Genomic DNA, 72,089 nt, shown 5'->3' on the forward strand with positions numbered 1-72,089 from the left:
TTTGTGTTTTCTAGAACAAAAACATATGTTATCTAGCTTGATTTTTCCCACAATGCCATGTTTCCATTTTTAAAAGATATCTTCATTTTAATGCTTTAATTCCTGTTCCCTGTCTGGCTGTATTGAGAAAACTAAAATAAGTAAAAGACAGGTGCTCACTCGCTTTCTTCCAATGAACACTTTTTTATGGTAGTCAATAGAAATAAAATTTCTGAACACATTTTTTAAAACATGATTAAAATTTAAAAATTTTATATAACAGAGGTATTAAGTAAAAGAAATAAATTTCATCAGTAACAGTCCTCCCACTATAATTAGCCAACTAATGCTCTCTTGAATATTTTCAACTCATCAGTAACTTCTTAATACTTATTGATTGATTTATATTATGTAAGATAGCAAGGGAAAGTAGAATTAGTTATCATCTATACATCCAATTAAAGTGATTTAAATCTTTACCTTTATTAACATTCACCATGAATCATGACACAGGGTTTGAAACTAAAATTAAAAAATTCAACTTATCATTGTGAATCATTTTTTTTACTCAAATAAGAAGTTAAAATGTAAACAGTTTCAGAATCAATTAACGAAGATCTAAGAGCACTTGGGAAAAATGAGACTCATTTCAAACATATTTCAAATGTTTGTAATAATTTTATTTGGGGCATTTCAGGTAAATACAAACAAATTAAAATTCACATTAATGGTGAATAAAATTCTCTGACTGAATAATAGGAATTCTCCAGCTACACAATTTAATAGGAATAACATTGCAAACATTTCCTTTTCTTTGGTTTTTGTTTTGGTGTTGTATCTCAGCATGAGCTGGGAGATTTATTTAAAGAATATGGACGACTCTGAAAGATTTTTAATTGTGATAAGTTCAGGTAACTTACAAGTTCAACTGAATCTTATTTAATATGGATCATAGACAAATTATTTAATAAATTAATATAATCCATGATGTATAGAATAGTGCTTTAATGATTTATAATAAATACGATACACAGGATATAGGAAACAACAAACTTCAAAGAATGATCAAAAGTGGCACTAACTTTATACTTAACATAAAGGTAAATATGAGAAAATATGCGCAATATATCTATTTCTTAAAATATAAGGTTTGATTTGTGCATATAGGTTAACATAATTTTTGGCTTAAATTTTAAAAAGTCAGATTAACCTACATAAAAAAATAGAATAAAATGTAATGGCTCATGTCTGTGGTTGAAGAGCAGTGTGTGTCTTTCTGTGCCTGGCCTATTTCACCTAGCTAATACCCTCCAGTTATTTGACTAGAGGAATACGTTTTAATGATCTATTCTACTGCAGGGTGACCACACTTAATAACAATGTATCATATGGGTCAAAATTGCTAAAATAATAGATGTTTAATACTCTTGCCACAAAAAAAAACAAAAATGATAAGTCAGTGAGGGGATGGATATGTAAAATAGCTTGAATAAATCGTTCTACAATGTATACACAGATCAAAACATCACATGGTACCCCATAATATACACAATTATTGTCCATTAAAAATAAAGAGTATGAATGTTATGCTACAATTTTGTATGAAAAATAAAACGTATGGAAACAATGCAATTTCTAGAAATTAAACTATTTCAAAAGGATGGAGAACATTTTCCACTATCAACATTCCTATGTCCTGCAGATGTGAGAGCCCCAGAGGCACTGCCAAATGCACACAGCTCTGAAATCTTTTGATATACACCAGCTTAACATGTTGGGGATATAATTTACTGCCAGGAACAACATAATTTATGTTAAATGAAATCAAATCATTCTAATAACAGTGGGATGTTAATGCCACTTTAAGCCTTGCTGGGCTTTTAAACAGAACCAATTTGTCAAAAGCATTTATAATCCATAGGACTAACCGTAGCGTTTACTTAGTAAAAGGAAACTTTGGGATTAGCTATTGAAATAGTCAGTATTATTCACTGTAAAAATTCTCCTGCAGCTAAAGATTACAATTTCTTATCAATAATTATTCTAGGATCATATTTAAAACTCACACTTGGTAGACCCTAAAACCTAAAATGGGAAATAAATTCAACTCTTCTCAATTTCACTCCCCTTTCCTGATTTTTCCATTCCTTTTGCTTAACGTCTTTTCCAAATTTTGTCATTAAAACACAAGTAAATTTATTACACAATATGTTTTCCTCCCTGGAATATTGTACTGAAATAGAGCAGCCACTTCATATGTACCAGGGACTAAATAAGATGTCTTTCTGTGAGGAGAGAGCAAATCTGTGCCTACGATTTTATGTGAGTAATTTTCCATGCAGCAAAATAGAGCAAGGACTCGGTATCTCGTGATGTGGAGAACATGGTGCTGGGGTGGAAAGTGGTTTATAGAAACAGCCAATGAAACACATAGGGTCAAGGGCTCCATAAGCTACTGCTAGAATAATTTGAAGTTGCTACAGGTAACATGGCCCCTACATATTCCAGAATAGCAAAATTGTTTGCAGACCACATTTTCTTTTACCTTTACTGCAACACTGATGTGGGGAGAGATGTGTTTTCCCTTCCTCAGATTTTTCTTGATTAGAATATTTACAAAATTTTGAGATAAATCATAGGAAATGTGAAACACACATTGTATGTTTTTATTTTCTAAGGCTCCAAAGCACACTGGGATGACCATTGACTAAACAAACAAACAAACAAAAGGATGATAATAATATGTTCATATTTTCTCTTCAAGAGGCTTTTAGCTTCCACTTTTTGGTGCTGTTTCCTTGGCTATGACATTAAAATTGCTTTCCATGTGATAAAGGTTGTGAATCAGCTGGGATCTTCATGGCTAAGAAGATCCATATTGGCATTGAACAGGATAACAATAAAGTGCATATTGTTCACAGAATGTTAAAGAGTATAAGGAATAGAAAATAATCAAGATTTGAAAATAACACCTAAAACTGGAGCCTAACCACTCACAATGCTTATACAAAGTTACCAGCTTTATGCTTTATTTGCCAATTTTTTGATATTTATAACCTTAGAGGACAGCATAAATGGACTAGTAGTTATACTCAGAGGACAGGAAATCCTCAGGTGTTTTTCATTTTGAGATTTAAAAAAAAAAATAAAAAGTAACTTTTTGAATTTAATTTCCTTTAAATCTATAATTACATGTTTAGTGAATTCTGAACAAAAATTAAATATATATAATTAAACTAAACTCTTGACAATATAAATAAAAATAGATTGAGTATATTTTAAATGTATATGAATCTTATCATTAAGTGCTTATACTGCCTCAAAATATTCTTCTAAAAGCTCTATTCCTGGTCTAAAAGTCTAAAATGAGCATTCTCCCCAATTTAGGAGAATACCACCTCCATTTTTACCACAGTAACTCATTGTTCAATCCTTCTCTCATCCCTGAGGATCAGGAGATAAAACACATACTTTTTCTTTGAGAACTGCCCCTGCCCCTGGGCACATCTGCTCTGCACAGGATAGAATAAATGAGTATAGAGGGATCATAGCTCTTTGAGTTCATATCCAGGCAATAGATTTTTCCATACACAACAAATTGGCCTGTATTAATCTTCTTTATATACAAGTAATATAAAAAAAAGAGTAGATTTTCAGATATCTTTGTTTCTTTTACTTGAAAGTCTACAGCATTGTAATTGAAATTGCAATTGTAATTGAAATGGTAGTCATTAATACAGTTTCAAATATTCCAGTCCTCCTTCTAGGCACAAGGCAGAATCGCACTTGCTTGATGCTTTGAAATTAGTTACAGCTCCGTTACTTCCTTTGACCAGTGAGATGTGGGCTAAAGTGGTGTGAAATGCTTCTAGGCGTGGTGCTCTTCCCATCTAATGTGGCGGGGCGGTATGCGCCGCTGTGGCCATGGCATCACCCTGAGTAGCAGGAGAAGGATGGAGTAGGTGAAAGTCAGCAGGTGGCACAATGGACACGTATCACAAGTCAGGAATTAGACAGTGTCGCTTTCAGCGGCTGAGATTTTGAGTTTTTTGGTCACCATACCATAATCTACAGACGATCCTGACTAATCCTTTTCATATTTTGAATGTCAGTCTGACATCATTCCATCTCTTTTTCTCATTGTATATTCTCTGGATAATGTCAGGAACTGACCAGAACTATTCCTGCAACTTACCCCTCTCATTAGCTGCACACCGAATACAATTTCTCAGTGCCTGACTTCCCTCGTCCAGCCCATAGCAGTGATGGATGTGTAGCCTAGACTCCTGCCCAAACATCAAGAAACAAGAAGTAAATTCAATAACCACATTCATAATGTCCTCACAGGCACACACGGAGATTGTGCATTCTGCTTCCAGAGTTCCTCCTCTTCCGGGAAAAGTTTCTCCAGCATATGCAGCAGCACTCAGTTAACTCCCTTTGGAGACAGCTGGAATGGTGTTGAATTTCTTCACTCCTTAGTCCTGAAATTCATAATGTGGCAGAAGTTTCTCTGAACTCAGAGCAGATAATGAAATTATCACTTCCAAAGTGCCTGAGGAAAATGGCATGTGTCTTATGATCCCACATCAGATAATATCCACTCTTTACCAGTGAAGTCATTAGACAAGAGCAGTATTTCCTCTAGTCTTTGGCCATTGGTTTCCAAGGTCAGGAAGGTTGTGCAGAGTGTCCCGTGACTCTTGCAGGAATCTTCCCTGTGCTGCTCAGTGCCGTGGGCACTGGTCTCACTTTGGAATTGACATTGACATTCTGATGAGTCAAGTAAACCCTTAAGCCAAGATTATTTCTAAAGCTCTTTCACTCCCCACGGTCCCCACTTGGTCATAATTTACACTCAAACTGCTCTATAATGGGAGTAATGCAAAGTTCAGGCCACACGTTCCCATGAATTTTAGCGAATCCTTAGAGAGTAAGTGGCCCTTGGGAATGCTTTAGTCTTCCCATGTGTTGGCTCCCTTGACAGTTACCCATAGCCCATCATGACAAAGTAATGCAGCATAGGTGATGGTTATCAGAAGTGAGGCCATGGGGTCAGCTCAAAAAACTAAATTAAAATACCTTCTTAAAAGTGTTACTGCCTAGGGAGTCCAAAATTTCCTTTACAACCCTTAGCAGAACAGTTTTATTTCCTTAAGGAAGGAACAGGGTAAAAGGTCATTTTTAACTTTCTCCTTTATCCACAAGTAATTCTAAAATATCTACAAAGTAGGATTGTACTGTCTGTGTTGTATATATGAGAATATATACCAGAAGGAAATGATTGCTGAGACTCACAAATAAATGACGAAGCCAGAATGTAAACTGGAGTCTTTGATCATCATTTACTGTAATTTAAACTACATCATCTTTTATTTTCCCTTTGAATTTATAAATTCTTATAACTAGAAACATTCTTATAACTCTTTGATGCATACCTTTACACATTTCTGTTGAGTTTATTGCTATGATTAATATTGTTGCACCATATGATTAGCCTATGTATTCTTTAGAAGATACTGCTGAAACATTTTTTAAAGTAGCTTTACCTATTTTCCCACTTCCAGTAGTTTGTGATGGTCCTAGTTGTTCCGTATCCCTACTGACATTGAATATTGTCAATATTTTAAATTTTTATACCTTTATGGAGTATGTAGTAAGATTGCACTTTGGGTTTGTTTTTTTTTGTGATAACTAATGAAGTTGAGTACTGTTTCTGAAATTTATCAGCCACTTTAATATTTTGTTGGATGTGCATGTTTGTGTCACTGGACCATTTTAAATGCACAGTCAATCCTTGAACAATGTGGGGTTTAGAGGTGCTGACCGCCTGTGCAGTTTACTATCTGTGTATAATCCCCAAAAACTTAACTACTGTTGACTAGAAGCATCACCAATAACAAAAAAAGTCAATTAACACATATTTTATACATTATAGTGTTATACTATATTCTTACAAAAAATAAGCTAGAGACAAGAAAATGTTATTAAGAAAATTACAAGGAAAATAAAATGTATTTACTATTAAGTAGAAGTCAATCATGATAAAGGTCTTCATCCTCCTCATCTTCACACTGAGTAGGCTGAGGAGGAGGGTTGGTCTTGCTGTCTCGGGGTGGCAGAGGTGGAGGGGGTGCCAGGAGGGCAGGCACAGTCAGTGTAACTTTTGCAAAACTTCTGTGTGTGAGTGAGCCCATGCAGGTCGCCCCTGTGTTGTTCAAGAATCAGCTGCATTTGCATATTCTGGAAGAGTCCTTTATTGGTATTTTTTTAAAAAAATATATATATATATTTATCTTTTTTCTCTATATATATAGCTTTATTCTCTCCTAATTGTATCTTTTGCTGAACAAAGTTCTTTTTTAATATTTTGAACAAAATTCTTTATTTTAATGTAGTCCAATTTGTCAACATTGATACATATTAAAAATATTTGCTTATATATATTGTTTTCATCTATAAGACTTGTTTTATCTTTATTATTTCAATTTGTCATCCACCTCTAATGGATTTTTATGTGTAGCCTGGCTTTTGGAACAAGACTTAGCTTTTCATTATGGATTTTCTATTGACTGGCATAATTTGCTTAAAAACATAAAATAAGATTTGAAATGTTTGTTAATATTGATGTTTTTGTTGAAATACATGACATGATTCTAAATTTTAAATGGAATTAGAGTGAACAAACAACAACAAAGACACTCTTGAATATGAGGAACTTTCTTGTAATATTTTACATTACCCAATACAAACACTATTTACAGTATTTATATTTACACTCACAAATGGCATGAGGCTGTACCATTGCAGACATGCAGTCTTGTCATAAGTTGATTAATATAGAGCAGACGCTTGCGGCTGCACAGACAGTACAGCAGACACACGTAAGCAAACATTTGATTTATGGCAGTCGGCCCTGCGGAGCAACATGGATGAGACTCTCCTAAGACTTGGGGGAAGTCCTGATGCTCCGCTTTTTGCATCTCCCCCTCTCTAGAATGCAGCATACCTAGTACACCTTGCCCAGTATGTTTTGAATATGTTAATAGCATTCAATTCCAGGATATCTATCACTGAACACTTAACATTTTTATTAGATTAGGGTATCCAGAATATGAGAGAGTTGAACATGTTTGTGAACTATTTGTATCAAATAGATTTATACAATACAGTACATGTATTAAGAAACTCAATAAAGAAAATTTATAATTCATGAGATTTTAGCATGTTTCTGGCCAGAGAGAAAAACTAAGAGAAAGAAACTAAAATTGTGCTACTAGATTTTTTTTTTTTTTTGAAACAGATTCTTACTCTGTCAACCAGGGCTAGAGTGCCGTGGCGTCATCATAGCTCATTGCAACCTCAAACTCCTGGGCTCAAGTGATCCTCCTACCTCAGCCTCCTGACATGACTACTTTTCAAAAAGAAATAGTGTATGTGGGAATATAAGTGCAAATATTAGCACTAAGGAGGAGTCACATAATATTTCAGATTTCAACTAATAAAACATAAGTAGAATCTGTTAGACTAGGTGGAATATAACAGTACATGAACAAATAAGTTACATGTATTCATATAGCAGTTCTCTGATCTCTATTAAAATATCATAAAATTAATTTAACAGAAAAAAATAGTGCACTGGAAATATTCCCTGACAAATATAATACTGGGGACTCTTAAATAACACCACAAAGGACAAAAAATAAAACCACAAATGAGCACGTTAGTAGCAGAAATACTGAAAAATATAAAATAAGACAGAAATTAAAAGCTTCCTAAAACTAATTTTTATGTGAAATAACTGGTCAAATTAGTTTGAGAGCATCTTTGTTTATATATTGAGAACCATTAAAATTTTTAATATAAAATATTAAAATACACAGAAAAGTGCAGAAAATATTGTAGACAGTCATGTGCCATGACCCAGATACAGCAGGCTCTCCTTTAAATACTTTATTGAAATATCATTTTAATGAACCATCTGTTGTCTTTGTTAGGCTACTAGTTAACACGTGGTCATTTAATTGTCATTGGAATATCACACATTACAAATAGGTTGCATTTAGACATATATAAACTATGCTCTTAATCAACTGACATAATTATTCTCCAGTAAATGAAAATAATCTGTAATAGATTAAAAACTATAAAGATAATAGTTGCAAATAAACAGTAAATTGAGAGTGGTCTGTGTGAACACTGATAGGATGAATCACAGAGAGTTTAATAGTTAATACGAACATCACATTCACTTTGAAAGGCATACATTGAGGTTATGTGGAGAGTTTAATTTGTGGAGTTTAGTATACTCTAAGAAACTCAGAGATTTTGATTATTACATTTCTGTTTATGCATCTCAATATTTATTCTTTCACTGTGAAGGATCTTTCCCTCCAGGCACTCCTAATTGTCTCAATCCACACTTTTCTTTACCTAAATAAAGCACTAGTCTAAGGGAGTCCCAGGAATGCCTAACCCTCTCACTAGAGTCATTTGTTATGTAAATACACAGCTATTGGACAGAACAATTATTTACTGGATGAATAATTAAATTAGAATTTCAAAACTATTGATTGCATGAGAGGAGAGATTTAAAGAAGGAGAAAAAATGACAAGAAGGAAGGCAAGTAATGTAAATTAATAATAAAGATCAAGTCAGTGCCTGGGTAAAAACAATGAATTAACATTCTAAAATAATGATTTTACCGCTTATGCTTGATTATACATATGAAGCTGGTTAAGATGATTTGTTTATAGGCTGTATAAATAGAATTTGGGGCACTGTAAGTCCTTAGCAATTTTATTCTGTGTGTCTTTTCCTTCTTCTGCCTTTTAAAATTATGATATGTCTCACATAATTCATATGCATGAAATAAAGTATACCATGGCTAAATTGGTTCTATCATTGCTTTAAAGAATTTTTAGGCTAATATTCTTGTTTTAGAGATGATACTAATAAGTTCTTTATATTAAATAATATTCCTAAGAAAATTCAGGTTTTACTGCTATTTTTAAGATAATATATTTATTATATTTTCTGTTTTATTATATTTTGAATAAAAGTGGTATAGGAATAAAATCTCTTATGAGATATGTTTTGGAATTCATGTTACCTTTATTTTTAAATTTCAGAATATTATGGAGGTACAAACATTTTGGTTACATATATTGGCTTTGCACCGCCCAAGCCAGAGCTACAAGCATGCCAGACAGCACACTCTACTGCCATTATCTGTGAATTTATCCATCCCCTCCACCCCCCTCCCGCCTGCCTGGCACCCAAGGAATATTACTCCCACGTCTGCACGTAAGTGTTGATCAATTAGTACCAATTTGATGGTGAGTACATGTGCTGCTCGTTTTCCCATTCTTGTGATATTTCACATAAAAGAATGGGTTCCAGCTCTATCCAGAAGAATAAAAAAGGTGCTCAATTTCCATTATTTTTTGTGGCTGAGTAGAAATCCATGGTATTCATATACCACATTTTATTAATCCACTCATGTATTGATGGGCACTTGGGTTGTTTCCACAACTTTGCAGTTGTGAAGTGTGCTGCTATAAACATTTGAGTGCAGTTGCCTTTATTGTAGAATGACTTTTTTTCCTTTGGGTAGATGCCCAGCAGTGGGATTGCTGGATCAAATGTTAGTTCTATTTTTAGTTCTTTGAGGTATCTCCATATTACTTTCCGTAGAGTGTGTACTAGTTTGCAGTCCCACCAGCAGTGTATGAGTGATCCTATCTCCCAGCATCCACGCCAGCATTTGTTATTTAGACATTTTTTAGCATATAGAAAGGAGATGCTGCTGATTTGTGTACAGTATACTTGGTAATAAATCCAGTGGATTGAGGCAATGGCTCATAATCCAAAGCCCTAATATTTTCATAGAAAACTACATGAATATTCAAACTAAGGGACTTAAATACAGACTGCAAATAACCTCTTATCCCTTCAGGTCAGGATTTGAAACTAAATTAGATCAGGTCAGATCACATGTTTTACTGCCAAATGAATTACAAAAAGAATTATATTTAGAGCTGTTTGGACTTTATAAAACTGAATGTTTTGTACCAAAATAAGACAAAACGATAACAGCTAATCTTTTTATAAATCTAAGTCTAATTATTTTTACTTGTTTATAAATATAAATTCTCCTATTACTATGTAATCATGTTCACTCAAATTCTTTGGGCTTGTTTCCTGTTCTATTTTAGTTATCTCAAAAGTTTCATCCTCCTCCCTGTAATGTGATTCATGCAATTAAATCTTCCTAGGAAATAACAATATTAGACACTACGCTATCTTGAAATTTCATTAATAACAATGCAAAATACACTTACCTTTCATTAAGATATCATTCAATAAGCTATTTAAGTGCTCCTGAATTGGTGCTTGTTGAATCCCCTAGAGAAAAAGTAAATTTTCAAACAAAAATTATCTATTTGTATTTTATAACAAGATAGTAAATTTGAAATATGTTGTATGTATAGGTACCTCCATATGTTCTTGTGTGTTTGTATGTATACTTGAGGTGAATGTGTAGAAATATTTTGACACTTCCAAACATGTTTATATTGTAATGTATGTCAATGAGTCAGGACATTTTACCTTGCTCACTGTTACACATTGGGTTCCCCAGGAACCCAAACTCTGAGAGGAGCTTTGTTTACAGGATTGTAATAAGGGAGAACTCTCTTGGAATTAGTTCCTGGGTTAGCACATGATAAGGAAATTATTTTTGGCCAAGGGCAAATCCTAAGAGAGGAACTCATCTGACAGCTGTCAGCCGCTAACAATACAAGACTGCAGGAACAAGTGCTTTAATCCTGGAGATCAGGATTCATTTCTTTACGAGAATAAGCTCATGTTGGAGGGGGTGGGGATCAGAGCTGAAAGAGGAAGATTAATAGGATGTACTGCATTTCTTGTAAGAGAAAACTGTCACAGCCCAACCAGGTTCATTTCCCGCTGCTCAAGAGGAAGCAGTTGGGTCTGCCGACTGGCTGGGTTTAGGGTGGAATTACAGCAGTGTAGAAATTATGTTGTATTGAGTCTGGGTGGGGCTTGCAAAGCCAGTGAGTCAGTTCCTCGCTACGGACCACTGGCCTGAGTAGGTCAGCCAGTCCACTGCAAGGAAGGGTCTGGAAGATCTCTCGAAAACTAGCCTTAGGTTTCTCAGGGGTGATGTTATCTGTGGGAGCAGTGAAGAAAGCTGAGAATCTTTATGATCATCAGCTATGTGACCCCTGAATAGTAAGCGATTATAGGAATACAAGCTAGGGAACATGACTGGTTATATATATTGTTTAACTGTGTCTATACCTTTACACTGTTCAGGCTAACCCTAACCCTACCACAGTTCTCACCTTGTGGCCCTTTATTAACTTTATAAAGAAAGGTTTCAAAAATAATCTCTTTTCTTCTCTACACTCTCACACAATACTTTTAACCTCAAATGTGTGGGCATATGAAGCAATTCCAAAATTCTCTGTGGACACCAACTGAGTGGCCTACAAATCAGTTTAATCCTGACACTATGTACCCGGAGTTGGCATCAGATGCCACAAGCGCAAGGCTCAGTCCCCCGAGACTGCCCCCACATCAGATGCCAGTTGCAAGTCCAGGCCTCCCCTCTGACCACGTCTGATCCACTGGCTATAAACAGGGGTTTCCACAGCCCCCTCCTCAGGTTGGATAATGTGCTAGAATGGCTCCCTGACTTGAACTTGGGAAAAGAGTTTACTTACTAGATTATTAGATTATTGAAAAAGGCTGTTAAATAAAATTTATACAAGGCCATCATTATAGACAAAGCTCCTCTACTTGGCCCCAACTGACCAGACTAAAAATGGAGTCATCCACATTAAAGTTCCATGTCACCAAACCAAAACTAAGTTGTTATCTAACCCTCTGAAAAACCAGGAGGGAGAGAACAGCCAGTTTCCCAAACAGGCCAGCTTCAGTCTTCACTGGGCATCATGATGGTATTCCCTCTGCCTCAATCCTTGTGCAGAAAAGATAACCTGAAGTAATCTGACGTCAGCTAATCAGTTGTTTCCCTATCTTTCTGTCTCCTTGCCCTTGCCTTGTAAGAAAAGTCACTTTGAGATGACCAATTTGCTTTTTGTCCTTTCTGTTTTCTTCAGCCTTTTTTGTCTATGACCCTAACCCCCTCTGCTCAACTCATTGGATCACTTACTCTATTTATGAAATAAAGTGTTCTATGATTCTAAAATCACAACAAAGCCAGTTAAGATTTTTAAACTAAATCACTGTAATTGTGTGTTTTGATGGGGACTAAACTTGGGAGCAGCCTGGTGGGAGAGATGCACCAGGCAAGGCAGGAGGGCAGGCGCACCAGACACCCAGCACTTCCGCGTACTCGCCAGCCTGGAAGCTCCGGGAACCCTTCCATTAGGGCTTTTATGGAAGCCTCACCACAAAGGCATGACAGACGGCATCAGTGGCCATTAGTAATCAGATTCAGCCTCTAGCTCCTCTCCCTTCCTCGGAGGTCTGATTTGGGTGGGCTGAAAGTTTCAACCCTCTAATCACAAATTTGGTTCCCCTGGTAACAATTCCTCCCATCCTTTGAGCTTTCCAAATGTTACCATATTAGCATAAATGCTGGTATGATTGAAGGGGGCCTATGAATAGCAAAAGACTCCTTTCACCTTTTTAGATCCATCACTCTTTCAGGAACTGGGAACAAGAACAAAATAATATAACAAAAGATGCTCCTATTCCTCTAATGACTTAGGAAACTATCAGGGTTTCAGAAACTCTGGCCAGGAACCCGGCACCAAGATTAAAACATATGTATTTCTTGTTATATCACAACATCACACCCTGCTGCTATAGAAGATTTGGGGGTTTTAACTGATACTTATAATCCCTTTCCTTCATCACTCCTTCATCACTGATGTCTTTCTCCCCTCACCGTTGGGTAGCACCTTAGCTGGTCTGGGTGGCTTACCTGTTTTGGTGAGAAACCTCACCACTGAGAAGTCCAAGTATGTTATGCTCTTCTAAAGTTGTGGCTGTTGAACTTGTCTCTTCACAGTCAAAATAGGGCAAGTGAATATCAGGGGGATCCCCACAAAGACCCACGAGCTTTGAAAGGCCTTCTCTGCTTTCATTGTACAGAGCAGTTCCACCTGATCCCCACGATCAGGATTAATTATCTCTGCTGAGACTTTGACGGCTCTTCATGTCTGCTGGTCTTTAGGCATCAGGAGTCCTAAATGACTAGACAGTGACTTTCCTGGAATTCCATGGAGAACTACAAGTTTCTCTGCATATTTTTATTCCATTTCTATGAAAATATGAAGCTAGATAATGACAGTTTAAAAAACTAAACCCTGGTTTCTCCGATTGTAAGGAGAATGTCCTTTCCACAGTAATGTTTGGCAGCCTCTTGAAACTTTTTCCTAAGCATTATCTGCTCTATCTCAAGAAAACCCATTCAAATTGTCTCTTTATTTCCACTGCTTCCAGCTAAATTTATATCTTGTCATGTTTGTTTGAATGACTTAATGGATATTAGCTACCTGCTCCAATCCAGATTATATATCATCATCATGTAAATAATACCATTCCCCAAACACAGCACTAATAATGCCATGACCCTGTTCAAACCCTTGAATTCCTCCTCATTGCCACTAAATTATGCACAAAAACCCAAAGAGACAGAAAATACAATAAAATAGATGATAAAAAAATTATCCAGGATTTAAGCACCAAACTAAAGGCTCTCAGAATAGGAGAAAAAAAAAAAAAAAAAAAGAAGGAAAATTTTCAAACAAATAACATCATTAATATTAGAGTACAACTATTTATTTCGTTTTGTTTTAAAAGAAATCTTCAGATGTGAATGTATAACATTCATGTATCTTGTTATTAGGGCAAACATATGTTCTGCTTTGCTTGGACAGTCCTGGCTGACCTGGTTATATTAGCATCATTATTAATAATGCGACTTCTTACTCTCAAAAATGTCCCAGTTTGGACTAAAATTTACATATTCATTGTACATCTAACCTTGTGTTATTCATGCCACATGTCCTTGGAACCTTTAATTAGATGCAACTATTATATTTAAGCCCTAAAAAACCCATCTCTATAAAAAAGTTATTGTGAAATGTTATGCTAAGCTGAAGAAACATTCTCAAAATATCCAGAGGACACAAATGGATATATTACAAAATAATGAGAAAACGACAGTCGTCGGAATCTCAACAGTGGCATCGAATGTTAAAAATTGGAGCAAGGGGATTACCATTCACATAGAATTTTGTTTTTAGTGTAGAATTAATACATTTCAATAATTAGGTGTAAGAACAGAATTAAAACATTTTTAGAGGTGTAAGAAGATAAAATTTATCTTGTTATGTACTGCATTTTTAGGCAGTTATTTACAGGTATTCTCAAAAAAATGAGTAAGTCTAGGATCACATATGAAATTTCAGCACTTCGGATCTACAAAGAGAGAGAGAGAAGTCCTCAGATGTCCCCTGGCTGGCAGGAAAAGGGAGCAAGTATCACAGTTTGGAACATGGGGGGGGGGGGATGTTTAAAGACTCCAATATTACACTTGGGATTCAATAGCCTAGAAAGCATGATTGGTAGTTGGGACAATCACAGGAATATGCTATATCTTAGCCAATAACATACAGAGGAAGAAGCAGAAATAAAAATATGTAGTTTAAAGTTTCAGTGAAGACCAAAGAATGGAGAATAATAACTGTTTTGAGAAAAAAAGGAGAGGAAAAATACAGGGCTGTGTAAATGAGGCAAATCTTACCTATCAGAAACAGAAGATAATAGATAAAATTGAAAGTGCATAAATCAACATATGGAAGTATAGCACAGTATTCACAGATTGAAGGAAAAGACCAGAATAACTAAGCCAAGAAAATGGTAAAACAGTTGGCTCTGGAAAAGGGCATTGAGAGTAGATGGTAAGATTTGAGAAGACACTGTTGTTCATTCTTAATTTTTTCTGTTATGTACACACATTTTCTTGATTTAAAAAAAAACAATAAATAAGTAAACAAAAATATGTATGATGATAGTGACTATTAAATATCATCTGTGCTAACTCATAGTATTTTGGTTTTCTAGGTTGTGTCATCTCAAAATGCAATCACATAATCTGGAAATAGTACTTAGTCTTAGCAGAGGAAAGACTCATTAGACTAATATTCATTCATACATACATTCATTCATATCACAAAAATATATGGCACATTTTCTACATGCTAAATATTCTACCACCTGAAAAATTAAAATATAAAGCAAACGAAAAACAAAAGCAAAATTATTCTTTCTCATTTCAAGTATCTTGAGGATACTAAAGAGTAGGATAAATGTTATTAGTGTTCTAATCAGAGGGTGCCAAAGGAATTAAAAAAAAGAAAACATTAAAAACTCAATTCAGGAACATATACTACTTTTCTATGGAAGTAACAGTTACGTTTGAAGCCAAGAGCAAATCTAAGCCCATCAAACTTTAACCTGCCTTGATTGCTTTTAACTGTTCTTAAAATTTGCAAACTGCCTACCTGTCACGTAGTTAAGCGACACAGCACAGGACTCCCTGCAGCTTCCCTGTAGCACGTCTCCGCGGTGTGGGTCACCGGGAATGGTCACCTAACTTCTAGTTCAGGAACATAAAGTTGGTTCCTCGTCCAGTTCAAACCAGTCGTGACCACCAACCCTCCCACTAGGCCTGCGCAAGCGTCCCATGCGTGACCTTATGATGTCAGAGGCTGACACCAGCCTCAGATCATGCTAACACCACCATTCTCTCAACGTGCATCCTATGAAGAGCCATGACGCCTGACTGTGCTTGCCCAGATCACAGTTACCTCACTTTTCCCCCATGTCCCACACCACCCTGCCCCTCTCTTCCATAAATATTCCTAAATCCCATCTTCGCGAAGGCAAATTTGAAACCCGCTCTTCCGTCTCCTTGCTTAGCTGCTGTGTGGATAAACTCTTTCTCTGGTGCAAACCTCCTTGTCTCAGGGATTGGCTGACTCAAGTATCACAGTGATATATTAATTTCTCTGACTGTGCTATGTTAATAAAAATCCAACATTATGCACACATGTACATGTACCTTGTATTCTACTTAATGCTATTAATTCAGGACGTAAACCCCAATTTTTCCTTTTATTGTAAAATAAACAAGTGTACTGTTTAAGTGACCTTGTTTCCAAACGGAAAACTGTCTACATCTTTATTCAGAAACAAAAATTAATTGAAAATATTTTAGTTTTACAGTATGGGACTTTAAATAGAAGTGGCTTAAACTAGGAAAAGAATGACCAAAGGCTTAGATCTACTGAAAGAGTCATTGGTAGCACAGGAAAGAGAAAAGAAAAGAAAAGAAAAGAAAAAGAAACATGTACATGAAAACAAAAATAGTAAAGTCGAACTAAGATAACAGAACCCTTGAGAGAGGTTATAAAAACAAACAAATAAAATCTTGCTGCAGTTTAGTTGCTAGGGCTGCTCTGGTTACTGAGTACTGTTCTAGGTCAGGCGCAGGCTGCATGTCTACTCAGGTAGACAGACATGCTGGGAGGGGCGAGAGTCAAGGCAGGGACTCAGTCATGGTGTGACTGCCTGAGCCAGGCATAAGCCACAGAGAGCTTCTGACAAGGAGTAGGCAGAATCATTTAAGAGTTGGCAGGAAAGGATAAGTATAAATGGAATTGTTAGAGACTTTAAAACCCCAGATTTAAATAACCCCAGCACCAGACCCTGTGTCGTTAGAGAAGGAACAAGAGTTCTAGGTAAGGAGGTTCAAAGCACAGGGAACTGAAGAAATACCTTGAAGGACAAAAGAACCAGATGCATGTCTGGGGAATGCTGACTGGGGTGAGGGAAGCCAGAGGGATTGAGATGATGTTGCCACTAACAGAAAGAGAAGAGGAAGGACAGCAAACTCTTTTAAAAGAGCATAATGAAAACAGACAATGGGAAAATAGAATGTGTGAATTTTAAAGCTAAGCAATACATCATTATTAAATCATTTCAAGCTTAAGAAAGTGATCAATTAGTGCAAGCGATCCAATGTAAGAACAGTTTCTATAATTCTTACTACTAATTTAATTATTTTTTCTTAACTTAAAAGGCAGAATTGAGTTTGAAAGATACTTTATAAACAATGCTCTACCATTCCTAACATAATTATAAATAGTTTCTTAATAGTACTTTGGTCTTTTTCTCTCACATTACATTTCCAACTGATAAAACTTACTTTAATTTGATCTTTTCCCAGAAAAAGTTTTTCTTTCTCTCTGATGACATTAGAATTGTTGAAAGATTGCAGCTTGACTGTAAAATTAACAGATTGTTGGAAGGCATGTAAATCTTTTCAGATGGGATAACTGATTCATATTCATTTCTTTTCTCTGGGTGTGGAAACAATCCTGGTTGTTACCCGTTTATTCAAGGAAGAAGTAAGAGAAATAAAACTTATGAAAACTGCGTTGCCATGTGAAAGTAAGATGTTGCTACATTTTCTCTCTTCTCTACTGACACCACAGTAACTCGCATGGGCTTATAAAGAAAAGAATAATACTTTGGTATTTTTTTTTTAATTTTAAAAGTCTTGATATTATCTTTTTGTTTTGCTTTATTAAATTGTGAACGTCTTCAAAATATAGAATATGCACATAATATGTCAAAGATAATGTTTAAAAATCTAAGAAATATGACCAAATTCTTTTGTCATTTCTAAAGTAGGCATACCTGCTAAAGCAGAATATGTATTCTACAAATCTAATTTTATATACACACACAAACACACACACCTTGACTTCCATACAGAATATTAAAAGTTCCAATGAACTTCTTTTAGCCCTGTATGAAAAGGGTATAGACAAAGACATCAGCTAAAGAAATACTTACTATGTTTACAAACAGAATAAAAAGAAAATTTAGAGAAGTCAGAAGTTTCTAGTATCTCTAGTATTTTTGGTCAGCAAAAATTCTTAAAGCCCCTGTCTCATTTTATTGATATCCCTTTTAATTTTTATTTTTTTAACTCTAAGGTTAAAATTTAGTTAATGTAATGAGGATTAGCTATGCTTCTATCAGATAAAATAGATTTCAAGACAAAAACTGTAAAAGAAACAAATAAGATCATTATATAATGGTAAAGGGGCCAATTCAGCAAGAGGATATAATAATTCTAAATGTATATGCACCCAGCACTGGAACACCCAGAGATATAAAGCAAATATTATCAGAGATAATGAGAGATAGACTCTAATACAATAATAATTGGAGACCTCAACACTCCACTTTCAGCATTGAATAGATCATTCGAACAGAAAATCAACAAAGAAACATTGGACTTAATCTACACTACAGACCAAATGGGCCTAATAAATATTTATAGAATGTTTTTTCCAAGAGCTGCAGATACATATTCCCTCCTCAGCTCATGGATCATTCTCAAGGATAGATCATATGATAGGCCACAAAACAAGTCTTAGAAAATTGGAAAAAATTGAAATCATATCAAGTAATTTCTCTGACAATGGAATAAAACTAGAAGTCAATAACAAGATGAATATTGGAAAATATACAAACACATGTATATTAAACAATATAGCCCCTGAATGACCAGAGTTTCAATAAAGAGTTTAAGAAGGCAACTTAAAAATTTTATGAAACAAATGAAAATGAAAACACAGCAAATCAAAACCTATGGATACAGCAAAACAGTAATAAGAGGAAAGTTTAAAGCAAAAAGTGCCTACATCAAAAAAAGTAGAAAAGCTTTAAATGAACAACCAAATGATGTACCTCAAAAGAACTGGAAAAACAAGAGCAAACCAAACCCAAAATTAGTAGAAAAAAGAAGTAATAAAGATAGGAGCATAAACAAAAGAAATTGAAACCAAAAATATAATACAAAATATCAACAAAGTCAAAAGTTTGTTTTCTGAAAAGATAACCAAAATTGACACAACTTTAGCCAGACTAAGAAAAAATGAGAAAAGACCTAAATAAATAAAATCAGAGATGAAAGTGGAGACATTACAACTGATACTGCAGAAATTCAAATTATCATTAGAGACTACTCTGAGCATCTATATGTCAGTAAATTGGAAAACCTAGAAGAAATACAATATATGAAGATTGAACCAGGAAGAAATCCAAAACGTGAATAAACCAATAGCAAGTAATGAGATAAAAGCAGTAATAAAAAGTCTCCAGTCAAATAAAAGCCCAGGACATTATGGCTTCCCTGCTGAATTTTACTAAGTTTTAGAAGAAGAACTAATACCAGTCCATCTTAAAATACTCCAAAAAATCAAGGAGGAGGTAATACTCCCAAATTAATTCTACGAGGCCAGTATTGCCCCGATACCAAATTAAGACAAATACACAACAAAAAAAGAAAACTGTACAGCAATATCTCTGATAAACACAGATACAAAAATCCTCAACAAAGTACTAGTAAACTGAATTTAACAACACATTAAAAAGATTATTCATCATGATCACATGGGATTCAACCCAAGGATGCAAGAATGGTTCAACATACACAAGTCAAACGGTATATTACATCATATCAACAGAATGAAAGATAAAAACCATATGATTGTTTCAAATGATGATGAAAATGCAGTTGATAAAATTCAACATTCCTTCATGATAAAAGCTTTCAAAAAATATGAGTATAGAAGAAACTTACCTTGACATGATAAAAGCCATATATTACAGACCTCAAACTAGTATCATATTGAATGAAGAAAAAAATGAAAGCTTTTCCTAAGATCTGGAACAAGAGAAGGATGCCCACTTTCACCACTGTTATTTAACATAGTACTGAAAGTGGAAGTTCTAGGGAGAGCAATCAGATAAGAAAAAGAAATAAAGGTTATCAAAGTTGGAAAGGAAGAAGTCAAATTATCCTTGTTGGCATACTATATCATCTTATATCTAGAGAAAGACTCCACAAAAAACTATTAGAACTGATAAACAAATTCAGCAAAGTTGCAGGATACAATATCAATCAATATACAAAAATCAGTTACATTTCTATATGCCAACAGTAAACAATCTGAAAAATAAATCAAGAAGGTAATCCCATTTATAATAGCTACAAATAAAATAAAATACCTAGGATTAAATTTAGCCAAAGAAATGAAAGATCTCTATAATGAATATAAAAATGTATGAAAGAAGTAAAAGAGGACACAAAACCATGGAAAGATATTCCATGCCCATGGATTACAAGAATCAATATTGTTAAAATGTACTTACTACTGAAAGGAATCCCCATCAAACTACCAATAACATTCTTCACAGAAATAGAAAGAATAAACCTAAAATTTATAGGGAACCACAAAGGACCCAGAATAGCCAAAGCCATCCAGAGCAAAAAGAACAAAACTGGAGAACTTATGTTACTGAAATTCAAATTATACTATAGAGCTATAGCAAACAAAACAGTGTGGCACTGACATAAAAACAGACACAGAGACCAATGGAACAGAATAGACAACCCAGAAATAAATCCACACATATATAGCGAACTTATCTTCAACAAAAGTGCTAAGAACATAGAGTGAGGAAAGGAGAGTTTCTTTAATAAATGGGAAAACTAGATATCCTCATGCAGAAAAATAAAACAAAACCCTTATCTCTCACTATATAAAAAAATCAAATCAAAATTGAATAAAGACTTAAATCTAAGACCTAAAACCATGAAACTTCTAAAAGAAAACATTAGAGAATGTTTTAGGACATTGCACTGGGCAAGAACTTCTTGAATACCATGAAGCACAGGCAACCAAAGCAAAATTGGACGAAGGGAACTGCATCAAGCTCAAAAGCTTCTTCACAGCAAATAAAATAATTCAGAACATGAAAAGACAGCGCAGACAATGGGAGAATATATTTTCAGATTACCCATCTGACAAGGGCTTAACAACTAGAGTATATAAGGAGCTCCAACAACTCCATAGGAAAAAAATGAAACAATCCAATTAAAAATAGGCAAAGGATCTGAATAGACATTTCTGTAGAGAAAACATACAAATGCCAACAGGTATATTAAAAAATGCTCAACTTAATTAGTCATCAGAGGAATGCAAATTAAAAGTACAGTGGGATATCATCTCACCCTATTTAAAATGGCTTTTACCAAAAGGACAGGCAATAACATGTGCTGATGAGGATATGGAGAAAAAACAACTGCAGTACGCAGTTGGAAGGAATATAAAATATAAATTTGGTAGGAATATAAATTAGTGCAACGACTGTGGGAAACAGTATGGAGAATCCTCAGAAACACTGAAAATAGAACTGCCATATGACCCAGCAATCCTACTGCTGAGTATACTATATCCAAAGGAAGGCAGTTTAGTATATCAAGAAGATGTCTCCACTTCCATGTTTATTGTGGTACTGCTCACACTATCCAACATTTGGAATCAATGTAGGTGTCAATCAGTGGGTGAATGGCTGCAGTGTGGTATATACACAGTGGAATGTTGTATAGCCCCCAAAAGAATGAAATCCTGTCATTTACAACATGGATAGAACTGGAGAACACTGTTAAGGGAAATAAGGCCAAACCCAGAAACACTAATCTCACATGCTCACACTCATATGTGGGAGCTAAATATTAAAAACAATTGCTCTCATGGCCACAGAGAGTAGAATGATGGTTACCAAAGAGGGTGGGAAGGGTAGCGGGGAGAAGGGGATAAAGTGGGATGGTTACCGAGTGTCGACTATAGTCGATAGCCACAGATGAACCCACACAGCCGAGCATGGACTTTAGCTTTAATAACAAAACTTCTGCAACAGTACTCCAAATCGAGGCAATACAACCCTTGTACCACATCAGAAAATCTCATGCGTTTTAGAGAAAGACATTTTCCAGCACCTTACAATAGTGATAAAACAAAAAGGAAAATTCCATTAAGAAGATGTATTGTATGCTCAAAAAATAATAAAAGGCGTAGTACTAGATACTATTGTAAACAATGTAATGTTGGCCTATGTGTAGCCCCATGCTTTGAAATTTATCATACCAAAGAATAATATTTATCGTAATATTCAAAAACTTGCCTTATTTCTTTATGATATGAATGAAATAAAACTATAATTTTGAATTGACTTTTCTAATTTTTCATTTATCAAAATAAAATTGTGAACATTTAAAAATAACATAATGAAAACATATATGTCTATGTTACCTATTCTGATTTACATTCCAAGTAAAGCTGCCTGTAAAGTAAAACAAGCTTTTAGTGCTTTAAAGCTTTCCTCATCACACAAGAGCAAAACTGATTGATCATCAATGCACAGCACAAACTATCGTGTGGACTGTGAGTGCCGGCTGTGAGCAAGGTTTCGCGGCCGGTGAGCGCCATACCAAAGTGGCTAATTGGTGCACAAATGTAGTTAGATTATTAGATAGAATGAACAATATTTGATAGCACAATAAAGATATCATAATCAACAATAAGTTAACGTATACTTAAAAATAACTAAAAGTTTGGATTTGCAGTGTTCCTAACACAAAGAAATGATAAATGCCTGACGTGATGGATATCCCAATTACCCTGATGGGAGTAATTCACATTGTATGTTTTTATCAAAAGCATCACATGTACCATATAGACATATACAAGTATTATGTGCCCATAATAATTAAAATTTTAAAGAAATAAAAAAACAAAATTAAAAAGAAATCTTGACAGATTCATTTTCATCCAGATTATATGTAAATTCTTATTCTTTTATAGAGATTCTTTGATAAGTCTTTTTTCTTATCAAAAACTGTTACTATTATAATATAAACTGTGACTGGTGTTTTGAGACTTCGTGAACCACTTAAATTATTTCCAAAAACGACTTCATTATTTTCACTGTTTGTATTTGTTTGGTTGGTTTGATTTTTGAACTGCAGTTTGCTCAATAAGAGATTCTGATTCATCGTCAGGTTCTGTAAAAAATCAATCAGAACTTTATCATCAGCAGAAGCATTACAATTAGCATGACTCATTTTGTGTTTTCCTGTGGTAATTGGGCCTTGAGCAATCTCCTTCTATCATCAGGGCCGGCAGCCTCAGGAAATAGGAAGCAAGGTGATGGGGCCACAGTGTGCAGGGTGTCAGATGACCCTAGGTAGAACCAGAATCAGTGACAGGCTGCTAGGGCAAAGCCCTGGAGCACCCTCTTCCTAGGCAGATAGCAGCCCGCTCACATCCTTCTTCCTGGGCAAGCACTGGTAACAGCCTGTTTCTCCCCTTTGTTTACCAGATGAGAATCTGGAGACTTTATTCCAAGAGTCATAGTTCATATGGTTAATTTTGACAAGGACCGGACTCGAGTCTAAGGATTGTTTCCTTTACAATCCTTACATTACCTTGGTCAATTAGATATTTAAAGGTCTATATTTAAGCCGGGCGCGGTGGCTCACCACTTTGGAAGGCCGAGGCGGGAGGATTGCTCAAGGTCAGGAGTTCAAAACCAGCCTGAGCAAGAGCGAGACCTCGTCTCTACCAAAAATAGAAATAAATTAATTGACCAACTAAAAATATATATACAAAAAATTAGCCGGGCATGGTGGCGCATGCCTGTAGTCCCAGCTACTCGGGAGGCTGAGGCAGTAGGATCGCTGAGCCCCGGAGATTGAGGTTGCTGTGAGCCAGGCTAATGCCACGGCACTCACTCTAGCCTGGGCAACAAAGTGAGACTCTGTCTCAAAAAAAAAAAAAAAAAGGGTCTATATTTATTATTTAACTACTACCCCTATTTGTAAGCTTATAGAAGCTCCCTTACTTGATCAAGATACCTAGAAAATAAGTAAATTATTTGCACATGTATGTGTAACATCCTCATAGATGTCTAGCCATTTCTGGTGCCCAGTGAACATTTATCAAGAAATAATAAATGACAAGTAGATTTTTAATTGGTCATCAATCTTGCCTACTCAGTATGATGCTAATATCCACGTTCTCTAACATTGTGCCACACTTGCATTTTGGTGATTGTATTACCTTCTGCTCATACCTGAAACACCTGGCCTGCTCTGTGTTGACTACTTACTCTAGATCCCAAAATGCTTTCTTACAGTTCATGATAGGCCCAAGGAGGATTCTCTCCTTTGATGTGTTGTTGATGAATAGAAAATGAGGATTTATTCTTTTCAAGTAAGAAATTCAATATATATGTCAAAATATGAAAAGAGAAGAGAGCATGAATCAGGTTTGTTTAGGTTTCCTAACTTTTATTCCAATTTTTATTCCCACTTGAATAGTGTTAAATTTTTAGTTATTACAGTTTTATATATTTCCCCCTATGCTTTAATATCAAATAAATATTATGAAGATACACTTGCCTAGTATTTGTATGTTCATTTAGAAACATGTTTCATTTGTATGATTTCATTTAGATATCAAATAAATGAAAACTTGAAGTTACAATTTAATCCAATTTCAGTCTTCCACTTTGTAAGTATTATAGCTGACCAGGCTAGAGATTTAGGGATGAGAATGGGGTCACCTTGGGATTTCATAGTCCGCCCTTCCTTCCCTTCTCTCTTTCAAACCCTCTGAGCTAAGAGAATGGGGTGTTTGTAAAACGGAATCTTCCCGTATGGAGCTGAAAGGCCTTGGTCTGTGGCAATGTTCCCTTTCGTTGAATGTAGTATGGTCTTATTTGTTCATGCCAGGGGCATTTTCTGATTGTCCTACCTTTTATTACTTTCTAGCCACTGTCTCATTTTCCTCTTATTCAAGGTCAGTAAATGCCAACTAGATCAGCAGTAGAAAGAAGACAGCTTTTTAACGTACTTTTTAATTTTTAACCTGAATGGTTGTACTAGCTGGAATTGCTATGGAGCTGTACACTTGAAAGCTCTTCTCTGTGCTCTATCCTGGTGCCTGTAACAGCATCCTGTAACCTTTCCCTCCGTCTCCCTTCAGTAATTACTCAGACTCCATCCTCCATCCTCCGTGTCTTCAGAGATCTGAAAATGTTACAGGCAGACCACTTCCAATTATGGAGCTCAATTTCGCTTTGTCACAGACTCTCCTCGGGTGGCCCTAATCATGGAGTCGTTCTCCTTAGGGCTTTTTCCTCTGTGTTTCTCTCTTTAACAACACTTTTACAAGGGTCATGATGGCAACAGTCTGTAAAATTTCTTTCACATTCCCCTGCTCTGTTGTGCTAATTTGACACTTTCTCCTCTTTTGTAATAGACTACTGTGGTCCTGTTTTTCAATTAGAATTTTCTGATTAATTCTTCATGATTTAGAGCATCTTTATCTCTTCGAGAAATCTGATTCAGTTAACCTCGAGTAACCTCAATTTTGTACACAACATAAGTAATGTATTCTTTCCTTCTACCTTTTAATACAGTCATGCTTGGATGATCTTTTTCCAGTAACCTTAGGGGAACCTTAAAGGAGGATTTAGGTAAAACATTGTAAGAGCAGAAAGCTAATTGGAATCTCAATAAAAAAATTAATTGCCATATCCTACAACAATAAAGAGGTCAAGCAAATCTCCAACGTATTTTGCCAGCAATGCATTTGCATTAGAAAAAAAATCAATAGAAGGTAATATAACAAATTAATTTAGAAAGGTGAAATTGATTTGTTAACTCTTATATTACCATCAGGGTTGATGCTGCTGATAGAACTAAAACTAGTTTTTCCATAAAATTTATTTCTGCTTTGTACTGCATGGTAGCATAGAGTTCCATGTGGCAGTACTGGGTATGCATGAAGCTATGAAAACACGTTTTTGGAACATTTGTGGAACTGGAGGCATGAAATTCACACAGTGGCCAGTTGAAGTTATGTGGGAGTGTGTGCCTTATTTTCAACATTTTAATTTTGCCGACGTACATGACGTATTTTTAACCAGACACCACTGATAACACCTGTCACCTGCTTCTCTCTGTCTCTTTTGTATCTTTTCGGGCACTGATATTTGGAAGAATCCACACTCCTCTATTTGAAATAATCTAGGTTGGTTGTTTGCCAGGACCACTCCACAGTGAAAAGAAGAAATGGATTGCAGACCTGTCTCTTAAGGACTGCCTTCACATTCCTTTTCTGACTTTGGTCAATATCTCCTTGCAATATACTTCTCATTATCAGTTTTCAACATTTCCTCTAGTACTTCATGTAAAAAAATACCTACTAACACTCCAATAAATAGCGTTATTTAAACAATCCATTGGTGAATAGGATTTCCCTTTACAAAGCTTGTTAATCTTTACTGTATTTATTCACAGATCTCTCCATATTCTTCTACTAGAATAATTACCTTTTTTTCTCTATCATCCAAAACGCTTTGAAATTTTTTATATATGATGATGGAGTCACTTGATTGTGTATTTTTCCTAAGGCCACAGTCAGTTTCTATAAGCATTGTATCATTTGGGGGTTTAAATTAAACTCCCAAAATAGTTTCTCATTGTGCACATTGTACTGTACGATAGGCATTAGCAAACTTCTTTTGTAAAAGGCCTGTGTACTAGCTTTCTCGTGGCCGCTGTAACAAATTAATACAAATTCAGTGGCTTAAAATGACAGGAATGTATTTACTTATGGTCCTAAATGTCAAAAGTCTGAATTAAGTCTAATGGGGCTGGAAGCAAAGTGACATCAGGTATGGTTCTCTCTGGACTCTCTGACATCAAGTCTGGATTTATTCTGTGTGAAGGGATGTGGTCAAGGGCTGAGGCTTGGGACCGGAAGAAATAGGGGAAAGAAACCACAATGGCAGGAACTTGAGATTAGCAAGCTTTCCTGAGTGGGAGCATGCATGGAAGTTAGAAGCCTGTGACCAAAGGCAACCTTTCCTTTATTAACATCCCTTAGCATAGTAAAAGTCACGCCCATCAGAGCCAGGAAAGTTTACAAATGCCATGGCAACCCCTGGAAGTTACCTTACAAGGATAAATTTGGAGAGGGCCCTTAGTTCTAAGAATTCTCCACCCTTTTCTCAAAAAGATCATGAATATTCCACCCGCCATTTGGCATATCATAAGTTACAGACATAAAAATGGAAGTGTGGGCCGGGCGCAGTGGCTCACGCCTGTAATCCTAGCTCTTGGGAGGCCGAGGCGGGCGGATTGCTCAAGGTCAGGAGTTCAAAACCAGCCTGAGCAAGAGCGAGACCCCGTCTCTACTATAAATAGAAAGAAATTAATTGGCCAACTGATATATATATAAAAAATTAGCCGGGCATGGTGGCTCATGCCTGTAGTCCCAGCTACTCGGGAGGCTGAGGCAGAAGGATCGCTCGAGCCTAGGAGTTTGAGGTTGCTGTGAGCTAGGCTGATGCCACGGCACTCACTCTAGCCTGGACAAAAAAGTGAGACTTTGTCTCAAAAAAAAAAAAAAAAAAAAAAAATGGAAGTGTGTTAAGACTTCTTAAGACCCAGGATCTTCTACACTCAGGGAGGCTGACCTGTCCTTCCTCTGGGACGTACTCTCACTTTGCAACAAAAGGTGCTGGTGTGGGAGTGCTTCGTGTCTGTCATCACTCTGTCACAAGTCGCAAGGGCCACGCTTGCTCCCCTTACAAGCAGGGAGCCAAAGAACCAGGACATCTCTCTCCAACACAGACCCACACCGAACACTTCATTACATAAGTGTGATGTGTTACATATGCTTCACAATATATTTAAACAGATGAGAATGTCCCCTGTAATTAGTGTTCTTAAGGCTTAGGCAGTAAGAAGATTCGTATAACCACACCAGGGGTGACACATGGTATCTGAGTACATGTAGATTTAACACAAGAAAATCCTCAATGCTAAGTAATTACTATATTAGTTTTAATTGCAAAAATGGTGAATATCAATACATATAACCCACCTAAACAAAAGTTCTATGGAGACAAAAATAAATGTTAAGAATTTAAGTATTCCTAGACTCAAAAGTTTAAGAGCCTGTGTAGAGCAATGGTTTCTCAAACAATAGGAAAACTCTGGCCAAAAAGTATTTTTTCATCTATCTTTATATATGCCTTGCTTTTTCATTTGCTTTCTAGATTCTGCTTGCATTTTTTAATAACCCACACACTTTATCATCAGTTGTTAATTGTATGTGCTGTTTAAACATCATGAATAATACTTACTTTTCCAAGTGCTAAAAACACTACAAAATAAATGAATTTGTTATGTAAAGTTAACAATGATTGAAACAAGTATCACTCATCCTAAAAGCTAATCTCCCTAAATATTTAAGAATTGCTTTTTTTTTTCTTTCAGGATATTATGGGGGTACAAACATTTTGGTTACATATTATGACTTTGCCTCACCCAAACCAGATTTGGAGGCATGCCCTTCCCCCATACAATGCTCATAGCATCCATTAGTTGTAAGTTTACCCACCCCCACTATCCAACCCCCAGTGAATATTACTACCATGTAAGAACCTTAGTGTTGATCAGTTAGTGCCAATTTGATGGCGAGTACATAATTGCTTTCTTTTTGAGATATCCTTAAAATACAGAAAAAAACTTTAAAATATGGAAAACCTATACAGGGGAGGGAAATGATTCTCTACTGTTTCTTACCAGAAATATTTGCAAGGTGATAACATAATTAAAAGAGTTCCTCAGACCATTCGGAAGAAAATTCCTTTCAGCTGGAATTATATCTTTCAGCTGTTTGTATTAGCGACTGTTTTTTCCTGTTATAGAATTTAATAGTTTTAAATAGACTTTAATAATAGTTTTTAAAATACAAAAAGTGTTCTTTACCATTAGTGGGTTTTGGTTCATATAGGTATTTTAAGTTTCATTCGGAAATCCTCTTTTATTTAAAATTGTTATTGGGGGAAGTAGAGCTTCACCATTTAGCCCATTTATTGTCTCATTTAGCTGAAAATTGGTAATAGCAGCCTCTTGGATACAAAAGCTTTGAACAATAATGGAGAAAATTAAAAACAAATAAATAAATGCATGGCAACATCTAAGCTTTTACTGTCAAATAGTTTTTAAATCCAGGATTCCTATGGAAAGTCAGGCTGTTAGTAGTTGCCCTAAAGGAAAAGGGGAGCCTGTGTTATATTCTGAAAGTATTTATTTGTCATTTATTAATTAAATATATAACTTGCACTAAAATATCAAATTACATACATTTTACCATGAGGATATTACCAAACAAATGCTTTTTGAGTAGTCTTAGAATAATGAGTCCAAATACAGTTGTTTCAGGACCACTTGACCTAGACAGAAAATAATGATGCAAAAAAAAAAAGATCAACATAGGCCACCAAAGGTAGGGAAAATCACTAAATATTATATTAGTAAAAATCACATCTTTCATTTTCTCCAATTTGTGAAGATTTTTCTCCTATATCTGTGTATACACATACATTTCATATAGGAAAACAATTATTTTGTCTCTATTCTAGGTTTATAATTCTAATAAAAGGACATATTCATATTAAAACATGTTTAAATAGCATTACTTTAGAAAATGCATTGCACTTACACTGTACCAGCCTCCAAACCACATCTGCTGTTAGAGATGTTATATGTGATTATAATTCTCTTCAGACATGATTAAAGTATAAAATATACCACCAGAATCATCTTCCTCTCTCAATTTTATCTAAAAACCTCTTAATATAACTATATAATCCCTTGGTAATTTTCGAATCATGTTGTGAATCCTGCTTGAACACTCATACGCACTATTCTCAATTTAATGAACTTTAAGCTTGACAGCCAGAAACAGCATATAAATAAGACCATTCTGTGAATGAGCATTTTAATTATTGGTTTTACTCTGTGCATATCCATGAAGTTAATAGAGTACTCTACTTGTCATCAAGTCTGTTAACCAGAAAGAGAAACTCAATGAGAAAGATATTTCATTTTCACAATTAACTAAGAGCTCACTTCCCTATGTCTCACAGATATATTTTAATTTTTCTATTTATCAATTAAAATTTGTCAGAGATGAGATTTAAATAAGTATGCTAGTATCCCAATTAAGAGTGTGATTTTACAGATTTAACACTCATGTCTTCATTTATGCTTAATTGACAGCCACTAAAATAATGCAATGCTTTTCTCATAATCAAGGAAGGAAAAAACATTGGTTTTGCTCTACAACTCTGCTGTAGTAATTTTATATTCTGAACATGTAAGAGAGAAAAAACTTAAAAGATGTCCCAATCCTTTGAGCAATAAATAGTTAATAGCTACCTGCTCTGAAGCCAGATTACAGAGCATGAATGAATACAGTCCATTATAATTCAGATATATCTTGATTTTCTCTAGTGCTGTATCTCATGTACCTTAAAACAAGTTAATTTGGATATGGTTTTTTTTTTTTTCTACTTGCTATTATATAGTATTTTTGTGATGATTAGGATATCAGAACGTCTTAGGTTGAGACTTAGTACTATTTCATGGTGCCTATGTGTCATGGGTAATTTAGTAAACCATTTTCAGATTCAGTTTTCTTGCTTTCAAAATGCAGACAATAATAATACTTAAAAAAGTTTATTTATGAATTAAATAATGTGAAAATTGTATGCTTTGCCTAGTGTTTGGCACACCAGTAGGTGCCCAGCCTTGAAGATTTTCTTTCCCTTGTTCAATTTTCCTTGTTTCACAGACTTGAAGAAGTCCCTCTTTTATGGCCTGATTTTTCAATATGTGAAATTGCTTGACTCCTCCCACTTAAAAAATTCTCTTGACTTCCATTTTCTTCTCTACTTTCCTAATTCACTTGACATCACATTTTTACAAAAATACTTCTCCACATTTTATTTTATCACCTCACAACCGCTTCACCTTTTTTCTGATCTCTGCTCTCCCTAGGACACTGACATCATGTTTATTGGTATCACCCGTGATCTCCCTATGAAAATATCTAATAAATGCCTTATTTTCCTTTACTAGATTCTTTTCATTTATTCAGCCATCATTTAACAAAATTTACTGAGTATGTACGAGGTGTCTAGGACTGTATTTCAGGGTAGAAATTCAGTAATGAAGTTGTTAAAATATCCAGTTGAGGGACACTATTAACCATTTTATCCCTGTGGTATGGCCTCCATATATTTGGGCTGCTATAAAAAAACAGAGTGAATAATTAATTACAGAAATGTATTACTCACAGTTCTAGAGCCTGGGAAGTCCAAGATCAAGGCCCCGGCAGATTTGACGTCTCATAAGGGCTCATTCCCTGCCTCATTTTGCTTTGCTTTGCCTTTTTGCTGTGTCCTCACATGGTAGAAGGACAAAAGGGCTCCCTCGATCCTCTTTTATAAGGGCACTAATCACATTCATGAGGGTGGAGCCCTCAAGGACTGATCACCTCCCAAAGGCCCCACCTCCTACTACCATCGTGTTGAGGGGTAAGGTTCAACATGCAAATTTTGCGGGGACATAAACATTCAGACCACAGCAGGTACAATTAATATTATATCCATTTTACAGTGAGAAGTGACTAAGGCACACAGAGGCTAGAAAAGTTTCTGAAAGTCACATGACCAATAAATGGTGGGTCTGGAATATATATGCAGACAGTTTGTCTCCAGAGTTCAGACCCTTACCTGTTATACTACGGTTCCTCTCCAGTCCCTACTTAGTGATTTACCTGTTTCAAAGAGTACCTATAAGACCTACTAGAAAGAAGAGATCTTGTAAAATTCTTAAGGATTATTCTGTTTATCATGGTGACATTCATCTCACTGTCTCTGAATGTATAGCATCTGCCTCCTTTAAAGAGGACACCGACTTCATGGACAACTTGAAAACTAGCTCTACCTCATGGAAAGATGAAAAGGGCTTTGGAATTTTCACTACCTGTCTCACTCTTGGGAACAGTGTCAACCCTTCCTCCAGAGTTTGTGGTGTAGACAGAGAAAGTCTACATCTGCATTTGGCTGTTGGCTGAAGCACTGGACTCAAGGGCTCAGATTCTTCTTTCTATGCAGTTCACTAAGTGAAGTGTGTACAACACAAACACGGAGTGTTGAAAACAGGCGATGAAAGAGGACTGTGCGATCCTCCTAGTATTGTAGCACAAGAGAATAAGCAAGTTAGCCTTCTACCCTATGTTACTCTGGGACAGCTACCTGATCTTTCAGTTAAGAAAAAAAAAAAACTCTCAATATACCGTTCTAAGTATGTTCATTGAGGAAATATTGGCCTGGCAAGGCAGGAGACACAGTCTTATCATTTCAGCTCTGATGTGCCCAGGGCTCAGTAGCCTCAGTTCCCCCAGCCCCAGCTCCACGGTGTGGCCAGGCACATTCCAAAGGGAAAAGTAAAGTTTCTTATAGCCTGGAGATAAATGGGCTAAATAGATAGTGGGCCACTCAGAAAATATACTCCATGAAATATGAAAAAGGTCATAGTAGTTGGCTGATGGACTATTTTTATTTAGTTGTTTTTAACCTATCATGTATTGCTTTGTAATAAAAATTACTTTTAAAACTACACATATAATGCATGCACACTGTATTATATCTTATATAATCTGTAATTTTGTGTAGATTTTTTATTTCAGTAGTTTCCTAATTTTCTACATATCAAAAAAAACCCTTTAAAAAATTTCTATAGAGGGAAATGTTTTTTCACGGCCTTCAAGTTCCTACATTATTTAATAAAATAGGAACTTCCGTATGATGTGAAATTTGGGAGGAAGCATCCTATTGTGCTTTCTGTGTGAAGTCATTTTCCTGCTTAGTGAGACCATAACACTCTAATATCTGCCACCTCCAACATTTCATTATTGGTTTAATTTAAAGTATATAATGGCCCCTGCACATGTAAGGACTGTCCTCTGTCTTCTGAACTTTGTACACCATGAAATATAGTGCGGGCCATGAGCAACAGGCAGCTGGCTAAATAAATTGCTTCACTTTTAAACACACTACATTAAGACTTATAAATCTCAAGGTCTTGACTTAGAGTGAATTAAAAAAGAAAGATGAGCTTCTCCAACTGGAAAAAAAATACAAAATAGCCTTTAATTGGTCAATAGCACTGCTAATGACCTGCTGCAAAGTTATGTGGAATAAAACTCCATGAACCACAGAATTCCATATGTGTTCAGTTTATGGATTTAGGACACCAGCAAAGCAAAGACACACAAAAAGAAAGCAATTATTAAGTAAAAGAGAGGTAGAATGAGTAAAAAAATAATAGAAAGGTCAAATTTTTATTTTAAGTTATTCTGTCATTTTGAACATAACCATTTTACGTTTCAAAATATAATAGTATTTTAAGTTTTGAATATATTAGGGAGGCATCCAATCTTAAAATGGGTTTACCGACATCTTACTCTTGCTTGGATTTCTCTCCTTCTACTTCTTCAAATCCCTTTGAAATACTTTTCCTTAATCTTGTTTTGGATTGCTTGTTTTGATATTGCACTGGGAAAAGAGCCAGAGACTGCCTGGATGAAAGGTGCACGATAGCAGCAGGTGAGCAGGAGAGGGCGTGACGCTCTGCCCACCTTTGGGTGAATGATCATTCCTCCCCTGAAAAGCGATGTGCAATTGTGGGGAAGAGCGGAGTTCAACAGAATGGGGCATATCAAGCAGTGAACTGCTGATCTTAGCTGGGCCAAACCCTTTAAATATTTCATGAAAATCACTCTTATTTTGATGCTTCTATGTTGGCTTTTATGTTGGATATTCTCAGATACTATTTATCATTTTGAACATAAACCTGGGGCTATTTAGTACTCTCTTTAATGTTCATCGCCTCATGAATGCAAGCATATATTCATATATAATTTTTATTACCAACTTTTCCCCAGTAAGTTCAAGCTGAGTGTGATCTCTCTAATTTTGACTATCTTCATGCTTTACATTTGTATTATTTCTGACTGATTTTTCTCATATATATATCCATATTTATGATATTCCATTTTAAAACTTTATTAATGAGAAGGAAAACATTTCATCCAGACATGAGGTAATAAATATAACAATAATAATAACACACAGGTAGATAAACCATCATATGGTTAACTTAAACAAAGCTGCAATTAACCCAAATGCTATGACTATGTCATATTACGTTTTGTTTATGGCTTTTCCCACAGATATACATACTATTAATCCTAAACTCTGAAATTTGCCGCTTTTAAATTTTGAATGCTTTCAGAGCACAGTTTAATCTCTCTGCAACCTTAATTTCTAGGTATGCAAGTATTTCAGTGAAAGATAGTTATTAAGAAACTGCTTTGACCAGAAAATGAATCAATTAGTATGCCTAAAAGTTATATGGAATAATCTATTCCTGCACATGTCAGAAAATAGTCCTTGGCATGGTATTTGGAACTATGACATATATAAGAACATATTAACATAGGTATTCTGAGGATGAGTAATGTGCCACCACTGAGAAGTAGAAGTACAGGTCTTCTCTGCGTCGTTCAGCAGCGGCAGTCATGTCACTGATGCATGGCTTTCCCTTTAATCCTGAAATAGACATCAGTGCCTGGTGACAGTTTCCATGGCCAAAGGTAATTTTCGCCACAGTGAAAACAAAGAAATTAATTCAGAAATCCTCACTAAAAAAAAATATATATATTTAAAATAGAAATCAGAAGCCATCAGAAAACCTTATGACAAGCAGGAGTTTGGAAATCCAGGAAACAGGTAGTCTTCAACTTTAGATACAGTCAGTATAGAGAGGGATTGTAGGTGATTCTATGGGGGCATGATATGAAGTAAAGGTGTGTGCAAGCTTGGGTTATTAAAGAAGGAGCCACTTCAGGCAGTATTCAAGCAATAAATATAAATTTAGCACTTACTATTCATTCAAAAACCTTGAACAGATATTATATTGCATCAGTAGTTGAGGTACTAGAAATAAAACAGTGAACACAACACATGTGATACCTACTTTCAGGGAGGTATATGGCTTACATACACCATATTATGGGGAAGTAGACACCACATACGTAATCAAATAATTTCACATATTGCTAAGTCCCATCAGGTTTAAACTAGGCTGATGAGACTGAAAACCACTTGTGACTTGTTTTACACTTGGTGGTTTAAATGGTGTATTAGTCAGGATGCTGGCAAGGAATAAATTGCCCACTCCCACTGGGCAATTGAGAAAAGTTTGATGGAGGGACTATTCATAAAGAAAGATGTGGACAGGGGTAGAAAAACCCAACAGGATTAGGTAAGTTCCTCGGGACTAACAACTGAAGAGTCATTACCACCTGTATGTAATAAAGAAGAAGCCAGTGAAGGACATAGAGAACCCCATATGAATTACATGTAGGAGATGTGAAATGGACATGAACTATAGGACAAGGTGGGAAAGAAAAACCATAAGAAAGGCAGGAGGGAGATGAGAGATGAATAACCCAGATCAATCTTTGCCATTCTCCCAAATCTCTCCTTGGCCAAAAGTCAGAGGTCAGGGGTCTAATTCAGACACTCCACAAAGGTCAGTCTCTTGAGGATATAGCAAGGTCAAGAAGGACATAGAGCAGCACATGGAGAATAATCAGCATAGAAGTCCTCTTTGAAGAGGTTATATTTAATCTAAAATTGAATGACTAGCAGAAAATGTGGTTTTAGAGATCTAGGATTTGGAAGGGACTATAAGTTGGTGATCCAAAAAATCAAATGTAGCACTTTTCAATCCCACTTACTACTACTGTAAAAGCTGCAAAGTCCAACCTTCTTTGCATGTAGAAATGTCAGTGTGTATATTGATGTGTAATTTGTCAAAGATCAGATGGCAATATGTGAACGGTTTTATATCTGAGTTCTCTTTTCTGTTCCATTGGTCTTTGTCTTTATTTTTGTGATAGTACCATGTTGTTTTGGTCATAGCAACCGAAACAGCATGGTTTAAGTATAGCTTAAAGTCTGGAAAAGTGATGCTTCCAAATTTTTTTCCTTTTGATTAAGGTTGCTCTGGCTATTCGTGCTCTTGTCTGGTTCCAAATGAAGCATAGAATTATTTTTTCTACATCTGCAAAAATGATGTTAGTATTTTGATGGGGATTTCATTGAATCTATAAATTACTTTGAGTGGTATGGACATTTTAACAATATTGATTCTGCTGATCCATGAGCATGATACGTTTTTCCATTTGTTTACATTATCAGAAATTTCCTTCCTTAGTGATTCATAGCTCTCTTTGTAGAGATATTTCACCTCTTTGGTTAAATGTATTCTTAGGTGTTTTATTTTCTTTGTAGCCATTATCATAGGTATTGAGTCTTTGATTCAATTCTCAGCTTGACTATTGTTGATGTATAGGAATGCTACTGATTTGTGTACACTGATTTTGTAGCCTGAGACTTTGCTGAATTTATTTATCAATTCCAGAAGTCTCTAAGCAGAATCTTTGAGGTATTTTTACATATAAGATTATATCATTTATATATCAAGATTATATCAGCAAAGAGCAATAGTTTGACCTCCTCTTACCCATTTGGATGCTCTTGATTGCCTTCTCTTGCCTTATTGCTCTGGCTAGGATTTCTAGCACTATGTTGAACAGAAGTGGTGACAGTGGCTATCCTTATCTTGTTCCAGTACTGAATAGGAATGTTTCCAACTTTTCCCCATTCAGTATGATATTGGCTATGGGTTTGTTATATATGGCTTTTATAATTTTGAGATATGTTTCATCTATGCCTATTTTGTTAAGAGTTTTTATTATAAAAGGTTGCTTTATTTTCTCAAATGCTTTTTTTGCATATATTGAGATGATCATATGATCTTCATTTCTGCTTCCATTTATGTGGTGAATCACGTTTATGGATTTAAGTATGTTGAACCATCCCTAAATCCCTGGGATAAAACCCACTTAGTCATGGTGGATTAGTTTTTTGATGTGCTGATGAATTCGGTTTGTTACAATTTTATTGAGAATTTTTGTGTCTATATTCATAAAGGATATTGGTCTATAGTTTTCTTTTTTTTGTTGTGTCCTTTCCTGACTTTTGTATGAAAGTGATGCTGGCTTTGTAGAATGAGTTGAGGAGGTTCCTTCCTTCTCCATATTATAAAATAATCTCTGTAATATGGGTACCAGTTCTTTGTAGGTCTGATAAAATTTGGCTGTGAAACCATCTGGTCCAGGACTTTGTTTTGCTGTAAGATTTTTTTATTGCTGCTTCTATTTTGTTGCTTGTAATTGATCTGTTCAGGAGTTCTATTGCTTCCTGATTGAGCCTTAGGAGGTTGTGTGTTTAAAAGAATTTGTCCATTTCCTTAAAGTTTTTGAGTTTATATGCATAGAGATTTTTATAGTATTCACAGATGATGTGTTATATTTCTGTGGTATCAGTTGTAATATCTTATTTTTCATTTCTGATTGAACTTATTTGGGTCCTGATCTTTAACAAAGTAGACAGCACTATACACTGGGGAAAAGAATCCCTATTCAATAAATGGTGCTGGGAAAATTGGATGGCTACATGTATAAGATAGAAACAGGATCCATATCTCTCACCACTCACAAAAATAAATTAATGATAGATAGCAGACTTAAATATAAGGCATGAAACTATAAGAATTCTAGAAGAAAATGTTGCAAAAACTCTTCTAGATAATGGCCTAGACAAAGAATTTATAAAGAAGAACCTAAGAGCAATCACAGCAACAACAAAAATAAATAAATTGAACTTGATTAAATTAAAAAGCTTATGCACAGCCAAGGAAATGGTCAACAGAGAAAATAGACAACCTACAGAATGGGAGAAAATATTCAAATGCTGTATATCCAATAAAGGGCTAATAACCAGAATCTACAAAGAGCTAAAGCAAATCAGCAAGGAATAAATCAAATGACCCCATTAAAAAGTGTGCAAAAACATGAACAGAAGCTTTCAAAAGATGACAGACTAATGGCCAATAAACATATGAAAAAATGCTCAATGTCACTAATCATCAGGGAAATAAAAATCAAAACCACAATGAGATATCACTTAACTCCAGTGAGAATAGCTTTTATAGAAAGTTCTGAAATAATAGATGCTGATATGGATGCAGAGAAAAAGGAACACTTATGTACTGTTGGTAGAACTACAAACTAGTGCAACCTCTATGGAAAATAGTATGGAGAGTCCTCAAAGAACTAAAAGTAAACGTACCATTTGTTCTAGCAATCCCACTACTGTGTATTGGCCCAAAGAGAAAAAAAAGTCATTTTATCCAAAAGACACTTGCACACAAATGTTTATAGCAGAAAAATTCACAATTGCAAAGATGTGCAATCTATCCAAATGTCTGTTAATTCATGAGTGTATTAATGAAATGTGGCGTACGTACAACATGGAATACTACTCAGCCATAAAAAATGAATTAATATCTTTTGCAACAATCTGGATGGAACTGGAGACCAACCTCCTAAGTGAAGTATCACAAGAATGGAAAAATAAATGACACATGTGCTCACTATTAAATTGGAACTAACCAATCAGTACCCATGTGCAGAGATAGAAGTAAAACTCAATGGAAATCATGCAGGTGGAAGCAGGGAGGAGAGAATGGGTGAAATCATACCTAACAGGTACAATGTATACTATCTGTGTGATGGCCACACTTACAGCTTTTACTCAAGCAGTACGAAAGCAATCCATGTAACCAAAACATTTGTACTTCCATAATATTCTCAAAAACAACAACAAAAACCCTACAATGCCACATTAAAGGAAAAAAAGAAATAAATGTCCATGTGGCAAATTTGTAGCCAATGTGTTGAATAAGAAAATTTGAGAGTAGGGTTTTTCTATCAAAATTCATGAATAAATTCGTACAAGAAGACTTTGGGACCTTCCCCCCTATTCTTGCTTTTACATGTTTGTGATACCTGAAGGTAAACCAGAAAGCTTTCCTTTCTGAGTACACAAGCTTATAGCTTTCTTTTATGAATATTAAAGATCAACACAAAACATGGTTGTGAAGATAGTTAAAAGGTTAATCCTGAGTCTTCTGGGATATGGTTGCAGCGCCAAAATATTACTAGTCACTCTCCACTTAAATTTTTGTTGTGTGAGAAAAATAAACAACTTTTCTCTATAAACAATCATGGCGGAATTTTTGGTTATTCATTGGTTAATATAATTACAGCAATTTCAATTAATGGAGGGGAGATATGAAGCAAAGGAGTAGCTACTATGGAGACCTCAGACCAAGAACCAGCTAGGGAGTGCAAAGCATTGTCATCAGGGCATTATGGGTAAGAGGTAGGTTAGGACCTAGCTAGGGCCTGAGAATCTGTCAGTCAGAATTTGGATTATATCATAAATCTAACAGGGAATTGAAGAAGTGTTAAGCAGCAAAGTGACATGATGTGATATAGTTTACTAAAATTCTCTTCTGTCTGTGATATGAATAATGTACCATAGGAAAAAGACTTAGAGAGACAAATAGATTCTCACCACATGTTGGCAGAGACTGCTCTCTGTCTACCAAAAAATCCATGTACTTCCTTTCTTGCTGGCATACATGTACACCACACTCTTCAGATTTCCTTGCAGTCATTTCTGGGCACAGGATTGAGTTCCAGGTGACAGAAAGTGAGAGGTAATGTGTGTCCTGTGAATATCTAGTCTGTTACTCCTGTTGCCCTTTGCTCCATGCATGCGTCTCATTCCTTTTGGTTCACACCCTCTGACTACCTGAGATGATGGACACCCAAGGGGACCTTGGAACTTATGTCCTGAAGGTGGCAGAGCCTCAGCGTGGGTTCAATGAGGGAGAGTAGCAGAGCTCTCCTCATCTTCTTCCCCATTAACCAGGAACTAAGAAACAAGCAAGAAATACACCTCTATCTTTATTCCATTTTGGGGTCCATTTGTTCAGCTACTCTAACACATTGTCAAGTAGGTACAATATTAGATATTTTGGAAGAAACTGGTGTTAGGAGGAAGATGTTAAATAGTGTTTTATGTCGATTGAGTTGAAACAACTTAGGGATTAGCTTTCTGTAATCATTTGATTGTCAAGTTCAGATTTTTCAGGAACTTTTTTCAGTGGAATAAAGATTTGAAAGTAGACATTAAAAGATGCAGATAGAGGATTGGCTGGGGAATAGGGTAAGAGAGAATGTCTCAGGAGAAATCTCCTGAACATGAGCACTAGGGATTATGAGTTAGTAAATGCGGACAAGATGGTTATGCAAATTGCGTTAAATTGGCTGAGGAGCCTATCAAGTTAACTAATTCTGTCAGTCCAACTGGGGTTTTGCTTCCTCTTGTGGCTAATTAATTCCAATATGGGACCATATTATTTATCTTTCAAACTGGGACACTTTTGAGAGTGACTGGAGGTGAAATTAACTACTGTATCAGGATAATCTACATAAATGCAGATAATCTCAACCAAACAGAAATACGCAATGAACAGATGCCCACATAGTTAACGCAGACCTGTTGCAGAGAGAACTCCTCTTCCCCAGCAAAGCTGCATTCCAGATGGCTGGATTCCTGAGTCGCAGACTCTCAAAACCAGAGCACTTGACACTGACATTGCTTATCCAACTGTTATAGGTTATGTATTTGTGTATGATTTACATACATTTCATATATCTAATCAATTTTGACAAAAGCAAATACTCCTATAAAAATATGAAATATTTCAACCACTCCAGAAAATAATCTCATGCCTCTTAGTCAATATCCCTTCCCATGTAACCTCTGTTCTGATTTCTATCACCATGAATTAGTTTGCTCATTGCATGACTGCATATGCATGGCTCAGTGCAGTTTGTATTTATTTTGTGTTTGCTCTCTCACCCAGCATTACATCTGTGAAATTCGACTTTGCATGCCAGTAGTTTGCACCTTTTTATTGCTGAATTGAGTCTACCCAATGTTGTTGTTAATGCAATCAAAGCATGTTTTATTCTTACAAATTGATTTTTCATGCCTATATATAGCATGTCTAAAAATAAGAAAAACTCCAGAGATACAGGGAACAACCAAATCTTTTTAATAATTATTTCCATATATGATTATCTCTATAAATTGCCCAATATGACTAATTCCCAGAGTCTATATGCCTGAGTAGAGGAGATTTACCAAGGATAAATTTAAGCAATGGCCAAGGGTTAGTTATGCCTTTTATTTTAGTGACTGTTATATGTCTTTTCAAGTCCATTTATAACTCATTTTTCAGGAAAAACTAGAGAGAAGTAGAAGTATATATTGCAATATATGTGCATTGATTTCATGAGAGAAATAAAGATCATTTTGGTAGTCTCAGAGAGACCAAATATATTAATATCTTGTTTTTATCTTTCTGTCATCTCACTTCTTGGTGTAACTCCATGCTTATATTAATATATTTCTTCTATAACAAAGGATCATAGTCAATGACACTGTATGATTATTCTTTTAATGTACAAAATGTGCTAAATTAGCATATGAGTAGATGCACATTGGAGATATTTTCAGATTTATTTTACTTTTAGTTATTTATTTAAACAATAAAGCTAGAAACTTAACATCAGCCTTCCAGGAATTCTTATTTTTCCTTAATTCATTAAGCTCATATTCTATTATTTTTGAACTTTCAGTCAGCCTTCTTACAATTAAATAAATAAAATTTTTCTTATGGTAAGCATTAATTGTGATATTTATTTTCTCTGGGAGTTGAAAAAATTACTTTTTACTGAGACAGATTTTCCTGTCTTTATTCTCATTGTTTCATTAATTAATTCAACTCCGTATTTTATCTGAAGATTATACTGTAGACTAGGAGTATAAAAATTAAGCTAGATGAGATCTCTGACTTTAGAAAGATTTCATTCTACTGTAAGATAAAGGTAAAATAAATAAAACAATTATTAATTATAAATTACTCTGTGGAGAAAATAGATGACTAAAATAGACAACAGTGTATAGAGTGGAGATGGGAGAGACATGGATAGAAGAGTCAAAAAAGTTTTTTCTGGCTAGATAATTGTCAAGATAAGACTTAAAGAATTAAAAGTATTTCACTTTATAGTAAGCTGGGCAAACAACTTCAGGCAGAAGACGTAGCACATACAAAGTCTTTAAGTCAAAAAAAGAGCTTGGCGAGTTTAAAAAGCTAATCTTAGTCACCAAGAGGGAAGTGGTATAACATAAATTCAGAATATAGTTTAAAAATTATCATAGTTATAGAGACAAGGCCAGCTAAAATCAGACACATTAATACTGTGGAACCGCTCTCAGCACTAGAGAAATATACACCTCTCTATGCAACTACATCCCTTACATTGGCAGAGGTTGACCTACTGGCATATTTCTTACTGCCAATAATCTTCCTCTTTAGAATATGCCACATTGCTATTTTCTCCTTTTAAACATTGATATTTTTTGTCATTTCCTTTGTTTAATTGTATCACAACTATAGTTGTATTATCTTTATACATATTTCAGAGTTGTAGGAGGAAAAATTGTTTAAAATTTCAACAGGCATTTTGGAAACACTGTTTCTTTGAAAATATTAATAAAACAGATTGAGGTTAATTTTTGTGTTGACCAGTTTGAGTTACATCTCTTCATGCTATGAATCACTCAAGTTCCCTTTCCCCTAAAAAGATGAGAGAGAGAGAATCTCAGAGCTCCTTGAGTACGTGAGTAACTCAAACTCTACCGTACGGGTAGACAGTTGCAGTAATGGCCTGTTGTTTAATAATGTTCTCAGTGTTCTCACCCTGCCCTTCTGCTCTGGGCTTGGTCGTGTACCTTTTTACTGTCAATAGGACAATAGAAAAAACAATGAAGATTCTTGAAAAGTATATGAACATTGAAGATTTCTTTCTATTGCTATACTCGGGGCTATTTCCACTCATTTCACGTGTAAAAGCCTGAGCTGGCCTGCTGGTTAATGAAAAGCAGGTGGCTCATTTACTTTCATTATCCTACCTAACAGGCAATCGAGCTCCAGGAGCAGACCCATGTAGGTGACCAGTCGCGTGCTGCAGATGCCTGTGTAAGCCCAGCCAAGACCAACAGATGAGCTGTTTAACTGAGCCAAGCCCAAACTACCAACACACCAACTCACCAGTTAACTAAATGGTTGTTTCTTTAAACTACTAAGTTTTGGGGTGTTTTGTTTAGCATCCTAAACTCAGTGATATACCCATAATCTCATTTTGAGTATATGCTTTCTTAGTCTCCAACTGATTCCAATCACTGCATCTTTAAGTTAAGAGCAGTTAAGTTATGGCACATTCAAATGAGGATAGCTTATAAAAAGTCTAATGAAGTGACTATATCTATATAAACATAGATATGGACAAAGCGTAAGAAAAACACAAGAATTGATGCAGTATCCCAGGATTTGTAATAGTGGGACCAATTTATCATCCAAAATGCTGGAAGACTGAGGGCACAAAGTTGTTCTGAAATCCAGTGACAAAGTGGATTAGAACCAATGTTTGAGAAATACAGTCAACTTATGGGAAATCCACATGGCATCCTGTCCTGACATCACTATCCCCTTGAACTCCAGTTACTTAATGTAATTACTACTACAGCAAACAAGCGTATGCATTTGAGAGAATTCATCAAGTAGCATACTTAAGATTTATGTAACTCAGAGTGTGTAAATGTTTAAAATGCAAACTACTATTAATCTCTGCTTCTAGCTAAGCATGCCTACTTGTTCAGTGAAGTGTATTGATGTCTGCCACTTTCTTTGAAATTCATCTAAAATAATATGTGATAATAAGAATAGAAGATTGGCTAACATGAATATATATGTGATAAACCATATATAGCAAAATATTAGTTATAAAATATAGATGATAAACATAGACGTTTACTGCATAATTATTGTAAATTTGCTATTTATTCTTTTTTTTACTTTTCCCAATGGTTCTATGTTTTATTTATTTATTATAAAATGTGGATTTTTAGCACAAAATTTACAGATAAAACAATGGAACAGACACAGAATATATTACAAATAAGAGGTTAATAATATAATAAAGCAGCAATTACAAATTATTGGGATGAAATATTAAACAGAAGGTATTGAGAAAATTGGGAACATATTAATGAAGGAATTATGTTAAATCCCCATTATTTAGAATATTGGGAATGGCTGAAATTCTCTCATCAGCATTTGACGCAACAAGAATGTCTCTCCTTAGTCTCAGATGCCATCAGGATTACTGAGACTTCCTGTGTGGCCTAACATACAGTCTATCTGGGAACAGGTTCCATGTGCTGGTGAGAAGAATGTATATTCTGCAGTTTGGAGGTAGAAAATTCTGTAAATGTCTATTAAGTCCATTTTTCTGGAGTACTATTTAAGTCCAATGTTTCTTTGTTGATTTTGTGCCTTGATGATCTAACTTTGTCAGTGGAATGTTAAAGACCCCACTCTTATTATGCTGCTGTTTATTTCTCTCCATAGATACAGTAGTATTTGTTTTATGAATCTGGGAGCTCCAGTATTAGATGCATATATATTTAGGATAATTATATCTTCTTGTTAAATTTATACCTTAAAGTCTGTCTTATCTGATATGAGAACAGCCACCCCTGCTCACTCTTGGTTTCCATTTGCATAGAATATTTTTTCTGCTCCTTTACCTTGAGTCTGTATGACTCTCCCATGAGTTAAATAGATTTCTCACAGACAGAAGATATATATTTTTTTAGTTCATTGCATCAATCTATGTCTTTTAAGGGGGCATTTTAGATCATTTACATTCAGTGTTAATACTGATAAAGGAGATACTGTTCCCATCATCATGTTGATTGTTACCAAGTTGCTCTGTATTCTCTCTTGTGTTACTATTTTATACCTGCTGTGAGTTTTTACTTTCAAGTGTTTTTACACTGTTGAGTATCAACCATTCTTTTTGGTATTTAGAGCACTTTTTAACATTTCTTGTAGGTCAGGTCTAGTGGTCACAAATTCGCTTAGTGTTTGCTTGCCTGAGAAAGATTTTATTTCTCCTTCATGTATGAAACTTAGTTTTGTAGGACACAAAATTCTTGGTTGCCAATTAATCTATTTAAGAAGATTATAGATGAACTCCAATCCCTTCTGGTTTGTAAGGTTTCTGTTGAGAAGTTTGCCATTAGTCTGATAGATTTTCCTCTGTAAGTTACTTGATGCTTTCGTCTCACAGATTGTAGAGTTTTCTCCTTTGCTTTTACTTTGGCCAGACTGATGACTGTGTGCCTGAATCCTCCAAGAGTTTATTGACCTCCTTTTAGCTGAATGTCTAAATCTCTAGCAAGATCAGGAATGCTTTCCTCCATCATTTCCTCAAATAAGTTTTCCATGCTTTTTACTTTTTCTTCTTCTCACTCAGGGATACTTGTGATTCTTATGTTTGGGTATTTTATATAATCCCATATTTCCCAGTGATTTTGTTCATTAAACTTGATTCTTTCTGAACAAGAACATTGCCAGATTAAGCACTAGTGACACACCCTGTGCCACCCTCTCCCTCCCTGTGGGGGTGGGGAGGCACAAAAGGCAGAGGGGTGGAAGCTATACTCCTCTAACTCTTGCAATACGGGTCACTGTGTAGACCACTCACCCAGTCTGCATGTGGTTCAAGGCCCCAGAGTTCTCTCAGCGATGCTAATGGGTGATCCATGCTGGAGTCTAGACTTGGCACCTCTCACCAGCTCCATGTCCATGTTCAAGACTGAGGGCCCAAAGAGGGGCAGGTGGGGGCCAGCACCTCCCATTGCCCAAGCAGCACCTCCCAGGGGCAGGCGCCCACCTTCCCCCAGCCCTGCATAGTGACCTCAGGAAGCAGAGGGCCTCACCCGGCCATGACTGACCCGGCTCAGAGCCAGTGAGAACCAACACAGTCTAAGTCATTTGCTTACATTTGACCAACATTTTGCCATTTTTAAAACAAAAAATACAACACATATGAATTTCAAACTTGTGTGTATAATCCTCTAATACTATTTTTAACTACTTCTAAAATCTGTGTTAACCCTTCAGTTACTAACACAGTTCTGCAGGCCAGATTTACAATACTGGTTGCTTTTACTTTTCTCCTTTTTACAGCACCAAAAATATAATGTGATTCAAGGAATGCAATTAAAAAAAATTCTTTTATCTTTAATCTTGACTGACTGGGTTAATTTGAAAGCCATGTTTTCAGGCTCTGAGATTCTTTCTTTTGGTTGGTTTAGTCTGTTGTTAAGACTTTCCACTGTATTTTGAAATTCCCTAAGTGATTCTTTCATTTCCAGAAGTTTGCTATTTTTTAAAAAATTTTGATCTCTTTTCATTCATGTCCTAAATTATAATTATTATCATTATTATTGGTTTATTTTTGTTGGTTTTCAACTTCCTCATTGATCCCATTGAGCTTACTTGTGATGCATATTTTGAGTTCCCTATCTGACATTTCAATAATTTCTTTTTTGTTGGAGACCATTGCTGGATAGTTAGTGTGATCCTTAGAAGGTGTCAAAACAGCCTGATTTTTCATATTGATAGATTTCTTATGTTGTTTCCTTCTCATCTGGAATCTCCTTCAGCCAAAAGCAGCTTTGTGATTCACCTGTTCTCCTCTCCTGGGGACTCTGCTGCTCAGTGTAGAGAAGAAGAAGCCCACTGCCTTTCAGATCATTCTAGTAGTAGTAGGTACCCAGGGTGGTGTTGCTGGCGATTTGGGTCAGTTGCACATCAAACCCCTGGAGAGTGTTTAGATACCAGTAGTGGTGGTGGACTAGGTCGGTAATCTCCATATCCCAGGCCCCGTATGGTGTGCTTGACTCCTGTCGAGACCAGGCTAGCAAACTTTCCCTCAAACTTCCCTTATTTCAGGCACTGGCTGTGATAGAGAGGGGTGGGGTGATCTCCTGATCCAAAAGGATGCTCAGGCATGTGAAGAACAGGTGCACTGTGAGACTATAACAGGAGGTGCAGGCCCCTCTTGACAGGATTAGCAGAGGGAGGCAGCTTTGGGACACAAATGCTGCTCACACAACCCTCTCTTGACAGTGACAGTGGTCTGTGTCCTTTGGGGACCACAGATGCACCCAGATTCTCAGCTCTCGCCCTGCCCCAGCTGCATCAGAGGCAATGGGAGCAGCTCAACGCACTACTTGCAGGGCTACCAGACTGGCTATGGGCTGTGGCTGGAAGGCTCTTGTTAGGGGTGTAGTTGAGCCAGGGACTTGCATCCAGGACAGTAGTCCCCTCCCAGAAGAGACAGGCAGCTTGGAGAGTGAACTGATAGCCCTGCCCTTCCTTAGCAGAGGCAGGAGCCTTAGTCCTTGGGGAACATGAAAGCACTTGCTGCGGGTTTTTAAAGGGAAGGGAGTGCATCCCGAGCTCCATGGGATCCTGGATCTGGTAGGTGCTCTGTCAAAAGTGGGCAGCCACTCCCAAGTGCCTTGGCTTAATCTTCACCCGTGTGACTCTTACCGGTCCCAAGCTGAAACAGCCACGACTGCCCAGGCAGCAGTGGGTGAAAGAGGGGAGAAGGAGGAGAGCTGGTGGGGTGAGCTGGTGCCTGATACCCTGCTCCCCTTTGTCCTAAGGACCCTCTGGCGTGCCACACTAGCTTTAAATAAATGTGTATTATTTACGATGCACATCTTTTAGGCCAGTAATAAAAGCCTCAACAAATTTTAAATAATTACATTTATTCAGACTATGTTATTGAACAAAAGAAGAATTTAAGTAGAATTTTTTAAAAAGTAATTATAAAATATTTCAATGTTAGGAAATCAAGCCTTAGAATTTAAAGTAGCACATTGGTCAAAAGAAACCACAGTATACATTGAAATATATATATATATATATATACATATATATATATATGTATACTTTAGCTTAATGATAATGATAACAGCATTTTAACATTTATAAGATGCTGCTATGTTTACATAAAAATAATATCAGTTGTATATATTTAATGAAAAAAATCTGAAAATTAGTGATCTAAATGCTTATCCGAAAAAGTAAAGTGGTATAAACTGGAGAAACAAAGCAAAAGGAATAATAAACTATACAAATTAATAAAGTAGAAAATATGTATGATAAAAATATCAATAAAGCCAAACTTTAGTTCTTTATTAAGTTGAACAGCATTGATAGACCTCATGCAAGACCTATTATAAACAAAAGGGAAAAGGCATAGATTACCAATATGTGAAATGAAAAAGGAAATATCACCAAATTCTATAAAGTTATTAGTATATGATGAATATAGAAGAAGATATCACAAACAAATTTATGCCAATAATTTGGAATACTATACAAAATGGAAAATATCCTTAAAATAATTTACTGAAATTGTCAATAAAAGGAATAGAAAAATTTTAATATTTGTTAAATGATTGTACATAGTTCAGAGGAATAGGACTGAGATGTCAGAAACAGACCCTTATATGTGTAAAGGTTTCATTTATAACAAAGCTGGCAGCAGTAGTGCAGCGGGGATGGATGGTAATTTTTAACAAATGGTACTGGAAAATTTGTATATCCACATAGAAAAAATGAATCTTTAACCATACATCATACTCACTCATCAATGTAAATATCACAGTTTCCAGCAAACAATAATTTTTAAATGTATTAGACACTTGAAGCAGCCAGGAAACACAAGCAACAATTTGGAAAAAATTAGTTACTATAATCATAGACAAAATGAAAAAGATGATAGTAGTAGAAAATAGTTATTAAGGTAACTTCTTGAAAGGTTTTCAAGTGGCTAAAGGAACACATGAACGTAAAGAGGATGGAAATGGAACGTACAGAAATGAAGCAAATACACCAAAATGTGCTGTGACAGGAACAATGCCTCAAAAGAAACATTCACTGGATAGAATTAATAATGAATTACACAAGGGGGAAGGAATATAAGTGAACTGGAAGATACAGAAATCAATAGAAACGGTAAGAAATCGCAGCCGCAAGAAAGAGATGGAAAGAAAATCAGACTGAGAAATGTAAGCGACTCAGTGACATGTGGTCTCATGCGGGTCTAATTGGCGTCTGGAGGAGAGAAGACTCCAGCATTGCAAAAAAAAGACTGTAAAGAAATAACGTCTGAAAATCGTCCACATTTGATGAAAACTCTATGGATGGGTATCCAAAAAGCTCATGTAACTGCAAATAGAATAAACACTAATAAAACTTCACCAAACAATAATATAATCGAATTGATGAAATCCTAGCAGCAGCCAGAGGCTGAAGACACATTAGTAGGTTTAGAGGAACCACCACAGCAAGACAGCAGACCTCGTCAGAAACTGGGCAAACCAGAACGTATTAATAATGAAAAGATTTCTTTAAGGTGTTAAACAAAAGAAGATACAAAAAAAAAAAAATCGCTTAAAACCCAGCACTTTGTACACAACAAAAATGCATTTCAAAAATACAGACAAAAATTAAGAGAGAAATTTCAAACAATGGAAGTCGAGAGAATTTGTCAACAGGAGACCTGCATTACAACAGAGAAATGTGGAGCTACCCAAAAGAATTAAGATGGCTGCAAATGGTAAAAATGTGGGTACATACTTACACAGTTTTATTATTTTTACATCTGTTTGAAGAATAACTGACTCAAGCTCCACATAGGATCAGAATGTCAAATCAAACTTACAAAACCAGAGTTATTACCCATTATCATGTTTTAGTCCATAATTTTGAACACAAAAACAATGTTTAAAGGTTCTGAGGAAGAAGGGAGATTGGGGTCTTGAAGGGTCCTGTTCTCCATCTCAGATACACCCCTCTGTCCTGGAGCGGAGGAAGGCTCTCTCTGGGGCTCATGGAGCTCCTCACAACGTGGGGAGAATTTACGTCAGGAAACAGCCGGGAGGTTTGCATGGACTGTGTGACGCGGCCAGGGACTATTTCTCACGTGCACTGGGTTAGTTATTTGCTGTGAGACGCCCAGGTAAATATTTCAGGGGTCAGGACCTGCCCTCTCAACACCATCAGCCTATGTGTTGTCCAGTTGGCAGAGAGCTTGTCCAGGTACCAACCTTCCTCTTTCCTCACAGGAACTTCTCTTAGGTAAAAGAAGGGAATGGATCACAGGAAAAGTACTATAACTCCTTTTCTTCAACTTTTCAAAGCAAAATTAACAATTATTTATTTTTTATAACATCTGTAGCAGTGCAATATATGATAAACACAGAAAAATATCAGGACATGGGGAAATGGTATACTATTATAAGATTCTTAGCTTATACCTGAAAAGGTGTCCTCATTTGAAATTTGACAGTGGTAATTTAAAGATTCATATACAAAACCCAGGAAACCACTTAAACAATAAAAAAGATACCTAAACATTCTACAGTAGAGGTACAACAGAATCTAAACACACACTCTAATCTAAAATAAGGCAGGAATGAGGGGGGTGGGAGGAATAAAGAAAACATGGAAAATAGAAAATATGATAGATACATAATTAAATCAATAGTGATAGTAAATGTACATAACTGAACACTTTTATTAAAAGGCAGAGATTTTCAGATTGGATAGATAATAAGGATCCAACTATATATTATTTTTAGGAAACACAATTAAATACAGAGACACACAGGCTAAAGTGTGACAAAAGACATACTGTACTATGCATATTCTAAGAACAGTAGATAAATATTAACTCAGAAAAAGACTCTAAAACAAGAAATATTTCTAGGAATATGGAAGGGCATTTTAGAATGACAAAAGACTCAATTTATCAAGAAGACATAATTCTATATGCACCTAATATCAGCACTTCAAGAAACATGAAGCAAAAACTTAAAAGAATTAGAAATTTAAAAGTAAGAATTCTCAGTTATAATTGAAATTTTAGCACTTCCTCTTACATTAGCTGATAGAGTAGTTAACTTCCAGAATGGTTAAAATCAAAAAAATAAAAATGTGCTGCAAGTGCACTACTAGACACTGTACAATTCATACAATCATGTTGGAAAATGCAGCGTCCAGTAAAAACACTGGCTCTATGATCTAGAGGTACGATTCCTTGGAATACACCAATTAAAAATGTGCATATGTGTGTATATAACAAGGCCCTACACAAGAAAGTTCAGCACTCATTTAATAGCCAAACACCAGAGTCAACTCAAATGCCTCTGAAGAATAGAGTGAATAACTAAATTGTGATGCTTTCATAAAATACTGCATAGCAATGGAAATGAATAATTATATAATTATACTATAGATATAAAATTATATATAATTACAGTAGCATGTATGAGTCTCACAGACATTATGTTGCATTAAAGAAGGTAAAGGCAAAGAGTGCATACCAAATTTTATCATTTACATGAAGTTCAAAAACAAGAATAAATAACCTATGTTGCCAGTGCTCAAAATAGTGCTTTCAAGGAGGTGGGGGGTGGGGGTCAGTAACCGAGGTGCAAGACAGGGCTCTTCTCAAATGCCTGTAATGTGTAATTTTTTAAAATGTGGGTGCTGATTAAGCAGGTTTATTCACTTTGGGAAAATATTTTGATATTTTCATGTTAAACTTTAATGAATTTTAATTAAGAAAAGACTGGGATACTGGGACATGACATATAAAAATGCTTATAAAAAGAGACACTGATATTTGTGTGTGTATGTATAGACATGTGTATGCATGTAGACAGATACAGATAGATACAGACCTAGATATAGATAGATAAATCTGGTTGAGGGCTATAACTATGTCTTCATTTGATCATAAGACTTTGGGGCAATATTTTAATGTATCTAGGGTTTCTCCTTCCTCCTGTCAATGACAAAGTATGGCTGGATAACATAATACTGTTTAGACGCTACATGTTGCAATCTGTGAGGTCATCAGGGCATGAATAGGCAAACTACTGACGTGACATGCATTTGGGTGATGGGCAAAACAATTAGATTGGATGCCTATTTGTTTAAGTAAAAGTTAGAAGTAAAAGGAAAACAGAACGCCAGACATGCCTTTTACTTTTATGTATCTACTTATGTATAATCTAAAATTTTCAACACATTTCTTTTTCAGGATTAAAAAATGTGTTTGCAGACAGCTTGGTAATGTATCTGGCTTGGAGATTTAAAATCACATATGTTACACAATATGTATAAAATTATTCTTCTGTTTTAAAAACACATATAATGAAAGTGCCAGGAACAGAAATTATGTTTTCTCTTTGATTTTAATTTGCATTATTTTCTTCACAGAAATGATAGAATAATCTTTTTATGTGCCTTTCATATTCTGGTTATCTATTGAAGCTTTGAGTGACTCAATTTTATGGCATGTGAACAGAAAAGAATATATTTTTATTTTTAAAATATTGTAATCTCAATAATATGATATTTACATTGTGATACCTCTCTACTGCCCTTAAGATCTTACCCTGAGAACGATGTAATTTCTTTGGACCTTTAACCATGTATGTGAATATGTGTAATTAAGCATTATCTTTCCCAAAAACCATTGGACATTTTACATGTTTATCTTAAATATGTGTAACTTTTACTCCATGCTTGATGGAGAGCTATCCACTTCCCTTTATTTCTTAGAATCTCAATAAGCCCAAGAAGAGTATCTTCAATGTCTCTTTCCTTCATTTCTAAAAACACAATTTGTTAGTTTTTTCCTTTAATTCAGAATGTATAATAAGCGAATACTCCCCAAATTGACCATAAAAACCTCCTCTTCCTTACCGTTAAAAATCTTGCATTTATACCTACAAATATGCACATACACTAATGTACACTATGTGTATAAATACATATATAATATGTACCTATATGGACATATATATGCATAGTATATTTATAAGTGTATATGAGTAATATACACATATATGCATAACCATACAAATATAGTAAAAATTTCATGTTACAAAATTAAGCAAAACAGTACTCTCTCAACAGATTTTAACAGTTTTTTATGATTACTTCAGGAAAAAAATTCACATACCCATTTATGTGTTTCTCAGCGTGTGCATATGAATGGCTCTTATCTGTACTATATTAAATATAACATACATCTTAAGTGAGAAAATGGGGAACTGCCCAGATTCCTGGGTGCGAGCATGTCCTCCGCTGTCCCTCCAAGCATTGTCTGCAGAACTAATCATCTTCCTTTCACTGGGATGTTGGGCAAGCACCATGAATTTTCTAGTCCCTTTCAGGTAACAAGGAGTCCTCTAGTAACTTCCAGTCCCCAAAACACTTTCATTTCAGCGTCGTTTTATTCTACTTTAGAGCTGCTCTTTTTCCCTGGTTTGGGCTTGCCACAGGCTGGTTGCCAACAGTGGGAAAGGGGGTACTCAGTCTCTTTGTCTTTTTTTTTTTTTCGCCTTGTCCTTCTTCTCCCTTTTCTCCCACCTTATTGAGGATGGGTTCTAATTTCCGCAGTGTCAAAATCATTTAGGAAAATAGAAAACATAAGGAGGCTGGAGAGGTCTGCTAGACCAGAATGCTCACGAACTAGTGTCCATGTTCTCTGAGCTTAGCAGACGTTCAGGCTGACTCTCCCATGAGTGCTTTCGTTCTATGCAGGCCTCCCCGTCACCTGACATTTCCTGCCCGCGTTTCTCTTGAAGCAGATGCCCGCCTTTTTCTAGCTGGTTGTCATCAGTTTATGGTCGTCTGCCAGTAAACCTCTGGCCTCGCTCAACTAAGGCCTCTTTCCTCTGCTGGCGAAACGCTCAAGCCACCTCTAAGACGGCCCCTTAGCAGCCCACACGCGGCGGGCGCGCGCCTCTGACCTGGACTTCCAGGGCCTCCACTCTTGTCCTGAGCTCCGTAGCTCCAGGCCACTCCCATAAGGCCAAACTCTGTATCAGGTTTGAGTAAGTCACCTGTCAGTTCATTTTAACGTCTGCATAGTGTCTCATAGTATGGAATACATGATTTTAGTATTCCTTTTTTGCTGCTAATCAAGTAGGAGAACAATACACTTTATTTCTCATAATGGCATTTGATGCATTTTTAGTTTTTAGAAATACCAGCAGATTGGCTTCTGAGATTTTTCACTCCTGCCAACTAAAAATCGATGAGAATCCCTGTTTCTCCATACCACAAGTGACACAGATGTGGCAGATACTGTTGTTTATCTTATTGTTCACATGATGCGCCCTAGGTTTTCATTAATTTATAGAACCCCAGCGTGTTCGCGTCAAGGTGACGAATCATGAGGAAGCTAAGCCAGTCATTGCAGTCTCATTCTCTGCCGCCAGTCACTGGGTGTGTCACTGAGTTAGCCAAACGGGGGACCTGCTGGAAAGCCCCGGGGAAGGCCTTTGCTCTGTTCATCATGTACGAAGATGTGATCATCGGATCTGAAGCAATCACGTTGCTACCGTGCGTTGGCAAGCCTAAGGATGAAAAGCCAACAATTTGGAGATGGCCGAGCAAAGATTAGGGACTTCTAGGGGTCTAGGGGACGTTGCTGACCTATCACACCAAGCACAGAACTATGTACCGGAGATTCTTTCTGTGTGAGATATCAGAGTAAAATATTGCTTAAGCCACTTCGGGCAGGTAATATTTTAATTACGATAAAAAAAAATTGGTCACCCTTCTGAATTAATGTCTCTCTTCTGAATTAATTGATTTTATGAAAATATAGCCACAAAATATCTAGTAACCCCTTTTACATTGTAGAAAATTAAAGATGCTTGTTTCTGAGTTGGCACAAGACCAGCTTTCACTCTGAGTAAACCCACGGCTCAAGAAAAGAATGAACATAGAATCAAAAGAGAGGTAGGAGGAAGGAAAGAATAGAGCTAGAAAGAGGAGAGGGCGAGAGAGACTGACTGACTCAGGGAAGCAAAGAGAAAGTGAAAACAGACGCCAGGAGACTCCAGAAGACTGAGATACCTTAATCCTTGCCTTTCCACGTGTAATCTCCCTTAAGTTTGACCCATTTTTGATTCCCAACCTTCTCAGCTCTGTGAGAGATGTCACATTTGTGTTCTATAGTCATCATTGCTTCACACCCACGTTAAACTTAAGTTACTTGGAGTAAATTTCTTTTTCTTAAAATACATCATCCATGGATAAAGTATTTTGCTCACTTTGAACTAAAATTTGAATCACATATTAGAAAGATGTCAAATTTATTGGTGGAACTTCTGTGACCACCATCTGCCCCATGTTACTTACCAATACCATCAGTAATTATATTTTTTTAGAAAAAAAATTCTTAAAATTCTCCCTTATATTAGCTTCTTTGCATGTTTTTAATTTTAGAAAACTGTACTTTGAACTTCATAGGTGGTGTGTAGAAGAGATACTTTTTAAGAAACATGTTCCTTTTAGCAAAGCTTTAACTCCCTATGCTATAACATTCCATTTTTTGCTTTTCAGGATAATGGAGCCACAGGAATTTATTGATAAAATTTAGTACTGACTTCATCGTTATATATCAGTGTTCCCTAAATATGCCTGATCAGCAGAATCACAAGTAGAACTTTCAAAATACATATTATTTAGCCTCATTCCAGTCCAACAAAGTAAGTTACTCCAGGTCTGAGTCTGAAAAATCATATTTTATTTATTTAAATTATTCCAGATAATCTAAGAAGTCATGTTTGGAAGCCACTGTTACACTTCTCAAAATAGGTCGCATAGTAGTATTACCTGGAAGCATTAAAACAACAAACAAATAAAAATTGGCATCCAAATCTGTCCCTAGGTGTTCTGAATGAAACAGTCTGGAGTGAAGCCTGAGCACTAGTATTTCTTCAAAGCTCCCCAGGCGATTCTAATGTGTGGCCAGATTTAAGAACCCTTACTTGGGTATGCCACAGGGGCTGTCAGGCTTAGAATTAGCCTTTCTTTGTACGGTCCCTGGAGAATTGAGTAATATTGTTCTCATCCGAGCTCTATCTCTGCTGTGATCTCTGCACCATTCAGAGACTTCTGGCGATGGAAAAGATCTCCATCAAAATCTCACAGCATCCAGTTACAGAATTGCTCAACATGGCATGTGCTGAAGAGAAAAGACCTGGGTGGTGCTAAGTGTGACAAAATAAAATGAACCTTTTTAACAATGGTGAAGTTTCAATGTGCACCTTGGCAAATTTATTATTTGTTTATCACCCAATTCCTCCTGTAATTATTTAAGCATCCTCTATAATTATTTGAGCATCTACTGTGCATCAAATACTGAAGTAAATATTGGGGAATATAGATTTGAAGCTAGATGAAGAGAGAGTCATTAACAATTTTAACAGCCATAAATGAAGAAGAATGTAGAATGTAGAATGTAGATTGACAAAATAATCTATATTGAGGAAACTCAGCCTTAATTAGTGGGTCAGTGTAAACTTTATTGATTAAGCTACATATACAAATTTGAAGAAAGCATTTTTGTAGTATAGAAAAAGTGCACATTTTTGATGGCTATATCTTTAGGATTGAACTGAAACCAGTAGGCCCCAGCATAGTGAGAAAAGAATAGAAATCTATGATTAAGGCAAGAAAGATGAGAAAATGTGAATTGCAGAGTTATGTAGATCTCTTTAAGGGTTTGCTGTTTGTTGTTTTCATTTAATTCTAAATTCATTTTTAATCAATTGAATAGTTTAGCAGGGGTCCTCAAACTTTTTAAACAGGGGGCCAGTTCGCTGTCCCTCAAACTGTTGGAGGGCCGGACTATAGTTTACAAAAAAAACTATGAACAAATTCCTAGCACACTGCACATATCTTATTTTGAAGTAAAAAAACAAACAGGCAAAAACACCTGCATGTGGCCCGCGGGCCGTAGTTTGAGGATGCCTGGTTAAAGCAAGAGAGTAAGAACCTATGGTAGTTTGGACCATTATGGTGGCATAATTTTGTTATTAATTGGGTAACTATTTACCCAATTCTTTGTTTACTTATCAATTATGCAATTTGCTAAAATTATGACCGTGAGTTTGATTTCATAGTGTTTGTGCTGTATATCCCATATATTGGCATTATACAGAATTTAGCAGAATGAATAGAATGTAAATAATATCATTCATAAATTTTATTATATATGGTACTTATATTGTTTTATAAATATTACTATTGTATTTGCCATAATTCCTAGTTTCCCTGTCTACCCTGTAAACTTACTGAAAAGAGTAAGGCTTAATAATCTTTACCACAAGCATGTTGCATAGGCAAATGAGTGCATGATTGAAAAGCTTTGACTCTTCAATGATTTGGGAAAAAAATATAAAATAAATTTTATAAAAAATTTTTCAAGAAGTAATATTATGATTTTTTAATCTTCATAATTTGCAGTGACTAGAGTAAGAATGTTCTGAAATATTAATATTATACTTTAAAAACATGATTTTCCCAAGATAATATTTCTGTAAAGATAGATTTCATCCATGGATTGCTACTTCTTTATTTTGATAAGCCTACTGCATTTTTTTCTTCTCTGTGGTTTCTGTGGATTCTCTTCTTAGTTTATTTACCTCTACAAAAGTCCATGCCCCCAAATAAAGCCCCATACATAATAAGGAAACCCAGGTGATCCCTAGGTAGCTACAGGAGTCTTGGGTATGAGGGGGTGATTTTCCATGTGGGGTGTTTGTGCTAAGTCATTAAATAACTTTTCTTTCATAGACAAGCTTGTATCCCTATAAATCTGCAGAATGGACAATATACTGCCCAATAGGAGTATTATTAGAAAATAAATAGCTATACATCAAATGTATTATAGTGTTTACATTACCCAATTTTGTTGTGTTGGGCTTTGGACTTTTATATACTGCGTATTCATTAATTCTATTATGCTTTAATGGCATTGCATGCACTCAGTCAGGACAGAGTCCAGCTTCCTGCAATGGTAGCCATAAAAAATGCATTAAGAAATGAACTGGTTTATCTGTGTGCATCATCTTTAAGATTCATTATGATGTCTGGTTGTTAAAATATAGTGAAACCATTTAACTGTATTATGTGTTAGTAGCCTGGTGTTAGCTCACAGTAAGATAGCTCTATAAAGATTTACCAGCTCATCTGACTAAAGCCCAGAGCTATCATCTAGGAATCCCCAAAAGGCCCAAGTACAAGAAGACCTAAATTATCTGGAGCCTGACTTTCTGGCAATCTGCTGCATTCAGAGTGCAAAAGACTAGCATGTCTTAGTGATAAAATTTTCAAGAAAATAGACAAATGGAAAGCAAAGGGAAACAAAAATATAGGACCTCAAGAAGAAATGGAGTCCAAAAGAATGGAAAAATAGTTCAGAGCCAGGCCAGTTAGCAACAAGGACCGTGAATATAGAAAGGGTCAAAGTAAAAATAAAAAAAGATAAATGTCTCCATAGTACCAAGAAACTAACAAGTCTCTATTCTCCATTCATCCCAAATCCTTTACCAAACTCGCCTAAAAGTACATTAGTGGTAGAAAAGCAATGCATTCTGCTTTTTGCTAGGGCATTTGAGAGGACAACCTAAGCTATTCAACAATAACAAATAATAATATTTAATGATTTTAATACTATCTACAACATATTATTCTCATGTATGGGTGTAAAATGCTACTATTTTTCATAATAACCCTATGAGATAGGAAATATTATGATCACCAATTTGGTGATAATGATATAAATACACAAAGAGGTTAAATACATTCTTTATGGACACTCATGCTACTAAATAACAAAGCAAAAATTTGCACTTGGCAGCTAAGCTCTCAAGGATATCGATTTGAAAAATATTTGATCAATTGATTTGTGTGCCTGGCACTATTCTATGCACTTTGCATGTGTAAATCAACAAAAAACAAAAGATCCCTGCCATCAGGGAGTTCACTACATTGCCTCAAGAGCTGTAAAAGTTCTGGAAAGATATTTGATAATCTCATTAAACATTAGGGCCTAGTAGAAATTTTCAATAAGTAATTTTTGCCTTTAATTGAATAATATAAAATATGTTGCAGAAACATTTATTATTACACTAATGTGAAGAAGATAAAAATGAGCAAAATCCTAATATTGTACAAAAGATTTTTTATTCAAAGAAGTCACATCAACTCCTTGGACTAGATAACATTCACCCCCATATCTTATAGTGTCAACATCTATCTTATTGTGAGCACAATACTAAAATGACTTTCAAAATTATAACCCTGAGGACAGTTTAAGTTGATTTCACTGTATTTCATTAAGATAAGAAACTTTACAATTCATTATATTTAATAACATTCAGATGCAGTAAAATGGTAGCCTTCAGTTAACAGGAAAACCTAATTAAGGTCATTCTCCAGTGACATTAACAGATAACAGTAATAAGGCCCATTTCTTAAGAGAGGTAAGCATTTTTCCTGAATTTTGTTATTCACACTGAAGAAAATAAAAATTCATCTTTGGAATTACAATTTTCCCGAAACATAGGTCTTCTGTAACTGGACTTAAAAGAGCTATACAGTAAAAATGAACTTTGAAACTCCTCTTTCGTAGCTTTTCAAGCTTACTACCTTATTCATCATTCCTTGAGGGGAGGAGTAGTACTTATTTGACATGTGCCTTTTTCCTCAAATTCCTCCCAAAATCTGCAGTTTCAGGAAGTGTTGCCAGTAATATTTGCATTGGGGATTCCTCTCTAAGTAAGCTTCAGTTCCTTGTGTGTTATGGCATTGTGCTAAATGAAGTTGCAATTTTCCATGCAGAACCTAAATAACATATTAATAAACAAGAAGCACACTAAATTAATGGGTATGTGCTTTCACTCTTTCTATGTAAAAAATATTTGACAAACATAACTCAACAGAAACAGAAACATACAGCAAATTTTGTGAAATAGAAGTAACTTTAAAACATTCAAGGAAAGTAAGCAATAGGTGAAGTAAGTTTTGGAATATTAATTCAGTTGACAGAGAGATTATCATGGTGCCAAAGAGCTTATAGTCTACTTCTCCATTAAATAAAATATCTAGTTTTGTCTCAAAGTATATTAATGCATTAATACCAAGAAAAGTGCCTACAAATTTTATAGTATATGACAACAAAAAGGCAGTTCATGTTTCAGGAAATGATGTTTATTTTAGCTAAGAAATACCCAATTAGCTCCATCTCTATCTTCTAGTTTTCGAGCATAGACGCAGAAAACACAGATATAATACAGAAACAACTGCGAGTAGCTCAAGGCAATATAGAAATGACAGTAATACAAAAACCCCAAGTCTTTGTGTCAAGAAGAAATATTTGCATAGTTTTCAGTAGCTTCCAGAAAGCTACCAGTTTCCACCATGTAAGTACCGGTAGGTTAACCAAGCAAATAAACCCAGGATACAATCTAGGTATTATCACTTCCAGCCCAGTGCTCTTTCCCTTCAGCAGCACAGTGATTCCAGTGATCGGTGTCAGAGAACCTTGTCCGAAGATTATAAACGTCAACTGTCCAACCATTTTTTAGATTTCATGTGGCCCCTGTGAAGACTCACTTAAAAATCAAGTAGCATAGCCCCAAACAAGGACACACAGGCACAGACCCAGCAAGAATACCCTAGTTTCTCGAATACTGTGTCTTCGTATTTTAGCTATTAACTCTTTCGATCAAGTCCAACAACAACATTGTTGCCTTTATCCCTCCTGGCAGTCTTCCTGGCCACCTGGGAAAAGCTGTTGGTCTCTCCCTTCCCCTGAATGTTTCTACGTGTTATTTTGGTTCTACCCCCTCAGAACTACCCTCAGACCCTGAACGTGGATTGCCTACATGGTTTCTTTATTTTTAATGCTTGTCTTTAAATAAATAACCCTGTTGGTTTTCAGTGGCAGCCATAATAAAGTACCATGAGATGAGATTATGTCTGAAAGAATTTTGCCCTCGTATTTGACAGATATTTTCAACAGTATGGAACTTTAGCTGACAGTTTGTAATGCATGACTTTAGAGATGTTGTCCCATGGCCTTCTGCCTTGATAAGAGGTCAGCAGCTAACATCTTTGTTCCCTTTTATGAATGTGTGTCTATGATTTATCACTGATTTTTGAGCCATTCTATCATGCCGTGCCTTTCTGTAGTTTTCTTCATGTTTATTGTTTTGGGTTTCCTTGAACTTCCTGTATCTGTGAGGTTGTTGCTTTCTTCAAATATGATTTTTTATCATTAATATCTTAAAAAGTTTTTAAATCAAGCTATTTCTCTCTTTTTTTCCTTTGGGGATTCTAATTATTCATATTTTAGGTCACTTGAGGCTGCATTTTATTTTTTTCTTAATGTATTTCATTTTGGGTAGTTTCTATTTCCACATCTTCAAGTATTTTATGCCTTCATTTCTGCCAGTGTATTATCTGCCATTAATCTATCTGGTACGTATTTTCTCAGCATCACATTTTTCATTTGTGAGACTGTGATTTGGCCTTTAAAAATTGTATATTTTCCATGTCCATGCAAACTGTGTTCAGTCTTTCCTTTAGCTTCATGAACATGTGGAATGCAGTTATAGTAACTGTTTTATTCTCATCTAATAATTCTTGCTTTAGTATTTACAATGTGGGCAATGGCATTCTTTTTTCTCTTCTCTATGCCCCCTGAATTACAAGCACTTCTACTCTAAGTGATGGAAACAAACTAGTCTCAGTAGGGTTTTAGCTCAGAGGATTTTCGCCTCAGCTTTTCTTTCTTTGAGTGGTCTTGTATAGTTCCTTCCCATAGGTAAGCTGATTCTGTGTTCAGCCAGAGACTTGGAGAGAACCTTGCGCTTAACTGCAGAGCTTCCCTCTCTTCAGCTTCCTACTGTCTAGTGTCTGCCTCATGACACTAGTCGCCCTGGCCTTCCTGCAATCCAGGTCTGTCCCTTCCATGCTCACAAGCCCCCCCAGTTTGCCCTGTGTGTTTGCCGCAGATACAGGCTCCAGGCAGTAAAGTGGGAGTAATTACAAACCACACCTCATTAGATGCCCCTATTTCAGGGATCAGTGGTCTGCTCTGCACTTTTTCTAACTTCTGGCAGACAGTCGTTTCAACAATTTTGTCAAGTTCTTTCTTATAGGTTGGAGGATAAATATGATACCTGTTTTTCCATCTTCCCTAGAAGCGAAAATACCCCATTCACCATTGAAATTGAAGATTGTCATCTCCCTTTGTGATATCCTCAGCACCTAAAGTAATATTTGGCATATAACAGGCCAGCTAAAGGCTTATCGAATGGATGAATAAATTAATTAGAGAATAGATTTCATATATAGAGAAAATTGACTCCATGTTTCCTTCAAGGCTGTGCAAATGTAAACACGCTCCTCTGCTGAAACCTCTTGTCCACAGATGTTCACGTCCTCAAACACGTACAAACACACACACACACACACACACACAATTAGAACTTCTTTCATATTTACACACATTGCTCTTTCCCTTTATTATATTTTTATATTGTAAACTACATTAATCTCTCTTTCTTTATTGACACAGTCTACGGTAGACTGAATTCTGCCCTACCACTTAGCTGACTTTGCTCTATTTTATAGAAACGCCTCATTGCATAATCAAATACCCATTTTAGCTCTTACTCTATTTGATCTCTTTTGAGAAGTTGACAGTGTGAATTATCCCCTTTTATTATCACCTTCTTCATAAAACTTTGTTTCCTTGTCCCTTGTTTTAACTATTACCCTTTCTAAGATACTGATGCTCTGCTCCATGGAATTGATTCTGGATTCCAATATGCTAAAAAGGAATGATTTTTCTTTCCAGTTTTCTTTACTGTATCTGCTTACTAATTGCAACATTTTGTCCTATAAGATGTAGTCCTCAGCTCTTGTTTTGGTTTATTTTTTTTATTTTTTTTTTATTTTTGATTTTTTCTCTATCTATAGTCAATCTTCTCAGGTAATCCCTGAGTCTAATGACTTTTAAGAGTCATATAGAATGATGACTTTTTAAAATCTGTATAGAATGATGACTCCAAAATTTATATCTATGACTTTGGCCTCATCACTGAATTCTAAACTTTTTTTATCGGACTGCCCCTTGACATTTTCAACTGTACAGCTAGTACACATCACAAGATATAATGTGCAAAATGTAACTTTTCCTCACTCCAATTTGTGAATTCCAAAATTGTTCTAAAACAGTTAATTTTCAGAATAAAAATATAGCTGTTAGTTTTTGAATCCTTGCTTTCTTTCAAAACCCACATTCTATTAATCAACAATCTTTAAAAATAAATCTTAAATCTGTCCACTTCTCAGCATTTCAACTCTACATCTCTTTTCTAAGAAATAATCATCTTCTACCTGCATTGCTGATTCCTCCATAAGGATTCCCCTGCTTTGAACCCTCATTTCTGCTTTTGTTTGAATCCTCCAACAAACAAAAAGAAATGATCTTTATTCTTAAATTGTATATTAGATTATATTATTATTTTGCTCAAAATCACCTGATAACTTTTTATTGCCTATAGAATAAGTAGGAGTATTTATACAACAATAAACTTTCAAATTTGAAATTATAAGACATTGTTCTTCATGTATAAAATTAGCAATTTCAATACTACTACTCAATTCTGGCAATATATTTTTTTTTTTTTTTGAGACAGAGTCTCACTTTGTTGCCCAGGCTAGAGTGAGTGCCGTGGCGTCAGCCTGGCTCACAGCAACCTCAATCTCCTGGGCTCAGCGATCCTACTGCCTCAGCCTCCCGAGTAGCTGGGACTACAGGCATGCGCCACCATGCCCAGCTAATTTTTTGTATATATATTTTTAGTTGGTCAATTAATTTCTTTCTATTTTTGGTAGAGACGGGGTCTCGCTCAGGCTGGTTTCGAACTCCTGACCTTGAGCGATCCGCCCGCCTCGGCCTCCCAAAGTGCTAATTCTGGCAATATATTTTTGAGATGGGAACTCTAATGGACTTTAGGAGATAAGGCATAAAATGCTACCATCAACATTTTTGGCAGTGCATATTTAGAAACATTAAAACATTTATACACTTGCATTTAGTCATTTTACATTTATATTTTATTGTATCATTATATATTACATAATATATAACTTTATTAAATTACCTCACCTGTTCCTCTCCTACTATACACCTCTCTCCTAGTGGAGCATTCTTTTTTCCGTTAACTTGTGTATTTTTTTAAAAAAATCATTTTGTGAGGTATGATTGACACAAAAAAATCTATACATACTTAATATGTACAACTTGATGAGGTTTGAGATAAGTGCACACCTGTGAAAGCATCATCACAAGCAATACCATGAACACATCCATCACCTCTGTCCGTTTCCTGCCATTCTCTTTACTAATTATGCTTAAAAATATTTCTGAGTTTTGCAAACCTTAGTTAAGTATGCACTTATTTTAGCCTCCTGGCCCTCCTCTTGCATGGCTGCTCAACTCTTCATTGTTTGTTCATAACAATCCTTTTTCAGCATGTTGAAAACATTTCTGAGGTAGCCATATCGATTTACTCTTCTCATTGGGACCAATTAGGTCTGCATCGCCTGAATGTATTTTGAGACCTTCCCCGCACTCCTAAGCTGTTTTATTTATTTTTCAGTAATCTCTGATCATACAAATGTTCTGAATGTTAGTACATGCCCAGTGATTATGTTATCTATAGTCATTGCTGCAGATCTTTTCTTGTCTCTAGAGCAAAAGGCCCTTGCCGTGGTTCTGTTCTCAATACATGCATATTGAATAATACATTTTCCTCCTGACATACAGCGCTACTCTTCCTATCCTTCTTATTCTACTAGTCATAACCTATCCTTTTCTTAAGTTATATATTTCTAATGCCCTTTATCCCAAACATTGGTGAGCGAGCTATTGTGCTATGGTTTCGGAGTTGCGGCTTGAGTTACCCACATGTGTGCATTACGGGATGACAGTTGGGGACTTTGCACTCTTTCCACTTAAAGTGTTTTAAAAAATACAAGAACTTCAATTGAAAGAGCTTCAATTGAACGAGCTTCAATTGAACTTCAACTTCAATTCAAAAGAACTGCAAGCTGCCTTCAATTATTTAATTTCGTCAGAGAATTTGTATTAGTTGGAATTAGATTTGCCTTCATGGATTAAAAAAATATATAGAATAACAGTGGCTTAAACAAGACACATTTAATTCTATCTATCCTCAAGGAGCCTTGAAGTAGGCAGATAAGTAATGCGGTTATCTTGCTATTGCAGCCCTAAGGTAACACCCTGTGGTTCCATTCGACTGTTCAAATCATAGCCACATCTGCTTTCCAGGCAGTAAACATGAAGGAAGATAAAGAAAATTATCTTTGCCTTTTAATTTGTTTTTAGGTAATATGATACAAAGATAGAAAGTTACATGACAAAAAATAATCTTAATAAACTGCCACAAGACATTGTTACTGTCACCATATAGAGATATGATCTTGCTACTTAACACAAGCCTCCCTTTGCCACTCAAAATCACAACCCTTTCCTCCCTTTCTAAGAGTGATCACAGTTGAATTTTGTTGTAAAGCTTCCTAACTATCACTTAACAGATACTGCTAAACATTGTAGAATAATTTACTTTTGTCTGTTGTCATGTCATATCAATTTCATTTAATCTATATAATCCCCTCTCCCTCTCTCTCATTTTATTTGTTACTTAAAACTTATTTGTCGAAGCACCCAGATTATGTCTTACAGAGTTTTCCATGGTCATGAATTTGTGTATTGCATTTCCTTGTATAGTTTAACATATTTTAATAGCTAACTTCTACGAGTTTCATGTAAATCCTTCATTAAATATAGAGGCTAAGTCTGACTGCCTACGCTTCTTTTTTATGTTGATAGAGTTCAGTAATGTGCCATTCCTGGCCTCTCCTCGCCTTTTATGCTCACTCTACCTCAAATGAGTTGGAGCTATTTACCTGAATGACAAATGTGGGTAGAATATCGAGAGCATAATTTGTACTACCACGTTTCCCCGAAAATAAGACAGCGTATTATGTTTATTTTTCCTCAAAAAGACACCCTAGGGCTTATTTTCAGGGGATGTGTTGTGTTTTTTTTGAAGTACAGTACAGCAATCTACATTTATTCAAATATAGTTAAGTTGTGTTCTTCTGGAACATCGTCATAATTCTCCAAACCCGGCATTCCATCCTGAATTTCTTGTGACTCTATTTCCTTTAGAACCATTGGCCCCAATCTCTCATGTCGAGCACTAGAGCTCTCATGGGGTGGATGAGAAGGGCTGCTCGTCTTCTTTCCCGCTCCACAGCAAAATGCATGGGTTGTGCAGATGCGCTGCACAGCCACGCCCGTCACTAGGGCTTATTTTCGGGGTAGGGCTTCTATTGCACGAATGCTTAGAAATCCTGCTAGGGCTTATCATATGGGTAGGTCTTATTTTCAAGGAAACATGATATATGTCTAACAAGTGGACTGACCATGAGCTGATAGAGATCTCTGCTCTTCCAAAAATAAGACTTCCATGTAGTCAAACCTGCCCTGGTCCGTGATGTCTGCAGAAGAGTAGATGAGACAGCTTAATTCTGGCTTTAATGGAAAGAATCCCAAATCTCTGCAAATTTCAAATCTCGTCTGAAAGCTATGACTGTTAAATGAGCCCAAGTTAGAAGGTGTGTGTGTTACATATGTGTGTGCATGTGTGTGTGTGTGTTTCTCAAGAAACTACTAAAAACCTTCACGACCAGGTGAACTAGAAAATCATAATTAAAGCAAGGAAAATCAGCAGAGTAATTATTATAAGGGTGACATTTGGAAAAGCAAGAGGAGTTGGGCCATTACCTCATTGCCTGTGTAAATAGAACTGTGGGCAACAGATTTTCCTCCCAGTTTGATTCGTAAGAGCTATTTTTTTTTTAAATAAAGTCATTGAACTTCTTACAGGAAAGGATTGAAGCTAAAGTAGTACATATATAGGAAATTAGAGTACTTAAGGATTATAAAAAAAAGAAGAAGAAAAAAAAAACCAGTGGCCTCAATTTCTTCTTTAATTTTTTAAAGCAAGTTTTAAAATGAAAAGCAAGTAGTGGAAAAGAATAAATGAAGATAGGTTGAAATAAATGAAATAAAAAACAATATGAAGAGAAAATCAGTGAAACCAAAAGCTGATTCTTTAAGAAGATAAATAAAATTGATGAACTGCAAGCCAGACTGATCAAGAACAAAGAAAGTCAGAAATCACCAGTATCAATAGTGAGGGAATTAATATCACTGCAGATTTCATAGATATTAAAAGTAAAATAAGAGAATGTATGCAAATTCAGCAACTTAAATAAAATGAACACATTCCTTGACAGACATATGTAGCCAAATCTCACTCAACAAGTAATAGCTCATAGTTAAAAACCTCCCCACAAAGAATCCTATAGGTGAAGATGGTTTCACTGATGAATTGTATAAAATATTTTAGATGAAACATTGCCAAACTCTTCAGGAAAATTTAAGCAGAGTGAATGTTTCCTGACTCATCCATGAAGCCAGCATTATGCTGATACCAAAATCAGATGAAGATATTATAAGAAGAAAACTATAGATCAATATCCTTCATGAACATAGATGAAAGCATTCTTTATTATAGTTATAATATTTTAGACAATTTTGAAAACTTAGAACATCCATATTATATAAAAAGGATACTATAGCATTACCAAATGAGCCTTATGTAAGGACTATTTAAATTTTTAAATAACAATGAATATATTTTAGTGTATGAACAGGGTGAAAAAGTAAAATCATGTGATTGCCTTAATATATTAACATATTGATAAAAGCATTTCACAAAATTCAACATAGATTCCTGGAAAAAAGCACTTTTCAAACTAGAAATTGAATGGATTTTTCTCAACCTGATAATGACACAAAAACCTACAGATGACACAGTCAGCAGAAAATGCTGTATGCTTTCTGCCTAAGATCAGAAGCACACAAAAATGTGTGCTCTTATCACTTCTATTCAACATTATACTGTGGTTTTAATTAGTGCAATAAGACAATGAAAGTTACAATAATAAATAAAATATATTGAGATTAATTATAGTTTTATTGTATCTGAATACATCTTTATTTTTGATTCTTTTTTTTTATGCTTGATATCAAATTTTGTACTGACACTTTTTTCTTTCAGTACTTCAAAGAAGTATTAACAGTTATGCTCATTCCTGGCCTCCAAAGTTTATTTCATTTTTGTTGTTCTTTATTTTTCTTGCATCTTTAAGGTCTCTACTGACACAATTTTTCTTTCAAATATAATGTTTTCTTTGCTGTAGATTTTCTGGATCAACATCTTTCCATTTTGAAAGAACATGTCCTTTTCTTTTCCACTTTAATTCTTAAAGGTTGTTTTTCCTGGCTATAGATTCTATGTTAGAAGTCAAATTTTTGAGCACACTGAAAGTAATATCCCGGTATCTCTGACTAATTTTGTTTCAGTTGAGAAAAATCACTATCAGCCTTATTATAGCTTCTTTAAAAAACTCACTTTTTTCTCTTTTGTATTCTTCTCATACATACATTTTGAATATATTTTTACTTTGATGTGCCTACCTGTGATTTACTTTTTATTTTTTTCCCTCCTGCTTCATGTTTTTGGAGTTTCTTAAATCTGTGTTCTATCTTTTACAACTTGGGAAAACAGCCACTCTCTTTTCAAATATTACATCAATTTCATTCTCTTTTGTCTCTCCTCTGTGATTTTATTTATACATATCTTTGAACTTTTATCACTTATATCCCTAGGTTATTTTCTATATTTTATATTTTTCTTCATCTCTGAACTTCTAAACATTTTCTTCTGATCTGCCTTACAGCTCACTAATCTTAGGTTTGCTTTGTAAAATATATTCTTACATATAAAATCTCTATCTCTTACATTCATTTTTTAACTTTATATTTCTATAGTTCCTGTTTGTTTTGTTTTTTATAAATTCTACTTATTTGCCAACATTTCAGACTGGTTTTATGTATCCATGAGTATTTTAAAGTCTATACCAAATATTATGGATCCACTTTGTGTCTATTTCAATTATCCTTTATCTCTTTTGTTTTGTGATTATATTTTCATATTTCCTCATATGCCTTTTTTATTGCAGTGCTAATATTGTATGTGGAAAAAAACCAGAGAGATAATTTGAGGTCTAATATCGTGTTATGTACCATTTCAAAGATTAACTTTGCTTTAAGTGGAAAGCTAGAGGCACTAATAACCAAGATTATTTTAAACCAACCAGGCTTTCAGTCTTTACGACTCACTCCTAGTTCACTCTTGCTTTTATTACCTACCCTTTCTGGGCCACAGACCAAAGGTGACAGGAGAAGGTGGCTACCAGTGCTTTTTGTGGGTGGGCCCTAAATGTCACATTGCCTTCCTAGTTCTACAAATTTGTTCAGAGCTCTGCTTAACTTCTCAATTCTGGGGGACACCTCTGTGGAAAGATGCATTTGGCCTTTTGATACAAGTGACTTGAAATGTGAGATTTACCTTCATTCTTTCATTTAGTCCTTGCTTCATACTTTTTCACTGCTTCGTTAGCCCTCTGCTGTCTCAGATTATTTTTTCTTAATATTTTAGAGAGCTTTCCTAATTATTTTCCACAGAACTGATTTTCTGAGTTACCTTGTCTATGAATACCAGAAGCAGAACTTAAAGTTGATGAGAATAAATTGCTGTTTTAGAAACATGATTGTTTCATGGATGTATGTCTCACCACAAAGTTATTATACTTCCAAATATCTCAGTTAGGGAAGTTCTCTATGGCAATTGCCTAGTGATTGACCTGAATCCAGCAGCTGGCACATCCCTATTGCAGAGTGTTTAGCATGGTGTTTATTATTAGGTGTTTTAGGTCATTATACATGAAATATGAAATGTCTGATTTCAGATCAAAAGTGTAATTTACTATATCTTAAACAAGCAGTACAGTCAATAGAAGTATGTGCCTAAACTATCGACACAGTGTCACCATCTTAACAGTAGCTTGTTTATGCCAGCAGGGAAGAAGCCTGGAGAGCGTGATGAAATCACAAAAGGAAAACTTCACAGCTTGTTGAGAATTGAATATTTTTTCCTGCAATCAGTGGTCCAAAGCCTGGACGAAGTGGTAGTCAGTTGGTGCAAGGTCAGGTGAATCCGGTAGATGACAGAGAGTTTCCAAGTCCAGCCTGTGTAGTTTGAGCAGCGTTGTTTGTGTGACATGTGGTGGAGTGTTGTCTTGCAAGAGGACTGGCCTGTCTCTGTAGATCAACCTTGGCTACTTAATCACAAGCATCTGCGGTATTTCATCCAGCTGGTTGCAGTAGACATCCACTATAATCGATAGGCCAGGTTTCATGAAGCTGTAGTTGAAAATATCAGAGCTGGACCACCAGACAGACACCATTAACTTCATCTTTATCCAGCCATTGTGCCAAACACTTGCAATTATCAATAAGAATCCATTTTTCATCCCACTTAACGATATGGTGTAGAAATGGTTTATCTTTATGTCGTAACAGCAAAGAAAGGCAAGCTTCAAGACAATTTATCTTCTGACGCTTGTTCAATTCATGCAGAACCCATCTATCCAGCTTCTTTAGCTTGCAGATTTGTTTCAAATGGTCTAATATTATTGGAATAGTATCATCAAACCTTGCTGCTAATTCATCCATAGGCTGAGACGGATTCACTTCCACTACAGCTTTCAGCTCATCATTATCCACCTTGGTCTCAGGTCTCCCATGTGGCTCATTTTCAAGATTAAAATCATCAGAATGGAACATCTCAAATCATCAATGTGCTGTGTGTTCATTAGCCACACCCTTCCCAAACACTTTGTAGGTATTTCTAGCTGTCTCCACAGCATTGGTTCCACTGTGGAACTCATATTCGAAAAATAACACAAATTTTTTACTTATCCATGGTCTTACAAAAGTTGCTCTAAAAAAATCTTGAAAGACAATCACAAGCTAAAATGTGCATTTACAAGACTGAGGATGTACCTTCACAATAAAAATAAAACAAGAAGTGTCAAAGTGAAGCGTCAGAGAGATAGCAACTACCAAACTTAGTACTTAAGGAAATCGGACATTTCATAGTTAATAACCTATATACTATAAAGGAAAGATAAATGAGTTTAGTGGTTGCCAGCGCAGGCTCTGGGATCAGACTGAGTGTAAATGCTGATATAATCACTCACTAGCTTTTTGACATCGGACAATTTACATAATGTCTCCATGACTTGAATTTTTCAACTGTTTTAAAAATGAAAATAATATATTCCTTTTAGAAAGTTTGAGTTAACTATAACACTGTTTATTCTTATGGGCCAAATAGTCCTCTGCCAGTTTCAGATTATTTCATCAGTTATTTTTTCATATATATTATATTCTTTCATGTGTTTTTTTCTGAATAACAATAGTTTACTGTCAATAATTAATCTATCAGTCAAGAATTTGACACAGATTCCTTATTTTAAACTATTTTACTGAGAGTCTCACAAATCAGATATGAAAAAATTGCCCATCAGATAGATTAAGGGATATAAAGTTAGTGAAGCCTTTCTTATCTTAAATAAGTGAAGTGAAAATAGTATATAAGGTGGACAAAGATAAAACCCAAACAAAGGAAAAATCAGCAGATTTGGCTGAGGACAGTAAATATTCCAGAGGGTTAATAACATCACCACCAGAAGTATCCCCAATAAAGGGCAGAAGGAATGCTAGAGAGGAAGAAGAAATGCAAGAGTATGGGGTCAATTTAGCTAAGAAAGATGACATTTTTCACAGGTCTTTAAAATAGCAACTATTTGTAGTAGTATTAATACTAAGTACACAGTTGTGAATCTACGCATCCTCTCCACCCCCTCCACCTGCCCAGCACCTGAGGAATGTTACTTCCACGTGTGTACCTAAGTGCTGATCAGTTAGTACCAGTTCAATGGTGAGCGCATGTGGGCTTGTTTTTCCGTCCTTGTGATACTTCGTTTTGAAGAACGGGCAGAGGATGTTTCTTTGAGTGTTTTTTTTCTCTGAATGATTTCCAGAACCTACTGGCATTTTAAAATTATAAAAATAATTTTAGAGCATTTCTCATGACAGCCATGAGAAAGAGATAATGGTACACATCAAGGTTTTAATTTACTATCTGAGCAGCTTCTCCTATATCCACTTCCTTTGTTTTGTTTCTTATTTGTTATTTGTTTGTTTGTTTGTTTGGAATTGATTAGTGAGGTCAGGGATCAGGGCAATCTGGGAGTTTTTAAACCGTAATTTGAGGTGAAGAATGAGGTACCAGCCCTGTTCCCCAACTT

This window comes from Microcebus murinus, chromosome 15 (assembly GCF_040939455.1).
Source record: "Microcebus murinus isolate Inina chromosome 15, M.murinus_Inina_mat1.0, whole genome shotgun sequence".
In the NCBI taxonomy this organism is placed as follows: domain Eukaryota; kingdom Metazoa; phylum Chordata; class Mammalia; order Primates; family Cheirogaleidae; genus Microcebus; species Microcebus murinus.